We start from the raw sequence: 62,684 nt of genomic DNA, 5'->3' as shown, positions 1-62,684 counted from the left end.
GACCTAACCCGCCAGAATGGATCAGGGCGGTGCATGGCTGTCAATACAGCTCAGAACAAGACCTGAAAAGGCATCGACCTGGATGAGTCTGAAGAGAGATGGATTCTGATAAGTGTCCAAGCACAAGGTACAACAGCATCAGCACCTGGCCAAGGAACAAGGAGATGTTAAGAACAATGTCTGGCATTTCCAATGGGCCCCTTAAAGGGCAAAGGAAAAGCACACACCCCACGAGATGCTCCGAAGACACAGAGTGCACAACAGACAAGTGACACAACATACCCTGGGACTGCTCTGCCCTGTGCACCACAGCACTGTGAGATCTTCCCTTTATGCAGCCTAAGGGGTCACATCTTGGACATCCCCATCTGCAAATGTGACTGAAAAACCCCTCCCAGTGACCCCTGCCCTAGCACTCCCCTTTCATCCCCTCTGTGGCCCCAAGCCCTTCACTTATCTTTGGGATGTTTAGGGATGAGATGAATCCACATCATGTGCCAAAGAAGGCCGCATCTGCCTCTCGGAATTCCCTGCTGTGTTTTAGTCAGGTACCATAAAGAAAACCAAACATCAATGCATGATCTCAGCAGATCTGTTGGCCAGTCAGTGAGGGGGTCTCAGCATAATACCAGTGGACCACCTAAAACACACAAATAATAATGGATGCTTAGAGCTGCCCCAGAAACACCACTGCCCTGACCACACAAATATATGAATTCTAGAAAAGAAAACACAAAAAATAATCCACCAAAAAAAAGCCAACTATTATTTCTCTCAGTCCAATTACAATCAAAATAACTCCTATGTCTAATCCCCTCCAAAAACCTCCAAAATATATACTCAGAACCCCCCATCCTAAAACTAAACGATCCATTCAACTATAACCAATAACTCCCAAATTATCCATAACTATAGAACACACACTATAGCCAAACAAGCTAAATAAATAAACCCCTCCCACACAATAAACAATGATCTGATTATAACTATTAGGAAATCTTAAAAAACTAACTACTGCACATTACCTCAAACCCACCAAAAAACCACTACTCACCATGATAAAAGCCACCACCAAATAAATAAAACCCTCCCCTATACCTCACACTACAACCAATTACATCACCATAAACCTCAGGAAACAGATCCTTGGAAAACATAACACTCCACAAAAAAAAAAAAAATTTCAACAACAAAACTCAGTTTAAAAACAACCTAATCCACATATAAACTAATATACCTAACATGAAATAAATAGACCATATCCTTCATCATATACTATCTCTAAGTAAAATAAAGCTACACAAAAAGTTATTAATAGCCACTTTAAAACCATTATACAGAAAAAACTAAAAAAAAAATAAAAATTAAAAGCTGAATCTAACAAAACACCCAAAGTTCAACCAGCCAAGGTAGCCCTACCTAATCTGAATCCCTATACCCAATGAACAAAACCCCAATAACGCACAGCCGAAACCTATCAAAGAGCTATTTAATTCTGCCTCAAGTACCAACCCACTCATAAAGTTATCCTCACCCAGAAACCAAATTACACATAATAAATAATGCCAAAAAAATATATTAAAAAAACACATATTACCAAAGAAAGTAATAGTGAATAAAAACCACATATAAGTACCCCTACTTATTAAAAAGCAAGGTGAAAAGAAATCCCTCTCAGTTTAAACACAGACAGCAACAGGAGTTTCGCCACTCAAACTCCTTTTGCTTTCATAACCCCTTTTTCTCCTGGGAGCACCAGGAAGAGACTAGCAAAGCAAAGCTGAAAAGGAGAAAAATCCCCCCTACAACTCCACGCTGGCTTACCTGCTGCTGCTGTCTGGCACAAAGAAACACTCGATATCCCCATGCTCCTGCAGGCGCTATAAGAGGCTTTCCCTACTGCTGCAAAAAAACCCCACACTTAGAGACTCAACATGAATTCCTTACCCTCCACAGCTTGATGGAAAACTGACCTGAGGCTCCTCTGTTAAACCGTTCCCGGCAGGAACCGCCCCCTCATCACCCTGAAAACTCACACCTGCAGCTGGTCTGCTCCCTCGTTATCCTGACAGCTCACACCTTTGCCTGCTCTGTTCTCCTCTCATCGTTTTCATCTCACACCTGGGGATGCTCTGTCCCCTCACCATCCTGTGACAGCTCTCACCTTGCAGCTGCTGCCACTCCGAGTGAGGGCAGGGGCAGAGTAGAGTTGCTGCTCACCCTCCAGACACTTTGTCTGCACCTGACACGCTGGGGCACCGGACTTTCCTTGCTATGGATAAGGATCCCTCTTCTCCTGCAGGTGCTCAAGGCTGAAACTGGGATTCCACCTCCAAAAGTCCATATGCCTGAGATCCATAATTCCTAAGGAAATTCCCCAGCAATCGTTACCCTTCATTTACAATTTTTTCTTTGGAATCATTACTACCTTGTCTTCCTGTGGAAGTGTTTCAAACATTCATTGAGGGATCAAGAGACTGGTTGGCTTGTTTGTGACTTAGCTGACAATCTCAGGCTAAATCCAACACCCAGAATTACGGAGAGGGAGGGAGACCGTTTATAAATACTCCCCTTCCTGGAAACTTAGTCTTTCATCAGAGATCCCCGGAATACATTTCCTTTCTTCCCAACAGCACCGCTCCGGCAGAGATCCCACTACTCAGACCCAAATCGAACACAAACCCGCCACAGGGGCGACGGGGCGGGCCGGGGCTGGGCCGGTCTCAGTGCCGGGGCGGAGCCCGGACCGGCGCCGAGGGAGCGCGGCCGAGGCCGGGGCCAGGGGGGACCGGGGCAGGGGGATCGGGCGGAGCCCCGGGCCCTCAGAGCGGGGCCGGGGCCGGGGCCGGGGCCGGGGCCGGGGCCGGGGCCGGGGCCGGGGCCGGGGCCGGGGGAAACCGAGGGAGCGGGCGGAACCCCGGTCCCTCAGAGCGGGGCTGGGGCGGGGCCAGGCGAGGCCGGGGCGGGGCCGGGGCGGGGCCGGGGGAGCGGGGCGGGGGCCGGGGTGATCGGACCGGGAGGGACCGGGGCTGGGGCCGGGCCGGGGCCGAGAGATCCGGCGGAGCCCCGGGCTCTCAGAGCGGGGCCGGGGCCGGGGCCGGGGTCGGGGCTGGGGCCGGGGAGGACCGACGGAAGCAAGCCGAGCCCCCCGACCCTCAGCGTGGGCTGGGCGGGGCCGGGACCAGGGCGGTTCCCGGGGCCCGCTGTCCAATCAGCGCTTCCGATGCCTCAGCGAACCCGCCAATCGCGAGCCGGGCGGGGATTCGAAACGCCCCGGAAGGCGCTGTGGGGTCTGTGGCTCGGTGTGGAATGCTGCTGTTGGTCTGCGTGGGTACAGAGCTTCTCCAGGCTGTTTTAGTGCGGTGAGAATTTGTTCATTTATTTTTCTATAAGATGTGGTGTGTGGGACTGCGTTTAGGTGTTTATTATGTGGTGGGTGGTGGCAGGTAGGGCTGAGGGGCTGTTGTTCCGTGTGTTTGTCGGAGTTTCCCTCAGAATTCCAAGACATTTTCTTGTGTGGGGTTGGCAGGCAAACGCTCTTTTAATTTAGCTTGTTTTTGGCCTTTTTTGGTGCTGGATTAGGGATTTTTTTTTTTTTTTGTGCGTGTTCTGTATTAGTGTTTTCTCTTGCTTGAGGTTTCCTATGGTTCAGGTAGAGGGAATGTGGGGAGTTTCGTGCTGTGCTGGAGAATTTTCTTGGTGAGTTCTTCTATAAAGCAAAGCCTTGCGAAGCCTTGGTGTGTTTGCAGGTGAGGGGGGGAGATGTACTCTTGGGGTGTGTTGTTTGGGGGAGGTATAGAAGTTTTCCTGACTTTGTTTTTCCCCCTTTAATCTCTCGTGATGTGTGGGCCTGACTGGTGTCTGGTAATGAAGGTTTTAATTAGCCTTTCACTTGAAAGAACATGGCAGGAAGAAACAACCTTTTGAGGTTTGCCTTCTTGGTTCTTTTATGAAGTGACTTCATTAATAGAATGTCTGTGAAAGGTGCCATCATGTTTCTAAGAGCTACTTATTGGAAGCAGAGACAGCTTTTGAGTAGTGTAAGTTATTTCTGCTAGCTTAAGTTTTTTGTTTCATGATATTTAAGTTGCCTCAGCCCTGGGCAGGGCAGTGGTGCCTGAGGGGCAGGGAAGCAGGGGCAGAAGGGTTGGGAAAGGTGTGTGAGACCTCCCTTAGATGTCCCTAGTCTGGGAAGGGGCTGAACGTTAAATGGAACTCAGGACAGCTGGGGTTTGTTTGGGTTGGTTTGTTTGCTTTTCGGTTGACAGTATGTTTTGGTGGCTTTTCTCATGGGGGTAAAGAGTGTTTAACTTGTTTTGTCTGGCAGAGCTTTTTACCTTGTCTCAGCTTTGTCATGAAGTGTGAAGGTTTTGCACCCAAAAGGTCTTGTACTTGGTCCAGCATTTGGTGCTTTTGTTTGGCTTGGGAATATTTCCTATTGTAAATGGTTTTTTGAGTTCTCAGGAGATATGTTCAAAGGCATTCAAGAATTTCCTAGTCTATGGAATTTTCTTTTGGTTTTTCTTCGTGTTTGGTTTTATTTATGGAGAAAGATTGGTTTTTATGTTTATGCTCTGTAGCTCAGTATATACAGAAGGTGGATTGACCCCCCCCTCCCCCCCCCAAGCCAAGCAGTGCAAGTGCACGGTGGTAAATTGGATTAATTGTTGTCTGAGGAATAAAGGATGAAGTCTGTTCCAGTTTCTCTTACCTCCCTGTGGGAACATGGTATTTTTGTGTACATGGGGTGTTAGGCATGCTTATGAGGATGTAAAATCAGCACTTGAGTTACTCTGGTTACCTGATGGGAAATGGGTGCTTGGGGAAGCCTCCTATGGATAAACTGGTCTGTTTACCTGATGGGAAATGTCTGTTTAGTGAAGTCCCTGTGGATAAACTGGTCTGGTTACCTGATGAGAAAAAGCCTCTACCTTGTGGAAAGTTTCAAAGCTTGTGGCTGTAATTAGCAGTAATAATGGTGCCTTAGTTTATCCTTCAAGGTCACTGGCCAGCGTGGAACAAGAACTGACCCAGAACTCGGTGTCTTGGCAGAGAGAGAAGCAGCAAATGGCATTGAGAGAATTTCTGGGATCTCGTGTGAGATCCTGGTGCTCTTGACAGCTTAAGAAATGATCTGAAGAGAAAAATATCTTTCTTTTTACGGGAAAATCTGATGTGGAACATGTGACCAGGATGACTTGATGTGACTTTTTGGAACCTCGAAATAAGGTGATGTTAATCTTTTTAGATAGAGGCAAAGTGTCTGCACACTATTGGAAGAAGCCTATGAAAGGTGAGGGGCTGAGGACACGAGCAGGAAAACATCTGGGGCTGTGATGTGATAGTACAGAGGGTTATGGATTCCTGTCTCAAATGTCCATGTGTCAGTAGGGCTGGATCCAAGTGCTCCAGGGGAGAGGCAGGGTTGTCCTGTGTTCCAGGTTTTTAGTGGCTGGAGTTTTGCCCAAGGAAGAGCAGCATCCTGATTTTGCTGCCATGTTCAGCCAGTACAGAGCTGTTGGGTGCCTCCGTCCAGGAGCAGCAGGAGCCTGGATTTCTGTCCCTGGGATTGCCTTGCTGTCCAAGACAAGGGCTGAAGGTGAGGGGCAAGGCAGGCCTGGGAGCTCTGGGAGTCAGGAGTGCCAGGCCTCTCCTCTCCTGGTGCTGCTCAGGTAAGTGCTCAGGTGTTCACTAGAGGGTTTTTTGACGGCCTTTGGCTTTCTGGATGGAAGAAAAAGGGTCCTTTCCCCTCCCTGCCTTCTGTCATTCCCAGATCAGCCACTATTCTTTTCTGGCAGGCTAAATAGCCTCAGGAGTGGGCAGAGGAAATGCTGCCTGAAGCATGGCTCCACAGGAGATGGCAACAGGCTTTCTGCGGAGGTTCGAACGGCTTGGGACTTATTGAAGCACTGAGGCCTGAACCGGAGTCTTGAGCCAAAGCTGACCTCTGGGTGAGCCTTCAACCCAGATGTTGTGTTTGTATCCTGTCGGCAGTGCGGTAGCCAGGATCATTAGTGTTCTGGGCTGGGTCCGTGCTCATTAGTGAAACATGGCTTGACCTTTCTGTGTTCAGAGGCCGGACAGGGCCCTGAGATGAGTCCTGTGGCCTTGTTGGGAGGAGCGGGGCCAAAGGCAGCTCCTGCATTGCTCCTGAAGCCCTGGCCCGGCTTTGGTGCGACGCCGGAGGAGGCTGAGCCCAGCTGTTCCCGCCGTGGGAGTTGTGTGCGCCTGTTTATTGCAGCAGTTGCCCGACCTGGGCCCTGTCCCGGCACAGCCGGAGCCTCTTGGCCTGCGGGCGGACGCACCCGCGGGAATTGCCAGTTCTGGGGGGGCTCTCCAGGGCTGGGCTGTGACAGGGGATTCCCAGCTGCTGGGGGTGAGGCTCAGGGTCCCTGGTGCTGGATCTCAGTCCCTGTAGGTCACCTTGGGTAGCAGTGCTGGGGGGCATTGCTGAGCTTCTCCTTGGGAGGTTCTTGGCTGCTCTGAGCTGTCGCCAAAGACCCTGAGCTCCTGAGGTTGGTGTCTGTGTCTTTGGTGCTGACCCTGCCCCCTGGCCAAGCTACTTTGGAGGGTTTGAAGGGTCTAGGGCTGAGTGCCCTTTGGGCAGTTTGCTGCCAGCCTGGTGCGCTCCTGGAAGTGCCGCTGACCTGCCAGGACTGAGGAGCTGCTGGCTGGGTGCTGGTTCTGTTCTGCAATGGGAGCAGGTAGCCACAGGGATGCAGGGGGAAAATGGGCTGCTGAAATGAACGAAACAATATGCTTCTAACAGCAGCTACTTTATTGTTTACATAAAGCTACAGTTCCAGTTTCTAGCACTACTCTTCACAGGTGTCTCTCAGTTGGCTAAGTTATTTCTCCATCAGGCAGGCACACATCTTTCAGAGCACTTAATTAAGTGTCCATCACGATGCTATATGTCTTCTATCTGAGTTTTGCATTTCTTGTAGATGCTTTCCCAGGCTCTTATTTTTAGAGCTGTTGTTGTTCCTGTAGCCTCGACAAATTCCTGAGAACTCTGGAAAAGAAGACTGCAGGTGTCTTCTTATCTACAAACAGTTTGGCTGGTCCAGGGAATGGCCCAAGTTATTCAGATACATTGCGACACCGGGAGGGCTTAGAGAGAAACCTGGAGATGGGCTGGGGGAGCCTGAAGTGGGATCTTCTCCCCTGCCGACCCTTGGTACCAGGGCAGCAGGGAGATGCACGTTTCCATCTAGCTCAGGACTGCTTGGGCAAATGAACAGGGCTCTGGAAGGTCCTTGAATGTGTGGGGTTTTTGTTCTAGTCCTGGTTTAGGAGCACCTTCTGTCCGAAAGGAAACAAGTAGCATTGCTGCAGCTGGTAGACTGCAGTTCCTTTCCTTCAGAATCTTTGGAGAGGCCTGTGGCTGACATGCTACTATCAACATGTGCAAAGTTCTTGTCTTTGCAGTGTATTTCATCATATTCCCTGTGGGTCGAATGTCTCTGTAGTGATTTGTGAACTGCTGGAGTGTTTTTGGACCCAGTGCTCTCACTCGGGGCTCGAGCTTCACACTCGGAATGACGCTGGCAGCTCCGGGGGACTCGGAGCCTCGTGGTTGTTTTGCCCTTCTGACTGTGAAGTGCCTTGGATGAGTCAGAGACGGGGAGATCTCTGTGGCCTTTGCTCATGCTAGGTAACAGCCGCTGATGCATTCGCTGAGAGCTTCAGCCGTGCTGTTGCTCATCTAGAGCAATCGAGTGTTTTGTGGTCAAATAAGTCCTCTCTTCTGTTAGGGTTTCTCGGTGCTGTTAGCACCCTGCTCCAACCACCTGAGCTAATCCCTGGGTGATTCTCACGTTGTCTGTCAGAAATTCATCTTGAGTTGTTTAAATTGCCACTTCATTTGAAATCTGCAGGGAAGAAAATGGAGTCACGGTCAAAACACTGAAGCGCTTGGGAGAGGCAAAGCAGAGCTTTTATTTGCCAGGCTCTTGAAAGAAAAATGCCAGCTGACTTAAGTACTAGGCTCAAAAGCAGTTCCAACTTTTCTTCTAATAATAACGTAAAGGAAATAAAGGTAAGGATTTGGTATAACTTGGAGATGTCGTTTAGGATGGACAAACTGCACAAGATTATCTCAGCCAGATGGAAGAAATGACGGCTTTTTCCTCCAGTCCCACTTTTGGGTGAGGTGAATTTTTTGGGCAGTTTTTCAGTGTGAGTGGTAATGGGAGTTTCCCAGATGAGCTGAGATCTGCTGGGAGTGTTGGTAGCTCCTGCTGCCTCCAAAATGACAAGCTGTTTAACTCTTTCATTTCTGTTTTCTTAGGGGAGAAATGCCCTGAGGTTGTTCTTGTCTCTGGCCCTTGTGGGGCGGGCTTGGATCTCTGCTCCGGCTGTAGTGGTCCGTAGGATGGTGGGTTTCCAGGGACGTAAACGGTCGTGATTCCAGCCTGGAGCACTAGTCTGGCTGTGCTGCAAGGGTGTAACGGCCTGCTGGGCTCCTCCTCTGCTTCTGTCCCAGTGCAGACCTGTCCTGCCCTGTCCAGCAGCCCTTCCTTTCTTGGGAAGCTGGTCCATCCTGTGCTCGGTGGAGAGATCCTGGTTGGTGCTGTGTTCTGCCTGCCTGGACTGCAAATGCTGCTGCCGTGGTTGGACTGTTGCCATGGGGGTGCTGCGGACAGGTGACAATCTCCTTCCCCTTGCAGGTGGGTCTGTGCTGCCCTGGGAGGCTCTGGTTTGCCCTGGGTTCCCAGAGAGCATCTCCCAGTGAGAGGCTGAGGCCCGAAGAGCAGCCTGAGCCTGAGGTGACTTCCAAGTGAACCTTGAGTATGATGCTGTTAATGCCATCAAGACACTTTAGTTAAAAATAAATGATCTAAACATCAGTGTTAGTTGTTCTCAATGCCAAGCTGCCTGTTGTGGAGTTGTTTGTGTCCCTTTGTGTGGGGTGTATGCAGAAATCCTCCCTACAGGTATCCCTGGAGACTTTTCAGGAGAATATTGCAGGCAAAACCCTCCTGGCTGTGGCCTGGGCTCTGGCCAAGCCCTGGCTCCAGCTGGTTGGCAAGTGGGCCGTCAGAACCAGGCGTTTCCTGCGCAAAAAGCTGACCGAGTCGTTTGGGCTTGTCAGTTTGGGCCTCTGAGGCTGGACCCCTTTCTGGGCGCCCTGGAGATCCCCGCTACGGGTGGACGCACCGCGTAGGTTCTCCCCATTGCCGGGAAGGGTTCTCCAGGTCCTGGCTGCGGAACGGGGCTCCCCGGCCCCTGCAGGCTCTGGCCGAGGGTGGGGTGTTCAGGCCATTGGTGACGGGTGTCAGGCACCGTTCTCTTTCCCACTCCTGTAGGAATGGTCAGAGGCATTCCCTTGCTTATTTTGTCTCGCTGCTGAAGCTGAGTGATAAGCTCATTGTTTTACCAAATGTGTCCTTTTGCTCTTGTTTTGCCTTCATATTGATAGTAAACTAGGACCATTCATCCTCTTGGCGTCTGTGTCCATTCTCCTGCTGCCGTGGAGTGGCAAAACCCCCGGTCACTGCCCAGGGTGGTGCAAGGAGAGAGCCCAGGGCAGCCACCAAGTCTCCATTTGTTCCTTTCCCCTGCTGAGTACCTTGGGGTGAGTGCAGTGATCCTTACGGATGGAGAAGGGCTTGGGATGAGGTGAAAAGACTTGGAAAAACCATTTTCCAGGAGGATGTGAGTTTGGAGGTTTGTCTACTCTCAGGTGCTTTTGTCTATCTCATGTGTTTTCTCTTTTTAATGGTTGTTTTAAGTTCTAGGACACTAAGTTCAAGATGAAGAAGGTGTTTCTAGGGTATGGCAGAATTTTTTATGGTTACTACTTTTTGTTTTGTGGAAAGATTAATTTTGTTTTTGTGTTTTGTCCTTCAGTATACCCAGGAGCTCAGCGGATCCTCCCACACCGAGCAGTGCCAGCGCCCGGCAGTGAACTGGAGCAGTTGTTGCCTGAATGGGTTGAACCTGTTGGTGCTCTTGGTACACCGTGAGGATTTGATGTTCCTGTGCACCTGGGGGGGGACCTCGGCCTTGCTTGGGGAGATGTAAAATAAGCGCTGGGGCTGCTCTGGACCGGTGATGGGAAATGTGTGTTTGGGGCAGCCCCCCGTGGATAAAGTGCTGTTGTGTTGCAGATCTGCAGCAGTGCTGGGTTTGGCAGCGGGGCTGAAGGGTTTGTGAGAGCAGAGCGGGGAATGGACCCATCAGCTCCAGCAGGGGGAGGAGTGTCTGCTTCTGCTTTTAACTTGTGGGAAAAACAAACCCAAAACCCAAACCACTTTTTGAGATTATTCTTGCTTTATACCGTATCTGCTTGCTTTTATTTTAAAACACTAGGTGGAACGCTCATATACTGTGTGTACGAGAAACACTGACAAATAGTCGAATGCACAGAAAAGTAAATGCAATCAAAAAAGCAGCATTAGCTTCAAAAAACTGCTGAAATAATTGCTCAAATACATACCAAGCCTTGCTTAAAGGAGTGTGGCCATCAGCCTGGTTTGGTTTGCCGCCCTTTGAAGTTGAAGGTGAGTTGTTCTACAACACCTCATGCAAAAGCATTTATCTAATGCTGCAAAAAAAGCCTTTTCTTACATCCTATTTTAGTCCTGAACTTGCAAAAAGTCCCCAACCAAACCAGCAAGTCACCACACACAGTTCTTGTCTTCGAGCACAAGTCAAGCTAAACCTATGGAAACAAGAAAAAGAAAAGTGACTTAATGCTGTTCCTTTGGAAATTACAGGATCACAGGGAGGTTTCTCAATAGCTTAGGAAAATGCACACCCAGTTCAGTAGATACTGAATAGCAGGGAAGTCAGGAGATAAATGCTTTGCTTTCAGAGACAAAAATTTAAATAAATATTTACATAAAACTAGAAGTCTACAGATTGACTGCTCAGAAGTCTTTATTAAGAAAAAAAACCCTGGGATACCCTCTTAAGGGACGTAAGAGGGGCTCCTTGGCTGGGACACAGCCTTGGTCAGTGCTGATCACCCATGGCTTTCAGCTCTTTCACAGCCCTTGCAACGTTCCCACAGATCCCAGAGGATTACGGGGCCAAGTTTCACGTTTGCCGTTCTCCTGCAGTTCAACACTTATTTCCTCTCAGACCTGCCCGTGCAGAGCAGCCACCCGTGACTCAATAGTCGTCAGTCTTGTCTCCAGAGCTTGGAGTATCGTATCTACCTGCAAAACAACCAGGGAAACGTACTTAGTTACACACAGAATTTGACAACACAAAGAGCATGTGTGGATGTCAGAAAGGGCTCAAATCTGATCTCACATCACCAATTCTTTTCCATTGATCCTTTCCTTGCTACTTTCATACTTTGAAAGCTCAGCCAACTCTAACATTCATTGTCCACACAGGAACTCTTTCCAGCCTTGCTAAGTGTCACAGCCACACACTCAGCTTTTGCTAGACAACCTGCAGCTTCCAGTCAACTTCCTTACGCTATTTGATTCCAACTCCTCCTACCTGCCAAGGTAGTCACAAGACTTTAGCTGAGCAAAACATCAGCTTGATTTATCAGATTAGTTTATGATTGATATTTCAATACAAAGTTACAGCAAAAGCATTAAGTCCATTTGCACGAAAGGCAGAAGAAATGTGACTCAAAGTTGAGTCAAGATCTGCTGAAGTGAATCGGAACTAACTAGGAATAACATATCAAATTACTGGGACATAAATAGGAACCTAATGCTGTGCTTGATAAACACAAAATGCTAATTACCATGAAAGCTGAAGGAAAAGTTGCTGAAGATCTTGCATGACACAAGATATCAATTACATGGAGCAGTTCAGTACATGTTACAATGCACTGAATTGCTCTGGGTGAAACCAGCTGTTCTGCAGAAACTGTTGAAGCATATTAAGGTTTCACAGAGGTGATTTCAACAAAGACTGATATAAGGTTAAATCTCACCCTTTGCAGAGTCTCTTGCAAGACAGCTCGACTTTCAAGAGTAAGTGGTTCCTCATGAATAAGAGCTTGCTTTTCCAGGGTTCCTAGAATATAGCTGAGATGCCATAGTTTAGATCATGCACTTCCCACTCTGAAGCCAAAAATCCAAATACAGCATTCCTTCAGAACCCTGAGGGACAGCCATGGATCCTGGAGCTACAGGATACACTGAAAAATTGCACCAAGACACCAAGAACAGTGAAGCGCTGGCTGGGAGAAGCAGCATTACTCTCTGAGAAAATGCCGTTCTGCAGCCAGCTTAGAGCTTTAGAGAATTTTACCGCCATGGAAAAAAAAAGTATTATAGCCATGGAATGATGAAAAACATTGCAGAACCACTGTCTAGAGTACAAGGGTGAATGTCCACAGCAATTTGGCAAAATAAATGGGAACTTCCGAAAAAAACAGAGACGTTAAAACCAGTCCAGATAAACAACCACTGTCTATTAGAAAAATGCTCGCACAAAACAACTCTGGCGTGGAGCCCTTATTCAGGATACAGTTATAGAAGAATATTTGAAGACCACTTTTAAGTGCTATACACCAAGTAAATCCAAGCACACTTTCATTTTCTAGAAAGATTTTCAGACAGCTGAGTGAGAGTCTCAAGCACACACTCAGTTGTCAGATTTGCCTTTGCCCACCTTAGCAAGGACAGAGCACATGTGGCCACTACAGGTCAGACCCAGCCCAAGCCCTGCCTGAGCCCCTCTGGCCACCCTTCCCGCTGCTAATGCTGACCCCTAACAGGCTCCAGCCAGGCCCGTCTGGTGCTTGGTCTGTGCACTCTTCCCATCAAATGGGAAGGAATCCTCCTGTGCCCTGGGCCCCGTGATATTTTCTTGGCTGGAATGCAATTTCTCATACAAAAGGCAGACCCAGTTGTTTTGTTTGGGGTTTTTTCCTAGGATTTGCCTTACACAGATGATGTTCCTCACAACTGAGCACTACGATGCCAACAGCAGCAATACAGAAAACCCCTCTGGGACAGAGCAGCAGAAAAAGCCATCTACAGACTTGCCAGAGATATGACAGGAGCACCCTCCGTGCAATGTCTGGTTAGTGAAGTGGATCTGGCAGGCTGACCCATAAACATTCTGTGTTTACCTTTCAACAGAGTCAATATTGAAACAGAACAAATCCCTCTTGTAGTCAAGATGCCTTGAGGTGCACCTGTATATGCTGCCAAGTGTCCTTGAGCAGCCAGAGCAGAATAGGGTTTCTAACGTGCTGTAAGTAAGGAATAACATTTATTCAGAAGAAAATAAAAAGAAGCACCTCTCCCCATGCCTTTTCTAAAAAAAAAATATCATGCATTAGTTTTTTCTTTTTAAGCATTCATTCTTGCTTTATGCAGTGTAAATTATGAGCACTCATCTTTCAGCCTGAATTTGCAACAGCTCCTCAGGCTGACTGACCTCAGCAAGACCATCAGAATCACTAAATTGTGAATGGGACCCCTCAAAGCTCATCCCATTCCACCCCCCGCCCTGGGCTGGGACACCTTCCACTAGCCCAGGCTGCTCCAAGCCCCAGCGTCCAACCTGGCCCTGGACACTGCCAGGGATCCAGGGGCAGCTACGGCTTCTCTGGGTAACCTGTGCCAGGGCCTCCCCACCCTCACAGGGAACAATTTCTTTCTGATATTTAATCTAACCCTGCCTCCCTTCATCCTGAGGCCATTCCCCTTGTCCATCTCACCACGTGCCCTTGTGAGAAATCCCTCTCCCTTAGGCCATAAGCGGCTTGCACACACCACCCCAAATAAATGTTCCAGGGGCTCTCGGGGGCACACGAGCACTCCGAGCCCTTTACCGGGCTTCTCCTCGGCGCCTTCCCCGGGAACCCCCGACTCCCCCGGGGCTGTGTGCAGCCAGGACCGGCCCTCACCATCCGCACTCTCCGGGGAGCTTGGAGACCTTCGGCTCCGGGTCCACGGCGACGCTGGCGGCCGCACCTGCAGCGGGAGGGAGAGAGGGAAGGAGGGATGGCGGGAGGCATGGCGGGAGGGACGGCGGGGGTGGCAGGACTGGCACTCACTGCGCAGCAGGATGCAGCCGCTCTCCTCGTCACTGAACACCCAGCTCGAGGTGTCGCCCACGGGCCGCCTGCAGCCGGCGCACATGAACACCATGGGCATGGGGGCCGCGTCCTCCCGCCGCTCTTGCTGCTGCTGCTCGTCGGGCCGGCCGCCGCCCGGCTCCAGCAGCGACAGCGAGCGCTCCAGATCCGGGCACAGCGCCAGCGTGTCCCGCCCGCCCGCCGGGGGACCGGCAGCGGCCCCCGACATCGCCTTCGAAATCGCCCGCCGAGGAAGCGGCAGTGACGCCAGACATCGGCCCGGGACCGCCCCGGAACTGCTCCCGGGGGCCGGCGCCGGGCCGCCCGCCCCGCCGAGGGCCGCGCCCGGGGCCGCGCCTGCACCGCCCGTGGGGTATTTGGAGCTCGTTAGCTTGTGGATCAGAAGCAAAGGGCGTGGTTCTTCCAGAACATGCTTTTTATATGAAGCGTTTTATCAAGTCACGCCTAATTCAGAGAACCTCCTGAGCTGGAAGGGACACACAAGGATCATCCAGTCCAGCTCCCGGCCCCGCACGGACACCCCAACAGTCCCACCCCGGGCACCCCTGGGAGCGGTGTCCAAAGGCTCCTGGAGCTCGGGCAGCCTCGGGGCCGTGCCCGTTCCCTGGGGAGCCTGGGCAGTGCCCAGCGGAAGAACCTTTCCCTGATATCCCACGTAAACCCCTCCAGCCACAGCTCCAGCCCAGGGAGCAGAGACCGGAATTGCCTCTCGGGAGAGCTGCAGCCCCCTGTGAGCTCTGCCCTAAGACTCCTCCAGGCTGAATAGGCCAAGTGCCTTCAGTCATTCCTGGTGTGGCCCTTCCAGATCCCAGCCCTTTCCATCCAGATACATTCAGGAATGTTTTTCAGCCCATGTGTTCTCAGGAGCTCACAGGAACGGTGTGCTGCTCTAAGAGAAGGGTTTGTGACCCGGCTGGCACTTGTCCACCCTGTCCCTAGGTTACGGGACACCCATCTCAGTTTAAAACATGCTGAGAAATAACATGTGTGTCCAGCAAGAAGCGAGGATTGCATTTTCAGGGCTGCTCTTGCATCTCTGCCATACGTTAACACTCATTGCCACTAGCTGTTTTCAGTGCCAAGGCAGTCCTTGAGCTGCGGGACACTGGAGTGACTGGCACAGGCATCAGTTGTGCAATCCTCTTTCTGAGGGCACTGAAGTACAACGAAGCAAAGTAGTGGGTCAGAGTTCTGAGCTGGCTTAAAAGGCACCACTGACATGGCTAACAGACCAAACTCCTCTGAGTATTTCTGGTCTTACATACATCTGGGATTACATACATCCAATTCCAGTAGATGGAAGCAAGTTGAAGGTTAATAAATATAAGTATTGTGGAGTAGTAGGTGTTAATCTAGCAGGAAAAATGTTGCATAGCTTCTCTCGCTGACCTGGTTTTGTTTCCTTGCAATAGAGTCCATGCCAGGGCATGGTTTGTGTGAATGGGTGTCTGCCTTCAGGCTGGCAAATTACTAACACACACTCTGGGCTTTATCTTACAGGATTTGAAGCTATAAGACTGCTGACACTAATTTTTGTTTACAAGGACAGATTTTTTTGAGCCATTTGCTAAGGGGAGATTTGATGACTTGCAAATCTGTAGTGTGGGGTGCTAGTTGCCTGTGTTCTGCTGTCACCAAAGTTCACTGAGAGAGCAGAGGTTTTCATAAAAATATTGTGTTTTTATCTTGGGACAAGGCTGAAATTGCAACTGGAAAACATTCAGACTTTCAGTAAAGGAAATGTATGTTTCCACTAGCCAGGAACAATAAGCTGCGATCATATTGTTTTACCTTTCCTCCTTTGATTTAGGGCTGCTAAACTAATAAAGTAATAATATCCATTACTGTGAAAATGCTTTGCTGCTGTGGAAAGTGATTCTGCTGGGCTTTGCAGTTTATTTTCAAAGGATATGAAGTAGCATTCATCCAGCTCGCCTTGTGATAGCTCATTCCATTTTACACCTGGCTTTGCACAGTGAAACATCAATGTCTTTTTATAACTATTTGTGGCGAATAATGTTAGTTTTTCTAATGTAACTGCACTGGTTAGGTTTTGCTAAGATAAAATGACAGGCTAAGTCACAGTGGATCAACCGAGGCTGGTGGATGGACTGACAAAGACCAAGAGAGAGCAGGTAGGGTGTGTTGGAGTCACTTATGCTGCAGGCAGTGCTTCCCCTTGATTTCTGTCAAGCCTCTGCCTGTGGTTATATCTTCAGTTAATTCACAAAGTTATGGGCTTTACTCATTGCTGTTTAGTTTACTGAAGATGGCTGCAGCTGTTCAGGTGTGGTTTCAGAGACTAAAATTGTTTTTCCCAAGGTTATTACAGTGAAATTATTACATATTCCAGGAAGATGAGATGGCCCTTCAGAACATCTTCCCTTCGCTTGCTTGGACAGAAGTAGGAAAAAGGAGCAGAAACCTATTCTGCACCACCTCTAGAAAAGCTTTTCTGTGCACTTGGATGAGCCGAGGGTTTATTGCCTCCTAACTTAGAGCACCACACCTTAAAGAAAGTGGTGTGAATATCCACATCGTTCCGTACAGAAAATCTAGCTCTCTAATGCTGTAGAGCAACATTTGGTGCTGCTAGGACCAGGCAAGTTATGAGAAGCTCCTTTGATTCAATTTTAAAGTTAAGGCAGATAATTACCCCCAGATTCCACCAGGGAGACCCCAAATGGCTTAGCTAAGCTAGATATAAATCTCTGGCATGTAGCTTGTGTAGCAAAACCAAAAAATCAGGAATAAACTTTTCTCCTTAATAACATTTTTCTACCATTTGGATTACCTTGTGCATAACAGAGGTGGCATTGGTGTTATAGCACTTCCCTCTCTGGCAATTGATAGAGTATTTCTGTTTCTTCAGCTGCCTGTTTTCTTGAAATTTGTGGAGACTGTGCTTCTGAGAAAAGATGCTTACCCTCTGTTAAATTTAATTTAAATTTGTTAACAGTTTTGCAGAGGAAGTTACCCCATATGTGCTTGTGAGTGATCTCCTCAGCTTTATTTCCATTAAAAAGCAAGGTGAACTGATTGGTTTTTTGTTCCACTTGTTCTCTCCCCCTAAAGAAGCAGGGAAGTCTGCCACCTTTCAGGCGTTTTTGTATTCTGAGGAGATGAAAATAGATATTTTTCCATGTCAGCAGCCTAGGAGGGATAGAGACTGCAGCCTCTTGGCACTATTATTCCTCCTTCTCCAAATACCAGTGGGAGAACAGTGGGTTACAAGTTCTAAGGAAAACACCAAGAGAAACAATTCCACAGCTGGTTACATTTTTTTTTTTCTTGTTTGGAGTTAAAGCAGCAACCAAGCAATGAATATATTTTGCAGGTTTTCCTGTCTTTCCATAATATTTACATTGTTATACCCCAAGATGCTGCTGCTGGGATTATTGGCTTCATGTGCTCAGGGCCGTTGCTGGGGCAGCCCAAGGGAATTGTACAGTCGCCATAACTCTGGAATGGGATTGTAGTTCCCTAATTCAGTTTTGCCTGCTAGGTGTTTTTTATTTCTGTTTAATGTGAAACACAGACCTGAATCTCAGTACTTCTTTTCCTCTGTTATGTGGCTGGCCGCTGAAACTTTGTGAGACTGAATTTGTCTCATGAAAGTGAATCTAGACCCAGATAAAAAGACATGGTCTTGCTTTCTATTTGTAATGTTGTGCATCTCTCTCCACTTTGTATGAAAATAATGAAAAATCTTACTTGGCCCATGAACTAATAGGCTATTTGAAAACATGTACACACACAGCACAAAAGGTGATGGTGAAATTTAGCAACAGGAAAGCTTTTTATAGATTGGTAAAATATGAAAATATGTTATTCCAGTTAAAAAAAGAAATACTAATTGCAGAATTTAAAACAGGAAAATTTGGTTCAAGCTCCACCTGAGCCCTGGGGCAAATTTATTTAGCTGCAGTGAATTCCATGAAATGTATTAAAACTGTTTTTAAAAGATGAAGCTAAAATAGCTCTGATAGGAAATTCTTAATTCTTAATTCTTTAAATTCTTAAATCCAAACTCTTAATTTCTGTCCCAATGGCGTGGAACACTCCAAAACTTCAAAACAACCACCTCACAATTTTAAACTGTCCCTGGGCAAAAGAAGAATAAGGTCAGCTACTCCTCACCACTGATATTTCTCAGTGGCCCGGCCGAAACTCAGGTTTCTGATAAAGGTACACCTGGGCCAGCTCTAGTTTTGGGTTTAAAAGGAGCTGGGCTAATTCCCTGAATCTCTTTGTGGATTTGATGCCAACACATACTGAAGTTTTTCACGGAGCTGGCCAGAGCTCCGGTCTCTGGGATGCAAGTTCTACAGCTTATATTAAAATATGGATAGCTGGCTAGTGGTATTTACCTATTGATAGACTGGAAAGAAAACATCCTGTTTTGGTAAGGTGGTGGTTTTTTTTTGTTTTTTTTTTTTTTTTTTTTTTTTTTTTTGGTTTTTTTTTTTTTTTTTTGTCTTGCTTCTGTCAAACAAAGAGGAAAGATGTCTTGAATACGCTTGCAGCATAGTCTGGTTCAGCCGAGGTCATAAGGTTCGGTTGACCTCGGCCTGGTTCGGTGCAGCTCGTTCGGTTCGGCTGAACGCGGCCACGTTCGGTTGGATTCGGTTAAAGTCGCCTAAACTCGGCTCGGTTTGGCAAATGCCGGCTATTTTCGGCTGTTCGGGGAAACTCGGCGATTTTCATCAGACCTCGGCTATTTTCGGCTGCTCAGCTGCACTCGGCTGTTCTCGGCGCACCTCGGCTATGACCGGGTGCAGTCCTTTAGATTCAGCTGCGCTCGGCTCGGCTCGGCTCGGCTCGGCTCGGCTCGGCTCGGCTCGGCTCGGCTCGGCTCGGCTCGGCTGCGCTCGGTGCCGCTCGCGGCGCCCCCCGCAGTTCGGCTCGGCTCGGCTCGGCTCGGCTCGGCTCGGCTCGGCTCGGCTCGGCTGCGCTCGGTGCCGCTCGCGGCGCCCCCCGCGGCTCGGCTCGGCTCGGCTCGGCTCGGCTCGGCTCGGCTCGGCTCGGCTCGGCTCGGCTCGGCTCCCTGAAGGCGGAGCGGGCCGGGCCGAGGCGCCGCGCGGGGGAGCGGGGTCACCTTTCGTTAAAGACGCCAAGCTCGGTGTTTTCCTGCTGCCGAGTCCCGCGGGCGGCCCGGCCATCGCACGGACACGGGCGGGAGCGCAGGGTCGGCCAGGAGCTCACTGGACAGTGACTGCACTCGCGCTAATCAATGGGCGCCAGAGCAGGCGGCGGGGCTCGACAGGACTCGGTGCCGCTCGCCGAGCTCGGCTCGGTTCGGCCGCACTTGGCCCAGTTCAGTTAAACTCGGCTCGGTTCGGCCGACCTTGGCTATATCTGGGTAGACTCGGCTAAGCTCAGCTAGGTTCAGCTCACAGATTTCCTGATGTCAGCCCCTAGGAATTCTACGTGACACAAACTGTAGCCTCGAAAGGGCTTGCAGGTTTTTAAACAAATAAAATTTTGAACTCAAGTCTTGGTACAGAGCAAATGGCTCCTTTAGGACAAGAATATCTACATGGAGAAGCAATTCCTTTATTTGCATCTCACTTTTATTTACCCCTTCCACAAAAATTCAATATTCCTCACAAGGAATGTGCAGTTCTGGTTTCTCCCTGTACAGTATTTCTACTAAGGACCTGGACACAGCACACAGTTGTGAGTCAATTGAATAAACCCTGGTTTACATTTCAAAGGTTCTCGTTCTGGCACTGCATGTTGGCAGACGTGGGCTGGCATGTTTAACAACCCTCATGGCCACATTCAAGAACAATTTATCGGATTTCGCAGAGAATTCCCAACAAAATTCGTGTATAATCAATAAGCAGAAAATCCTTTGGGGTTTAGTTCCATCTCTCACCTGTTCCAAGTGGAGGGAAGATGGGCTTTTGTTGCACATCAAAGCAGCAGTGATGGATCAGGGCTTTTTTTTTTTTTTCTTTTTCTTTTTTTTTTTTTTTTTTTTTTTTTTTTTTTTTTTTTAGTAATAAAAAATAAACCAGGTCTAATATAAATGTCTTTAAAAGCCATTAAAGGTTTTTAAACCCAAGAAGACTATCATGATTCCTGAGTCCAGTCTTATATTCATACTGGTTTTGGTATCATGAAATCAACCAGGTTCTTCAAGTAATAGTAAATTGTCATGACTAAACCTCTGGCTCCTCATCATTTGCACTTACAGCCCATTGTGGGAAGCTCTGAAGCCTTCTTCCCCCATCCTATCATGGAGAGAGGATGGATATTAATGATACACACATGCAAAAACAGTCTTTCTGGTTCTTTAAAAACTTAAAAATGCCAGTAATAAAATGATGTAAGTAATATTGTGTCTCAGACAAGAGAATATTGTTCAAGAAAAGAGAAATTGGAGCTTTAATGTTCCACTGAGAGATACTGAATAAAATCTTTCCCCTGAGTTTGCACACAGTAATAAAATACTGATTTTTTTTTTTTTTACCAAACAAGTCAGGTCTGTACGAGAACAGCTCAGGAGGCTTTCATGGCTCACCGTGACGATGGCAGAGCACAGAACGTTAAACATGGAGTGTTAGTTCCCTGAATTAATGCCCTGATGTAGCCAAATTTTTTTGCAAAGAGACATAATAACTGCTTCTCCTTGTTTCTGAGTCATCCTGTAATTCCTAACCTGCACGAGTGCAGACCCATCTGACACGGGTAAGTGACATACCCGGCTCCTGTGCTCCAAGCCACGTGTCCCAATGCAAACCATAGTCAGGAATACAAAAACAGCTGTGGAAAAAGGATGAGAGAAAAATCAGAACAGATACTCTTCTCTTTCCACACAGTAATGAAAAACAGCCAAGCTGTTTACCTCCAGGACTATGTTTTAAAATGGTTCTCTAACTAGTTTTCCTAGATGGAAAATCTGGAGTGGCTTTGCCCATGCAAAGCCAATGATCCTACTCACATGTAGGAACAAACCAGTTTCCTGTTAAATAAAACAGTTTGAAATCTGACCTGTCAGCTGCTATCATTGACCAGCAACAGGAATCAGCGTCCAGGCCCACATGGACCTGTTTTTTGCAGACTATTTTCCCTCTTGGAATTCTATTTTTTTATACCTTTTGTTCCATTTCAGTCCTTGAAAGGCAAATTTCTTAGAGGGAGTGTGAGTGTTGTAGCGTCAGAAAACCTGACAGAGTGACCATGCTCTGTGCTGCCCACCTCTGCTCCCATCCCACCAAAGACACAGCTTCTGCCTTGGGAAGCCATGAGCCTGGGCGGATATGGGAAAACTAGTTCACTGGATTAAAAAGCCGTGGGATTTCCTAGTTCCTCCCACCACGCTGTGGTTGGGATGCCGCGCAGGCACGCGGCTACCACGCCCCCCGATGGCTTTCCATTTTTCCCGCCCTTTTGGCCACCATTTTTTGAAGGTCAAGCGCTTTGTGCCGAGCCGCCATTTTTTTTGTGGCACCACTATGGCCCCCCACGGCTGCTCACACAGGCGCCTGACTAAATCGAAGGCCTGAACCCGCCTGCGGCGCCGCTGAGCCCACGGGCCGTACTCGCACACTCGGAAACGCCGCGGTAAACTGCGCCTGGGCGGCGCCGTGGTCGGGGTCCCGCGCAGGCAGGCGGCTGCAACGCCCCCTGCTGTCCTTGCATTTTTCCCGCTCTTTTGGCCACCAGTTTTAGAAGGTCAAGCACTTCGCGCCGAGCCGCCATCTTTTTTGTGGCACCCGTAAGCCCCCCCGAGCGCTCCCACAGGCCCACCCGGGGTCCTTGCCTTTCTTCCGCCTTTTTTGCCGCTTACTTTGGGAGATGGGGCGGCAGCGATGCCCCTGAGCTCACAGCCTGGGGCTGCCACGCGCCCCGGGGACGGGCACGGGGGACAGCTGCAGTACCGCTCTCCGTCCACACGGCGGCAGCACTGCCGCACAGCTCGGCCCAGGCTGGCCACGCGCCTCGGCGACAGGCAAAGAACGGAGGCAAAAAACGAACGCGTCCGATCCCCTTCCAAAAATCCTCTAAAAGAAATGCCCCAAAGACCCCCAGCCACAATTAACCCTGCCACTAACCAAATTAAAATAAAAAGATCCTTTATTTTAAGCTATATTTCAATACTTCTTTTTAAATTTATCAATATAATTTCATATTCATACCTATATTATATATATTACACTATAATAATATATGTAACATTTAATATTATTTACTTATTTATATTCTTGAAATTATATGTTTAGTATTTTATATTTCCTTTTTAAATATATTTATATTTTTATATTCATTTTTTGTGTTGTTTATATTTAAACAATATTTTCAAGTGTATGAATTCATTAACCTGAAACATCAGAACCAGAATTAATTAGAATTAAATTAGCCTGATTTTCTCAGGGGTAAACTCCATCCTTTGATCCCAACAGCAGGTCTCTGGCCCAAATGCCGGTTTCTCACAGACAGAAACTAAGCAGAAAACTACTACAAGTGTTTGCTTTTAAAACTACTACAAGTGTTTGCTTTTAAAGTAAAATTTTTATTACACCTGGCTGTACAACTAGAATAAATACATGTATTGATGATCATCAGAGGAAAGCTTTTCAGAGGAAAAAATATCCATTTTGATAGCACAGATCCCATTTTGACAACACTGCATTCATTTGGGGTTGGGAATCCTACCTGTATAAGAGATCTGAAAATTAATATTTTGCAGTTTGATATTTTGAAATGGAAACATTCTGATTTTTTTGGAACTTGATATCCTGGTATTTTGAAATGGAAGTATTTTGGTGTTTTGGAAGTTGGTATTCTAGTGTTTTGAAGCTGTGTTATTTTGGTATTTCTGAACTTGCTGTTCTGGTATTTTGAAACTTCTTTGGTATTTTGCAACTTGGGTTAAAATTCTGGTATTTTCAATCTGTGATTTTGAAACCTGTTTTCCTTTGGTATTTTGAAATTTGTTTTTTTATTATTTTGAAACTAGGTTATTCTGGTATTTTGGAACCTAGCTTTTTGTAGGCTGAGTTTTTGGTATTTTTATAGGCTGGGTTTGTTATTTTTGTACCTGAGCTTTTTGTATCCTGGGGGTTTGTTATTTGGTAACCTGCGATTGGCAGAGGTTTGGGGCATCCCAGTTGAGTGTCCTGGCTTCATCTGCCTTCTTCCACCACAATTAACCTGGCATGGGAACTGTTAAATTGCAGACTATACAATGAGAAACTTCCTGAAACAGAAATAAATTCCAGCTGCAGCAAGAAAAACCAAGGAAAGACCATATACAGGAAGTAATTCCATTTTAATAGTCTCCAAATCTCCAACACGTGAAAGGAAAAATAATAGAGTAAGTGTGGCAGTATTACAGCCATTACCAATAGAAGCAGTGTTAGTCAGCTTCTCAACATTGCTTTTTAGTATTTTATGGGAAAAACATTCGGACTAAAACCTCTTATCTGTAAGTTGCTGAGGGTTATAGGAGATGGAACCTGACACAGTAAATTGCATGAGAATCACAGCTTAAAGTTACTCGATGTCTTCTGGCCTCACAGGATGAGGCAGAGGTATAACTGATTTCTTCTCTGTATCTCTGGAAAGAGCTTTTCTCATATCTGTAGCAAAAAGAAAAAATGTTATAATGCTAATGCAGTCATTGTACAAAGTCTCATTAAGTGACTTCTCCATTACAATAAGGTAATTTTTACTCAGAAAGATTTCCTAGAATCATAAGACTACCTCAAGTTGGAAGGGACTCATAAGGATGCAACTCCCTCTTCCACACAGTACTACCTAAAATTATACTCTATGGTTAGGAGCATTGTGCCGATATTCCTTGAACTCTGATGGGCTTGGTGTCATGACCCTTCCCCTGGAGAGATCATTGCAGTTACTAACCACCCTCTCCGTGAAGAGCCTTCTGATGTCCAGTCTGCACATTCCCTGACACAGCTTTGCTCTATCTCCTCGTGTCCTGTCACTGGAGACAGGAGATCAGCACCCCCTCTGCTTGACAAAGATATAGACTGTGACGAGGGCATGCCTCAGCTTTCTCGTCTCCAAGTGGAACAAACTCCTGGACATCAGCTGCTCCTCCTAAATCGTGCCCTCAAAACCGCTCACCATCTTGGTCACTCTCCTCGGGACACAGTAATGCCCTTAATGTTGCTCAATGGCAGTGACATCAACTGACATAAAACACTGCGTGAAACTCAGCTGAATGGAAAGGAAATGACAGGCTAAAGGGACAAATGTATGATTTAAGTCACATGCAAGAATGGTAGGTGTCTATCCTAACCCTTGTATTTCACAATACAACATATCAAAAAGTGCAAGAACAGAAACAATACACAGCCTGGCCATGTAATCCTTTGGGAGGATAATTAATAAAAGGACCTAGAAAGAGGAAGCACATGGTAGTTCACTTTTGTTAACATAATTAACGTTAATATGCTTGAATTTCTGTGCTTCTTCCCTTTTAAACTGAAAATGTCACTCAATTCTCTGCCATTGCTGAACACTGACAAGTGTTAATTTAGAGGTAGGCATACAAGAAAAACGAAGTTTCAAGTCCCTGTTGTGGGATGAAAGGAAGCAAGCACTGACATTCCTTCTTGTTTATTCCTGTTCTGCAGTTGATTTTGCCGGAGATACCACAAAACGTGTAAATGGCAAGATTAAGTTTTGTAACTGATACAATCTTAAGTAGGAGAAGTTATCTGAAGGAGGATACAAAAATCCCATTAATCTGCAACTATTTGAAATTGTCTCATATACCAAACAAACAAACAAACAAACCTCTTACAAACAAGCCCAGGAACCCTCAACATGAGAATCGTTCCATTCAATTTGAGACCGAACAAAAACTTACCATAGGCATCTTCATCCGGCTCCCCACTGCTAGCTGAGTAGTACTCTAAGACTGTCCGGTACACACTGTAGCCTAGTTGCTTATACATATTTACAGCAACCTGATTTGATACTCTCACAAAGAGATCGACAAAAAATCCACCCTTTCTTTAGCAGGGGAGGAAAACAAACAAACAAAACCACATTAAGGAATAGTAGGCAAACATATTTCTAAGTAACAATGCATAAATTGTAATGAAAACAAAGCAAGTCTGATGTAGTACGCTAATCAACATCTTTCACAATGTCGTAATAGACACACTCCATTACCAAGGGAAAATTCAGATATAGAAACAGATTTCATTTTATTTTTGTCACACGGCCCTTCTATTACTAGTCAGTGGGTCCAGAAATTTAAACAGAAAGGACAAGCTAAACACCCCCAACATGCCTAAATCCATACGATATGATTAAAAAAAAAAAATTATCCACATTTTATACTGCTTGGATAAGGAGGAGTGGAGTAAGTTACAAAATTCAGTTGCCTAACAGGAGATGATAGACCCTTAGTTTCACAAGGCAAATTTTTCAAAACATAGTTCTGTTTTCCAGTTTTACCAACCACAGTGGGATTGCCCTACCAGAATCAGTTAAGGACATTTCCCAGTGGGTTCATCTGACACTAAATTAAATTTTGTCAGTAACCAAGCACGGGATGGCAAGTAAGCTAAGATACTCTCTGCAGTACAAAATTTTTTTTGGATTGTGTCTAGGACATTGCCCAAAGCCCACAGTTACTGAATGAGTACGTTGGAGGCCCTACAGGAAACAGTGCTGACATTTCACAAAGCTCTTTTCTGGCCAAGAAATGTTGTTTTACAGAATGTGTCTACTGGAACTCAGGCTACGTCCTTCTCACTCTGGCAAGTTAGCTTTTAGAGAAACCCTGAGATTTTAAACTGCTAAGCAACTTTCATAACTCTTTTTCTCCAACTAAGAAGTATTTCACAAAATCAGAACATCACGTAAAGCAAAATTCTGCCATGTACACCAGGGACAGATGTCTGTAGAAATACTACTTTAAAATATTACTTTAGAAGATAAATTTAAAGATAACATACTACTCACTTTTCTGAAATTTCTTCCAGGAGCTCCATCAATTTAGCAGCCAAACCCAGCCGTCGAAATTCTGGTGCAACAGAGAGAGCAGTAACGTGTCCATGCCATTCTTCCCTAGCCACAGAGCCTTCGGCTTTGCCCATGACTGTGAACATACAGAGCATCAGCACAGCAGCACCTTTGGAGTAACGCACTGCCCGCAGCCAGACAACTTCACAAGAGGAATAAGCCATGGATAAACAGACATTACAATAGTTGTGGTAAAGGCTAAAACAGGGATGTCTACCCTTTTCACTCTATGATTCAGCAGCCACCAAAAATGTCATTTTGCTCAAATATTACAGCAGTTTCTTGACTAGTGTAAAAAAAAACCAAACAAGTTTGCAAATTCCTTACTTGAAGTGACTTCTAAATGCAAAATTTATGTAATTCTCACAAGCCTTTCACTGAACCAAAATTTAAGATCTGACTAAAATAAAGGAGAAGCAGAGGGCTAGAAACGCCAAACTACCACCCCAGCAACTATTTGAGACTTTTGGACATTATGGGGGAATAGAGCTTGGGAAGCTTCGCCAGTCTGGCAATAGAAAGCTACGGCCTTGCAAACACAATGCGTTTAAGGAAAACAAACAAACAAAACCCCACCCCAAAACCAAAACAAACAAACAACAACAAAAAGTGGAGGTGGGGATAGTGTTTTGAGGGTTTTTTGTCTAGTTTCTCTTCGTTCTACACTGGGCCAATCCAATGTTAGTTTATTAATGAACATTCACACTTCCACCCTGTGCTTTTATAGATACCACAGTCACTGCTGATAAGCAACAAGTGTGGTGGATACAAAGAAATGTTCTCTACAGCACACATATTTTCAGCTTTAATATGTCAAATACTTTTATTTCCTGGGTCCCTGCAAAAACCATTACTCTGCCTCACCCCATCTCCTGGCAGTTTTCTTTGGCACAATTTCTGAAAAACACAAATATTTCACAGCAAATGACATCCAGGCCCAGAACTTTCCCTTACAGGGCAATGCAAAACGCCAAGCCCAGCACTTTTACTGACTGTGCGTAGGGACTTAATTTAGATTACAGAAATACCCATTCACCAAATACGCGTGGATGTTACCACAGCCAAGGGTCCTCGCTGCGCTAGGAACATCAAACTGGAAGCTACGGCCAGAGTCCTACATAATACCTTAAGACATTTAAAAAACAGGAAGATGCAACACAACGTTCCTCTTCCATGTTGCATATTTGGTAAACGCGAAGAGTAAGAAAAGCTCCCGCGTTATAATCCCCGAAAAAGGCAACGAAGGGACACGTTACCGCCGGAACACCCGGCACTCACTGTAACCCATCAGCTCCCCGCCGGGCGCCTCGGCGACGATGAAATACTCGGGCCAGTGGGCAAGGTACTGCAAGTAGAAGGGAATCCCGTACTAGGGGCTCGGTTAAGGAGCAACTGCGGCCCCCACGGCTGCACCGCCCGATCCCGCGCCCCTGCCCCGACAGGAAGGATACGGTCTCGGTCAGCGGGTCCAGATTGCTGTGGGGGAAGAGAGAGCGGCGCTCACCACGGGCCCGGGCCCGCCCGGCCGGCGGGGCGCCCCGAGAGCCCCGCGGGGTGGGGAAGCGTGCAGGGGCTCGGGGGCAGGGAGAGGGGACAGCCGCCGCTCACATGTTGTTGAATCGGAAGAGGTCGTCGCAGGTGAAGGCGCGGAGCGTTGTCATGATGATGGTGATCACGATGATGGTGATCACGACGATGACGGTGAGGGCGACGGTGATGACGCGCCCAAGGGCCACTTCCGCCACGGAAAGGCGGCAGGGAAGGCGCCCCCGCCCCGCCCCCGAGGCCCCGCCCCCGCCCCGCCCCGCCCCCGAGGCCCCGCCCCTGGCCCGGCCCGGCCCGCGCCTGAGGCCCGCCGCAGCGGGCGGTGCCGAGCAGGGCCTCGGGCGCGGGATCGCTGACCGAGAGCAGCGGGCGGTGCCGAGCAGGGCCTCGGGCGCGGGATCGCTGACCGAGAGCAGCGGGCGGTGCCGAGCAGGGCCTCGGGCGCGGGATCGCTGACCGAGAGCAGCGGGCGGTGCCGAGCAGGGCCTCGGGCGCGGGATCGCTGACCGAGAGCAGCGGGCGGTGCCGAGCAGGGCCTCGGGCGCGGGATCGCTGACCGAGAGCAGCGGGCGGTGCCGAGCAGGGCCTCGGGCGCGGGATCGCTGACCGAGAGCAGCGGGCGGGCGGGCGGGCGGCGGGCACGGGTGAGCCGGCCCGTAGGAGCGTGAGGCGCGGTGGGGCGGGGCCCAGCGGAGCAGCAGGACCGGGAGTGCTCTGAGCTTGTGCAGCTCCACCCCGAGCGCACACAGGCTTCGCCTGACCACGACGTGACCGTAACGTGCAAGACTAGCGTATGCAGAAAAAACAACACTGCATCTAGAAAGATGCCGCCGGACTAGGCCGGACACAGGCGGGAATTGCCGTGCCCAGTACATGTTCGCCTTGCGGAATGAATCCCACACCTGCTCTCAGCACCAAGACGTGACTGAACACCCCTCACCACTGCACTGATTTAAGCACCTCGGCCGTCCCACTCGACAGTCTCTCCACCTTACCCCCTCAGACCACTGGTCCTTCAACTTCGCTTTCAGAGGGTTGCGTGTAACAATCAATCCTTAAGAAGGGCAATGCCAATTTAACTGGGATGCTGCTGCCATCAGCAGGTAGGTGCCTCTTTCAGCATTTGCAAAAACACAAGGCTGGGGATCGTGGCAGCCAACACTGACCTCTTCCACAAAAATACTGTCCTCAGTAGTGGACAACACTCCCCTCACCTGTGGCACAGCATCTCCCGTGGCACCCAAAAAACCCACAGGAGACAAGATGTGCACTACGCCCATAAGCATTAACTTGCTCCGCAAGGCATGCTATGCCATTCCTCTCACCTCCCTCAGCATAATTCAAACGCTCAGCTATTTCTGAACAAAGTTACCACTGCAAGGGACCCAAATCACTCTTGTTATTCTGAAGGAGGGTTTGTGCAGAAGTTTGAGGCCATACTGTGGGTTTGATTTTCGTCTTTGAAAATTCTGCATGAGATGCAGTGAATGGAGTTTGGGTACATGTTTTGGAACAATGAAAAATGCCTTTCTCGACCTGGAATTTGGAATCAGGAGATGCCAGCAAGGCTGCACCAGGTAGAGCATAGCCTGTTGGATTCAAGATCTGTCAGATTTCTGATAATTTAGGGGTCAGCGTTTTGGCAGGAGAAAGTTGATTCAAGATCTGTAGCTGTGGTGCAACAGTGATTTGGGATTTCAGAGTCGCCAAAAGCAGGAAGACTACGCTTTTCAGGATGGTGGTGGGAGGTGTGAGGAGGGATATGAAACCTGGGAGAAGGAATAGAACTTTTTAAGGCTAGTTCTTGGTCCTTTGAGGTGTTAGGAAATATATAGCTTTGTAGCCCTCTCCCGCTTGAGGCATTATTTTCCTGCAAAACTACAAAAAACATATAATGACACACCCTTAAGAGGAGAAAAAGCAACTGTTCACTTGACTGCCATGACTAAGGCACTCTCTCCAGCCAAACTGGACTTTGGGCTGTTTTGCTGTACTCAAGATAAAGCCTTTACTTCTGAAGTGCTAAAAGGTACTTTTGTTACTGTGACTGAGGTTGGTTCAAAAGCTGTTCATGGCTAGAGCAGTCTTCACTATTATCAAATTAATTCCCAATACACTAGCCTAAACCAGTATTTCCTATTCAATGATTTTGGGTTTTTATTTTAAATGACTACACATCAATATATAGTTCTGCTAGTATGAAAATTGTGCAGGCCAAATCTTGGGTGGCTATCTCTGCTGAGTGAAGTACAGGTGAAACAACTTTAGGCCTTACTTATGCATAAGTACAGAGATTATCAAAGACTTCCTCCCCTTCATAATTACCTCACTGTATATTGCAAATGGAATATCATTGAGTCTCAGCTAGGATGTGTGGAATGTAAATTGAGGCAATTTTAGCACTTCTATGAAGACAAATAGGATTTCACCCTTCAGAGAACAAATACTGTCCACAGCTAGTTTTATTTTCAATTACACCATAATCAAGTGTTGACAATTAGTATCTTAAAGGCTACAAAAGCAGGATTTCAACCCAGCAACAAATTTAGAATCAACTCTATGTTTAATTACAAGTCACTGTCTGACAAGAGACCTTCTCTAGAATGTTTAATGTTAGCAAGTTTCACTATACATACTCAAGGTATGCTGCATTTCAAGTATCAGTGGAATTTTGTCTAAGGGACTCATCAATAAATGAAGACATTTATATGTTTGTAAGTACCATAATTACGGTTTTACTGGCATGAATTACTGTGAGAAGAAGCAGCTGTTTCTCAGTGTAGAAAAGTGATGGCAAATGTGATCAGGAAGAATTAAATACATAAGTGTGTGGTATTAAGTGCATGGCTTAGGTAGGATTTTATTGGGAGTTTTTTGGGGGTTTTTTTGGTTTGGTTTGGTTTTCTTAAAGTGCTTTGCATGATCCACCAGCAAAAGAGGCCTGTATGAAGGCCAGTACTAACATGGTTGATATTACAAGAATAGAAAAGGTAAGCATTCACATAGTCAAGCTTTGATTTGAATATTAAAAAAAAAAAAGAAAAGCCAAGGCCCGTACATTTAGACACAGAACTGAAATGTTTCTACACATCTTAGAATACAACCAAAGAACGTGTTACACTCAGATTATGAGAACCAGCCTGTTCTGACACACTTTATAAAGTGACAAAGTCCACAGCAAAGCTATTGCTTTACTTCCATAATGTAAACACATCTGAAAGAAGAATATGCTGACAGTTTCACAGATGAGATAAGTAAAACCAAAGCAATTGGTCATATAAACCTTTTGTCCCTCCAAGGCTTAGCTTACAAGCTCAGGCTGTACGTTTATTCTTCGAAGGACATCTTCTGGCATACAAAAGACAGGATTGACAGCCTTAATTTGTTCTTCTCCTAGTAAAGACAGTCCAGCAATACCAAATAAGGTGTGGAATGGATCCACCTGGGAGGAAAAAGAAAGCGTGTGTCTGTTTACAAAAGTCAAACAGTTTTTCACATGTATGGAATGAAATTTTTGTTTGCCAGCAAGAGAACTGAAAATCTCCATAGCTGGGGAAAACAGTGCAACTGAATAATCTTTCATTTGTGCTAACATGTGTTGACAGGCAAGACAATTTCCAGAGCAGGCATTTACAGTACTATGATTTACCAGGGAATGCTTGCCAATTATCTGCTGCTAAGACAATTTTCAACTCTTAAGTTAGACAGAAAGCACTCACATTTGTCTATTAGCATGCAATATCACAGGGTGGTAGAAGCAAAGGTAGTTAACATTTTAAAAGTAAACTAGATCATCTACATGTACCACTTTGATAAATTCCCCATTTGTTCTTCAGAAACATCATAATGCTCTTTAATGGTCTCCAAATACTGAGCTGTGCTGTAAAGCCTTGAGAGGGAAGCAGCAACCTATTTTGCTAGAAAACTTCTCAGAACTAAAAATAACCCCCCCCCCAACCCTATACTCCTAAAACCACACAACCACCACCTCCTCTCACCCCCAAAACAAACAAATGAAAAAACAACCCAAAAGCAGAATTCACCAAAAAGACAAGATCTGTTAGGAATGAGTTTCTGCAGGAACAAAGCAAAAACCTGGGCATCAACATTTCTACAGGAATGGAAATTTCTGCACTTCAGCAATCGAAGACAGATAAAAATTACATGAAATTATTGTTAATATAATGTAGAAAAATTCTTCCAAAGGTGCTGTCCTTAGATATAGAGAAAAGGTTCTGCAGAGCTGCTCTTCCAAGAAGACATAAATATTTCAGTACTCAAAGCTAGAAAACATTTAGAGTTCAAGTTCAGGGCTTTTCTTGGAGAATTCTGAAAAGGGAAAAGGTCTTCCTGTAAGCTCCTTCGAAATACAAAACTCTTCCTATTTTAAGAACACAAGAACACTTTCCAAATGACAGATCGAAGTTAACAGATTTTTTTCCCCAACTGGGAATAAAGTAGCTGGTTGCAAAGAAATAAAAAGTTACTTTACTTTTTAGTGCATTTATGGTGCAATTAAAATGGCTAATACCTCACCAGACCATTAACAGATAAGCCAAGTGTTCAATAGGAGCTGCAATGAATTCTCATAAGACTTTTTACTTTATCTGTCCAGCACTCTTGAAAGATACAAACTTTATTTGTCATTTCACTGGGACAATATCAATTACTTCCACTTGAAACCAGAGAGAACAGACTGGCTAAATCATAACAGCTCTCTCAACAAGCAAAAAATGCATACCACCAGCCTCTCAACAATGTTATCACGAAAGCTTCTTCCTCCCTCAGCTAGACGAACACCAGCTACAAGATTCATTCAGTGGCTGGGCTAGCAAAGAATGAAAGTTCGTGTATAGGGATTCTTAATAATTCATCATTATTTATTCAGATCAGATGACACCACCAAGAGAGCTGAGGACTACTTAACCGACACCAGACTTCAGCTTGCAAGTCATTTCACAAAACAGTAATAAACCCAAAAACCCCACACACCCACCAGAAAACCCATCACCAAATAGTGTTTTTACACAGATCTTCCAAACGGTCTTGTGAGAAATGGTTTGTGTTGGATGTGTTATGGGAACCAAACCAGATTTTGTAAGGAATGGTGACTGACTTCACTGGGGGATACAAGCGCATTATAAAGAATGCTCCCCAAGTACACCTTCAATGGCAATTCTGCCCTCTTCTTCCTTCAGAGTAAACTGCAGCCTCTGGAAAACTCAAAATCCACCTGGACCATGAGCTGAGTTGCACTCAAGCAATGGTGGAAATTTCCAGTTGAAATTTTCATGCATTTTTTATTTAGAAAAAATATTTACTTACCATATCTCCTGGTCTATCAGCAAATCCTCCAGTCTCCTCATCCTGGCAAGCCAAAATAAAGCAGCGCAGTTTCTCTCTGTCAATCCACTGTATCCTACCAATCATCTTCAAAGAAGCAAGCACCCACCACGAATAACATACATCAGGTAACTGGCAAGCAGAGAAGCAGATTAGTATTTGATTTGGTTTTAAACACAATGTTGCAAATCTAACGGTTAATTTTGCACATTACCAGGTGTGCGGCCATAATACTCTTGCAGAGACACAACACTTGAGACTGTCTTTGGAGTAAAAGAGTTTCTCAACAGAAACTCTTTTCAGCAGACTACTGTTTTCAGGAAGGGAAAATATCTTTTTCAAACTTCTTCCCTTCTTCAATAAACAAGACCACAAGAATGTGATTTTTAAAGACTTCACATTCTGTGAGAGAAGCTGAAAAACCACAGCACTTTTTTCAAGAGGAAATACAAAGAAGTTCATACAAACTATTTGTATTTTGGGGGCAAGGGGGGAAGCGGGGGAATCTGTTGGTTGATTATCTATTTGCCAGAGATTATTCTAGGTTACACAAACTTCTAGTGTGATGTGGAACACTACGACACTCAGGATTTATATCCAGTAAAACTGTAATTTTTATTCAAATCCTATAGAAAAGACCATTCCCAAAGTCACAAAATACTAAAGACCCAGTTTAACAGGATAACAGTTTAAGTGGTCAGCAAGACATCCTTCAGTATGTGTACTTTTCTATACTGAGAACTGCATGACAAGTGTTAGTAACAAAAGAAAGAATCAGGATGAAGGCCTGACTTCTTTGAAAATTTTACTAAATGTTTATAGAAGTCATGACATTTTGCAGAAGTAGTTCAGCTTCAAAAACACAATCTCTATTGAGGTTTGAACAAAGAAAAGAAGCCACACAATACCTTCTCTGGTCGTCCATTGAGACCTCCAGAAGGTAACTGACGTTCACAAAGCCACCAACCCAGCAAGTCAACATTTACTTGATGCAACTGGTCTGTTATAGCCAGAAATCCTGTGCAACAATAGATCTAAAATTACAGACATAAATCTTTTGTGTATTAAAAAACTAAGTATAGTTGAGCAGACTAAATGCAGGAAGATCTCAAAGCAGCGATACTGTCATGTAAACCATGCAAAATAAGCTTGCACACATTCCAACTTTTAGTTTCAACGACTCTTCCCTGAGAAAAGTATGTTATTGTTACAGCCGCTTTTGTAAAAAATACTAGTATCACAATTTAATTACACAGCAGTAGTATTTTACTAATAAAAGACACTGATGCAAGGTTTAGAAAATGATCCTAGGAGTTCTGAGAGAGCCATGTAATTTTATTTTAAAAACACAGACTCTCAAGCCAGAGTGGTCAAACTGACTTCTGCAGGCAAAATTTTTATCAAAATTCTGCATCCAGTCTATGGTTTATTCCTGTACCTGCCTTTTACCCTAACGCTTGCAGAGAGTAAACGAAAGACCAAATGAATTCCCTAGCAGAAACAGGCAAATCTGGATCATTTACTATCTTGGCAATTCCCTGGATGTTCGGTCATGTCGCACTTACTTTCAAAGTGCCATGTACTGTATCTGCCTTGATTAATCCCTTTTTAATAATTATGTTTCAAATTAATAACATTTTTCCTGGGAGGCGACATTTACGGTCCAACAACATACTTTAGTCACATTTCATGTGGTCACTAAGAAAGCAGCGAAGCACAAAAAGCCAAGAATCATAAAATCATTAAGGCTGGAAAAGATGTCTAAAATCAAGTTCAACCTTTAACTTAATGCCACCAAATAACACTAAACCGTATCGTGAAGTGCCACATCTGCTCATTTTTTGAACACTTCCAGGGATGGAGACTCCACCACTTTCCTAGGGAGCCTGTTCCAACGCTTAACCCCTCCTTTGGTGAAGAAATTCTTCTGAATATCCAACCTGACTTCCCTGCAGTGCAACTTGAGGCCATTTTCCCTTGTCCTGTTACTAACTGACTGGGAGAAGAGGCCTTGCCACAACCTCCTTTCAGGTAGTTATAGAACAGTAAAGTCACTCCTGAACCTTCTTTGCTCAGGACTAAACACTCCAGTAGCCTCAGCTGCTCCTCACAGGCCTTCCCAGCTCCATGACCCTTCTCCAGACATGTTCCAGCACCATCATGTCCTTTTGGAAGTGACGGGCCCAAAACTGCCCTCAGGACCGGAGGTGTCCCAGCACAGGGGACAGCAGTGGCGCTGCTCCAGTGATCACACTGGGACTGGTACAGCCCAGATGGCAACAGCCTTCCTGCCCACCTGCGCACACCTGGGCTGATGTTCGCCTCCTGTCCACCAGCACCCCCGGGTCCTTTCCTGCTGGGCAGCTTTCCAGCCACTCTTCCCAAACCTGGAGCATTCCACAGGGTTGTTGTGACACAAGTGCAGGACCCGGCACTTGGCCTTGCTGGACATCACACAGTTAGTTGGCCTTGGCCCATGGATCCCGCCTGTCCAGACCCCTTTGCCCTCACATGAATCAAAGCTCCCACACAAACTGGTCCTCCCTGTGACCTTGCAGAGGATGCACTCGATTCCTTTGTGCAGACCACTGATGAGGATATCAAACAGGTCTGGCACCAAACCTGAGCCCTGGAGAATCCCGTTTGTGACCCTTCGCCACCTGGATTTAACATCATTCCCCACTACTCTCTGGGTCTGGCCACACAGCGTATTTTTCTCACCCAGCCAAGGCCGCACCTGTCCAAGCCATGGGCCGCAGCTTCTCCAGCAGAATGCTGTGGGAAAGCATGTCAAAAGCTTTCCTCACGTCTGGGTAGACATATCCACTGCCTTTCTCTCATCTGCTAGGCAGGTCACTCGGTCATAAAAGGAGATCAGTTTTGGCAACATTCCCAGAAAATGACTGAATTTCCATGGAGGTGAAAGAGAGAGATTTTTAAGGAGTATGTGAATAAGCGCAACAGATCTAATCCTCACAGGAAATGCCAGCTGCAAACGGAGTGGGTTCAGCTGTTGAACTGACATCCTTGAACACTAGAACATAGTCTAGCCTTTCAGATTATATGGGCAATGCTACTGTACATAAAACTATAAAGTAAATACATGTAACAGATTTAACTTTTTTTCCTGATTTTAAACAAAGAAGGGGCAGGAAACCCAACACTTGTAAACAAAATGCCTCCAGTACTCCAGTATTTTCATGCAATGAGGTGAATCCTGGCTATGGCGTTACGCACCATAATTATGCAAAATAAATGGGTAACTGCAACAGTATTAAAAGCTGATTTTTTTCAACATTCAGGTTAAGTGCACTAAACTCTTCCATGAAAAGAAATTAAAATATGAAAGGTAAATTTAAATTTCAAATTATTTAAATTATGTAAATTTCCTGTTGAAAGAAGTTATTTAGATTGTCTTCCTCAGGAGATTCCTTAATTTGTTCAAATTATCCCACTTTTTTCTTCTCAAATTGATTTTATTTTACTGAGCTTTCTTCAGAATTCACTGTCACCAATAAGAGTGCGTAACACTAACAATTCTCGTGGATAAATATTCCCATTACGAAGTTTGGTATGTCATCTTAAAACTGACTTTCCTCAAAAAATTAAGTTATGCTTGACAGGATTCGTGTCTCATTTTTATTCGGGTTCATTGGCTGATAAATCTCAAACGTACTATATGATTGACCTTTATGTCTCATTATGATCTGTGTCAGAAACAGTTAAAAATCTTGTCCACTGTCTCCACTGATAGCCATTTCAAATTCTCTAAAAATCCTGATGCTAGCAATTTCAAAATCACTATGCGAAGACTGAAATGCAGTCCTAAAAGCTGTCCTGTTATGATCTTTTTTCTACCTAGACTAAACTCTCGAGTCTCGACTCGCCTTCTCAGATTAGATTACTTATCCGTTCATTTATTTTAACTAACATACCAGCACGTTGTAAAGAAACATTTACAGGCAGTACGGGATGCTTGCTAATTTAAAATATTTCCAAGTAAAGAGAAACTCACCTGTCCCGCATGTGATTCGGAACCTGGTCTACAACCAAATCCTCCATCAAAGTTCATACAGGACAAAACGAATTCCACTGCTTTCCCCACATCAATAGCATCCAGCTTTCCCTGCAAGTCAGAAAATAACTAATGCACTTGATATTCTATCAAGCTGATCTTCTGCAGAAACTTCAGCAGTACCAATCAATTCTCTACTTGTGCAAGTGATGGTTTAGACTTACCAGAAGTGCAAGAGTTGCTGCAGCACAGAAAGAGAACCTTGTATCTATTTCTCCTGTAATGTGGGGGGTAAGGAATGAAATAAGATTATTTTTTCAATAAACATACATTTAAATCACTACTGAAAATAAGGAAGAAAATGTAAAAATCCTAGGTTCCACATCAAAAAACAAAAATCGGCTAAAAAAATCCCCCCGTAAAATTTAATTTTCCAGCTTAGCAATTATTTCCCCAGAATTTAAGTAATCTGTATGTTTTACTATTCACAGAAGTCAACAACTCATTTAGGGCTGGACAGCTATATATCCAAATCAATTCAGCTAGTGGTAATTTACAAACAACTGTTTAATTTTAGAGTTTATCTGTAGTGCTCTACAGATAATTGTGGAGCAATGGAAATAATGCAAAAATGATGTGACAACTCTTGCTCTGTCTTAAGTCCAGCCAGAAGCAGAAGCCATTTCTTGTTTTAGGGGAAATCTAATTAAAGTTACAAGTTTCTTTTGCATATTTGTACCTGGAAGAAAAATCAAAGCCCCTGCACCTATAACAGAAAGAGTGCCTGTCAAGTCCAATATGACTCTTGTAGCACAAACTCCAGACAATTAATACTTGAAGTCACAATTTAAAATTGAACAGAGCTGCAAACATTCAGTTTCTTGGCTGAACTTTTGCAAGACTTTTCTTCTTAAGAAACTCATGAGCTGAAACACATAAACCAAACATCTTCTGCCCTGTCCTACATCAGGAATCACAGTCCTTCAGCTGAGCCTCCTGGAAATAATGTCAATCCATTGTGCAATCAATACACTTGTGACAATATTTCAACAAAAAGGACGCAGCAAACTATAAACCAATTTAGCACACAGAATATCATCTACCTTTACAGGTAGCATACATATACTGCTAAGATCTCAGTTGCTGAATTTTACTTGAACAAGAGTGATATGTAATAGATTTTCTTAAAATTTAGGTCTTCTATGGTGATAAATACTTTTAGAGTAACTAAATATTTATGGCACAGCTTAAAAACGACATGTTTGTTCATAAAGAATTTATATGCAGGAACAAAATCACTATTAACAGAAGTTCATGAGTATAAACTCAGTTTTTCTCACTCCCACATAGCAAAAAAACCTTTCACAGTTGACATAGATATAGATCATTACTAACTACCATCAAATAGCAAGTATAAAACATTCCTTATGAAACAGCGTATCTAGTACATCAAAGTACTGTTAAAGTTAAAAATGCCCAGAAGTTTTCTTCTTTAAGAACTGGACACTTTATTCTTAATAGAAGAGTGGAACTGAAGTTGCGAATATTTATTAAAGGAATGAAACATAATTCTGTCCTTCACAAACCCTTCTTTTTTATGACTCAGAAAATAAAAGTATTCATGTATAATACATATGCAAAAAGATCACTGAAGGAAACTTAAGTTTACGGACTTACACAAGTCAACCTAGACACTACATTTAAAAGATATAAAAATTACCCCATTCATCTCCAGCAAATGATCCATCTTCTTTCTGCAAGCTCTGTATATATTCAACAATTTTATTTACATCAACTATATGGAGACTATCATATAAGATAAGAATCTAGGGAGGAAAAAAAAAGACACAGTAACAATTAAAAAGAAGCAAAAATTTTAAAAATTTATTTCATAGCAAAAAAATATCATGGATTTATAAAAGACTTGGTTTAATTAACTGTGAATACTATTTGGTAAGGTTTATTAAAGTAAACTTTTTTTCCACTTTAGTAGTTGTGGTGTTGTGTTATTTAGGAGCTGGAGCCTAGATCCCAGTAAGCCTCTCCGGTGGAAAGGCCACTTGGGGAAACTCAGGCAAAGCAGTCAAGCTCAGACACCCACACACGCCATGTGGCTAGCACAGCTAGGAGAGGCAGAAGGCCTTGACACCAGATCAATTCCCGCAGGTTAGTCAAGAGGCCGGGTCATCTGCTTGTCCCCGCTTAAGTACGGGGTTCAGCAGCCAATGACCTTGAGAAAACAACAATACTCTTTCTGAGCCCCATCTGACTTCATGTTTTTCCTCATAACTTGCATAATCAGTAAAGAGAATAATTAAGAATTTATTATATATAACAAAATGAAAAAAAAAAAAAAACCCCAAACCCAACCAGTTCAAACTAAGCAATATTTTAATACCAATCCTGAAAAACACTGGACACTCTGACTTTAAACCTAGTGAGCTGGAGTCTTTCAAGTGTTAGATTAAATTTAAGTCTTATGGAAAATTCCAAAAAAAGAATGTACAACTCCAACAGGAAATACATAATTACAGCATGAACCCTAAATGCAAATCTGAACAAATTACTAATAACTGTGATCACAAGAACATATGACGTGACCCTTTAAACATCCCGGATACATAGACAGGACTAAACAGTGTTTGTTGACTAAGACCAAGCATCCTCATTAGGATGTGCTGGTTAAGTTTACCACAAAAACTTTACATCAGCATTTGTGAACACCTTTTGAGTTTGCACAGCCATAGCTCAATTTAGTTAACATGAAAATATCTCCTAGTAATATCAAGTCTATATTTAAGAACTAACATCTCTAATATGTAAGATATTAGAGATGTAAGATAACAACCTCAAACTGTACCCTCCCCTTATACTGAATGGGAATTTGTGAAAGGAGCTGGATTGCACAGTTTGGAAAAGTTCAGGCTGAAGTGACTTTAGTGTCCTGGTTCTCACAGTATTCAGAGTAATTCTAGTGCTAAAGTGGTAATAAAGATCAACCTTAGAGCATTCTGTCCTACCTAAGGGGTTCAAACTCAATACCTTAAATACCTTAAACTATGCTGCTTAAATGCAGCATAGTTTCTGCCTAGAAAAGAATGCCATATTATTTGTAATGCCATTAAAATACTTTACCCATAAGACAGAACGAGAGATGCACACCACAAGCAATCAAGCTAATTGTTCAGAAGTGTTTTAGCCTTTTCAGTACTTTTTCACACAATGGTTTGCATGAGCAGAACAAACCAAAACAAAAACAGAACAAAACAAAGGCACAAGCAGTAGTGGGAAAATAGTCTATAATGGAGATAGTCGCAGTGAAAAAATAAGACTGAGTGTTACTTCTTATCAGCATGCACCCAAATAAATAAATTAAGTGCTCAACAGACTAGTACGAAAAACCTCATATAAACATAAAAGATTTTACTCTTATTCTGGTCATATGTATCTGTCACCTCAGCAGAATTACACAAAGAATAATTTACAAAATGAAAAATTATCTATAAAATGCTCCAGTAAAACCTGTAGCTAAGGAGTATTTTAAGATAACTTATGAAATTGGCAACAATGCAGTACAGTAACCATTAATTGACCATTAAAAGTAAAACATTCCCAAATATGACATTGTTTAGAAAGTAATACAGCTAAATCCTACGATTTTGTCGATTAGGTATTTTTTTCCAATAAGATACTGAAATCGTTTTTGCCAGGGGCTTCCAACAGTAACTGGTTCATAAATCTGCATTCATCAAAATCTTAATCACAAACACTGTTTTCTAAAATTACCCTGCTACACTTACCTGGACAGCACTGAGGGTGTACAGAAGATGAGGATCATGACCTATGCTGGCACTTATTCCACCACATTCATGTTGACACGATTTGATGAATGACAGAATTTCTTCTTTGTTCATTCGATGCAGCTGCCCCATGAGATCCATTGCTGTCAGCCCCCAGTACACACCACTCATCCTCAAATACTCCGACATACAGTATTCCTAAACAGTGCATTATTTTAGGCCTTGATCAGATAAGCACACCATGAATATGGCAAAATGGAAATACATTAGTTAACTTTCACCAATAGGTTCTAGTTAGTCAACCATCTTCCATCCGTTTAGCAACTACACATCAGCCACTCACAGATATTCTGTACATCATGCACGTGTATACACACACTCATACATACTGGAAAATGCACATGTAGATACCAACACATACTACACTCCCTTCCTCCCTGTTTTTCTCTAGTTCAAAGCATTGAATTCTCTTACATTGATTACATCCCCTACACTACATAAACATTATTTTTTACATGCAGTACAATCGAAAGCAACAGTGCTTGGTGTGCTTTTGTGAACAGTTAAGGTAAGTACAACTTTTCTTCACATAAGCAGTTATTGACAATTTTCACCTGCTGGAAGGGGAAATCCCATTGTTGTGGACTATGTCTTACCACTTATGACTATAAAATTGATTAAAGTTGTCCCATCAAAAGAGTAACGTGCAAATGCAACTCTACTTGTGCATTCTAGTAGATGAAGATGCTAGTAGCTTGTTTCTCAGGTCTCAGGGTAATTACAGAGCTAAAATGATAATCTTCAAATTTATAGTCAGATAATACATGCCAAAACTCATCACAGACCTAGAGAAATTTAAAAAGGCATCTTTTTGTTATACTTTGGATTGCAGGGTAAAAAACCAATTAGCTTGTCAACATGCATCTAATCCTTAATTCTGAGCGAATAAATAAAGGTTATTACTGTTAGTAAAACCACAGCTGTACTGTAACAAACTGATACCTACATAATCATCTTTCTTTGTTCCATATGAAGCTATATAGTCCGCATGTTTTTCTGAAAGTAACGTGCTTGGAGCATCGGGTTTTATTATAACATCCTTTTGCGGTGTCCCCTGTAAAAAGCGCCGACAAGTCAGTTGCAATATCAGGTCAAAACGTTTTAGCAACTTGGTATAATACAGCCAACACCGGTGACTGCGATTCTGGAAAAAAAATCTCTCTAGCTATGCTGAGCCTAGGTCAGGTTGCGTATCTCACGCCATCACTGTTTAGCCCGGCTAAACCCTTCCCTGGGAAAAGCTGAGAACCGAACCTTGCAATAAAGCAGAAAAATGACACCAGCTCGCCAAGAATAACCCGAAGCGCCGGACGCAGGAGCCCCCCCCCCGGGCCCGGCCGTGCCGCCCCGCGGCCCCGCAGGCCCGGCCCGCGCGCTCCCGGGGCCGCTGTAGAGCCGGGGGCGAGCGCCGCCGCCGCCGCCCCCCGGGCGGACCCGGTGCGCCCGCGTTCCTCCAAGGGCGATACGGCCGCGCGCTAGAAAACAGCGCGGTCCCGCAGGCGAGACGAGCCGCAGCGCGCAGCCCGGCACCCACCATGTTCTCCGCTCGCACAGGAAGAGGCGAGGCGGAAGGCGCAGGCCGGCGGCGCCGCGCTGGGCCCGCCCGGCGGCGGCTGCGCGGAACCGAGCGGCGCTGCCCGCCGCGGGCCCCGTGCTCTGCGCTGCGCCCTTCGGGGCGCCGGGGGCGGCTGCGGCGTGCTGCCTGCCGCGGATCGTCTGTTCTGAAACAGGCGGTAAATTTAAGGTACGCTAACTCCAGCTGTGCACTTTCTTGAATCACAGCAAACGGGACAGAGTTTAGAAATAACTTTGGTTTCCTTCCTCAGTTCTGTGGGAAAGCAAATGCAAGAACTTAGTCACAAGTAAAATGGGCAAAGATGACTGTCTTTTTGCTCAAAACTGTCTCTCTTGCTTCCTAATTTAAACCGTCTTAGGTGATTATGTTCCTGATTACCAGCTCTTGATGCTGGCACATCCTCCCCCTGAACTATAGCAGGCAGGAGCATCAAACAGGAAATATTACATATAATGCTGGGTTGCAAAGGACAGTCAAAAATAAGGTCTGTTTCTTATACGTGTCAAATATTTACCAAAGATGTTGCAGTATGAGTCTTCCTGGAGGAAAGTCAGTAATTTATAGAGACTAAACACTTCCTTTAAAGAACTGACTTCCCAGGTAGCTTACCCAAGAGGTAAGGATGGCAGAGCTTATACCTGATGACAGTAATTGTACCATCCAGCACTAAATTCAGATGAGACATGAAAGGGACCAGACAGAGGCAAGAACATTTTGGAGGGACATTGGAAATAAATTAATAGAATTATTGAGGTTTGATCATGCCTCTTGTCATTATGGAGCACAACCCACCTACACCAAGTAGGCTTAGGTAGAGCAGGTTGAGTGACTCAACTACCTGTTGAATTTTGAGTGTCAGATAGAGACTCCACCACCTCTGCCAGCATATGACATCTGTCACAATAAAAGAATAAGTTGTCTTCCAGTGGAATCTCATGTATTTTAATTCGTTTCCATTGCCTCTTGTCCTGTCAGTGGGTACTACTGAGGCTGGCTCCCCCCTCTTAAGTGCATCCTATCTTTTATCTATATACATAGATAAAATTACCCAACCTTTCTCTTGTCCAGGCTAAAAAGTTAGCTTCTTCTCAAGTAACAGATGCTTCCGGCCCTTAATATTTTAGTGGCCATGTGTTAGACTCCTTCCTTTAAGTCCCCATCTTATGCAGGGGAGCCTAGAACTAGATCCAGTACAGTCTCATGTATCCAGTAATTTTTTCAAGAACTCCAAGGAATGTCCATTCTGCCAACATTGCCAAGAACAGTCTATCCAAGGTTAAGAAAAAAAATCTAATTGCTTCTTCTTGGCTATTCTTGGCTGCAAACATACATTTTGCTTGCTGTAAAAAGTACATGTATTGACGGAAAGGAATAATAGGTTTATATACAGGAAAGACATTAAGCTATTAGAGAGCATCCTAAGGAGGGCAGTGAAGATGGTGAGGGCCTTGTGGGGAAGCTGTATGAGGAGTGGCAGAGGTCACTTGGTCTGTTCAGCCTGAAGAAGTCTGAGGAAAGACTCATCACAGTCTACAACTTCCTTGTGAGGGGAAGAGGGGCAGACACTAATCTCATCTCTCTGGTGCTCAGAGACAGAACCTGAAGGAATGGCTGGAGCGGAGTCAGGATGTTTAGGTTTGGTATTATGGAAAGATTCTTCCCCCAGAGGATGGTCAGGCACTGAACAGGCTCCCCTGAGCAGTGGTCATGGGCTCAAGGCTGCCAGAGCTCAAGCAGCACTTGGACCGTACTCTTGGGCACACGATGGGATTTTTGTGCAGGGCCAGGAGTTGGACTTGATGGTCCTTGTGGGTCCCTCCCAATTCCGCATACTCATTTTAAATATACTGGATTTTAAATAAAAAACATACTGTGAGTCATTATTAAGGGAAAGCTACCCATTTTCACTTGAAGTGATTCACCCTCATTTAATATGTACGTGCTTCAGAGTGTAAAGGCCAGATTCTCTCAAGTTGATACTGATACAGCTGGATAGTGTATATATATCCTCAGCACAGACATACGCAGACAATAGCAATGCAGGCCTGCCTGCTGCTCAACTGGAATGGCTGTTCAGCTGCCTGGGGCAAGAGCATAGGGAAACTGAAATATGGCTATTAACATACTTCAGAAATTGTATTTTGGGTTAGTTGTCCAGTGTAAGTGATCTAACAAGCAAAATGAATACAAACCAACCACATTTCTCTTAAAAATATTTTATTAAAATGCAGAATTGACTGTCAAAAATTACATTCTGATTATCTTATTTTAGAGTGAGAAGAGAATCAGTGTGTAATAATGAACAGAATAAAAATACTTTGAAGGAATTTTTTTCTTCATCCCTTTTTAATGCTATTGAGAAACACACTAAAATCTTTTTCCATAAGAACACGGAACGCTACTGGAGCACCAGACGCACTTAAGGCATTTTTTAAGCCTTAAATTTGCCAACATGTTCACGAGCTATGATCATCCTTTGAATCTGAGCAGTTCCCTCATAAATCTGAAAAGAAGAATTGCAAAAATGTTACTGGGTGATTTTAGAAATGTTTTAACAGGTGTACATTTGTAAACCTCCATGGCACTAATCCAGTGTGGACTAGGATGTGCTGGAAGACAGAAAAAACAGAGAAAATTCCAGTGTGACAGAGTAATAGCAGTGGGCTGAATGAAATGTAACTCAGACAAGATACTGAAGAAGTCTTGTTCTCTCAGGTGCTCTTATCTAAAATCAGTAGGGCTCTCATGAAAACAGACAGGTGACAACATTCCTCTTATTATCTGGGGAAGAAAATACATTATTTAGATTTCTCAAAGTAGGATCTGAAATTATGGGGAGAAAGGAAGAGATGACTTGCCCTTCAGTGTTTTCTTTAATTAGCCATTCAAGGTCATACCATATGTTGTCTCTGAGCCATTTGTTTCCATTGCTTCTTGTTAACTAGAACTCTCTCCCATACAGTTTTGTTTGTGCTTTTCTTTATTCTTGCGCTTTTCTTCTAGAAACAGCCCACATCATCCCTCTATTCTGTTTCTTTGCTGGCAGCAAAGTCAATAATAGACAAAAAAGCACCTATGAAGTTCTAATGCCAAAGGAGGACATTTGCTCCACAGGCATACTGCTCTGTAATGCAAGGGCTGAGGCAACATAGTTTACAGGTCTTAATGTTGCAGCTCCCAGTTCTGCCAGAACTTGGTTTGGCAAATTCCTGAAAATCATGCACATTCACTTACAGGAATAATCCTTCCAGGAACCTTAAAGAGCATTTTTAAAATAAGAATGCTATAACCTGTGTTCACATTAGTGTTATGGTTCAGAACAAGCAGTTGATTCCCAAGGTGAATTCTCTGCTGCTGTTTTTACCCCATGTTGATCCAGTCCACAGAGCAGACTGTGTTTTTTGAATACTAGGTGCCTTCTGAAAGCAACTGAAATGGAAGCTCTGCTTTTTCTCTATACTAAAGATTCACCAATCCCTAGGAAAGCCATAATGGTCCAAGCCTGCACCTGGACCCTAACAATTGGATGCCTATCAGGGACATACACTCCAAGGGACCAAACAGGCTCACAATGAACTCAGCCTGCTCAAACTGCTTAGAGCGTAGCTGTCAGGGTCTCTGCAGCTGTTCCTGCAATCTACCAAACCACTCCTATTGCACTAAATTTGCACTTGCTGATGAAGATAGCCATGGAATTCAAGTGTAAAGACATCACAACTCACAATCATCGTAAGTAATTACAGGAAAGGTTTTGGTTTATAAGCTGATGGAAACAGTTTCAAGATTCCTTGACAATTAAAGAAAGGAAGTCTTCCAAATTTAAGAGTTTCCAAACCTAAGAGTTTCTACCAAAGTAGCCTAGATTTGTAGCCAAACAAAACTAGGACACAGTAAGGACATGTAAAAATGTTATCGGTAAACACAATAAAAGGATCATGTAGTACCAAAAAAGATCAAACATATGAAAGACAAGTTGAAAAATCATGTTTTTCAGCATGCAACGTATGGCCAGAAGTATATACCATCTGGAATTGAGCAGTAATACAGCAAAGCACAGTGAAGTGCAAGATATAATCAAGAGACAAGGACAAAATAATTGCAAGACAAAACCCTTTTCTGAATTCTTTAGGGCATGAAATGGAACTGACAGTCACCAAAAACTTAATACTAAATCTGATTAATTACAAAAACAAGCCTACTTAGCCATGCATTTGGATCACTGTAATGAAAAAAACTAAGTAATAATGGGATTCTGTCAAATCAATCTCGATCAATCTGAGTTTCAACCCTTGCACCATCATTCTCTAAAAAAGCATGCAACCTGACAAAAAAAATCCCAATCATAAAGTCCAATTAGTCATTCATTTCCTCACTCACAGAAGTGAAGTCAGTTATAGGGACCTTCAGATTCCAGCATAGCAGCTGTCTTTCTTTAAACTGAGAAAAATAAATTCTCCGCTAGTGGCAATAATAGTTTGCATTTTGAAGTCAGCTGTAAGACAAATATTATCTACCTAGAGTCTTGGGAATGACAGCTGTTATAGCTAACAATCATTAAACGTTATGGTCTGTTTGCGTTTCTTGATACCATCTATTTTGATATGCTTTATCTAGTCACTATTAGTTTTAGATGTCAATAAAGATTACTGGTTTTGCTGAATGCAATTAATACATTCTTGCTGAATGAAGAACTGCAGCATAGTATATGCCAATATACTAATTACAACATGACATGGAGTAATTTCTTGACAGTAACACTGCAGTAAAAAACCTGGGGATTACAGCGAACTATGGGCTAAACATGAGTACAAAAGGGTCTTGTTAAACAAAATGGATAATCACTCTAGGTTGTGTCAGACTTCTGTTGATACAACACATGCAAGATAATCATTGTACATGTCATGGTGCCAGCTAGGATTAATATTATATATTATAGGGTTAATATTTTTCCTAGTAGCTGGTCCAGTGGTGTGTTTTGTGAGAATACTGTTGGTTACACATTCATGTTTCAGTTCTCGCTCTGTAGTGCTTACTGCAAATCCAGGACTTTTCAGTTTCCTGTGATCTGCCAGTGAGAAGGTGCACAAGAAGCTGTGAGGGAGCACAGTCAGGAGTGCTGACCTGGAGTGGCCAAAGGGGTATTTCATGCCATAGAGAGTCAGTATATAAACTTAAGGGGGAGTTGACCAGGAGGGTGCTGATTGGTGCGGGTGGATGGGGTGGGCATTGGTCAGCAGGAGGTGAACAACTTTATTGTGCATCACTTGTTCTTCTTATGTTCTATTCCTATCTGTCTCTCCCTTTTATTATTATGATTTACTTTATTTATATTATTAAACTGTTCTTATTCTCAATGTCGAGATTTACCGTTTTTTCCAATTCCCTCCACCATCCCTCCCGAGCAGGGAGAAGGGAGTGAGCAGCTCTGTGGCAACTTAGTTGCCAGCTGGGGTTAATCTACAACACCATGATACTCAATACTGGTGCTACCCCAGCCACAGCGTTCTATGCAGCTTATAATACCAAAGTTTCAAAGAAAGTTTAACGGAAAAGAAAAACAAAAAAAATCCAAAAACCCCAAACAAATAAAAACCACCTCTTCTCTCATAAGTCATTGGGGTAGGAAACTGCTTTAGTGTTCAGGCTAAGAAGACAGCTGAACTATAAGCAGACATCAATCCAGGATACAGATAGACGGTCAGAAGATTTGCATCTCCGAAAGTTTTCAAGAACGGTATGATACTTAAACCACCTCTACTTACAGAATACCAAAGCAAGCAAAATACCTGATTTTGATCAGGATATTTTTCCTAAGAGTTCAAAAACTTCAAAATTGGGAATCCAAGATTTGCAACGAGTTACCACATTAGGGGAAAAAAACCCCAAAACCACACAACGTAACTTATTTCTCTTATGCGGTTTCAGTTTTCATCAAATGCAATGACTTTTGTATGGAAGTAATTTCCTGATTTGAATGACTTTCTTTAAATGGAAGGATTACTGCTTTCATTCTAAAATTATTTTTTTAATATATGTACATCATGATTTGAAGTAAGTAGCCATTAGTTTATTCTATATCAAATCTATGCACGATCACATTTTCTTTTACTTACCTGGTAGATTTTAGCATCTCTCATTAGTTTTTCTACAGGATATTCAGTATTAAATCCATTTCCTCCAAAAATCTGTACTGCATCTGCAGCTACTTGGTTTGCAATGTCACCAGCAAATGCCTTTGCAATGGAAGCATAGTAGGTATTCCTGCGACCGGCATCAACTTCCCACGCAGCTCTCTGGTAGGCCATCCTAGCGAGTTCAACTTTCATTGCCATTTCAGCAAGCAAGAAAGACACTGCTTGGTGCTATGATGAAATAAACTAGGTTAATATTGCCTGCGTAAAATTCTGTGACATCCAAGAAAGATGTAATCTCCTTAATACAGTGGGGTTTTTTTCAAAAAAAAAGTAAGGTGTACAAGAGAAATTCTACAGAATATACATCACACTCTCATATGTGTATGTTGAAGTATACTCTTTAAGTTTTCGATATCCAAATCCATTTAGTCATAGGCATTAAAACTGATTAAACAACAGTTGAAGTTGTTCTTTCCTATTTATGAGATTGGTGTTTACCTTGCTGTTTATTAGTATTTTTTCAAAACTGGTAAGCAGCATGATGTATTCTACTGGCGTTAATACTGTATGTCTTGTTTCACATACCTCAGATGTTTTCTTCTTTCCTGCAAATCCCTCCATTAGCACTTGAAGAAGAACTTGAAGAACTTAAATATGCCTTGCTGGTATGCAGTTCTGAGCTTCTGGGCAGAGTTTTCTTTCTGCTTTTATTACTATCATTGATGAATTACCAAAAATTCTTGAAGTTACCACATAGCTAGGTTTATTTGTGGTGCAATCTATACACTTGGAAACCACAATATGGCAGAGGTATAATATAAAAATCAAGGAATAACCCTGAAAAATCAGTAGCAGTACGTCTGGTATGAATACATAAGCTTTTATTATATTCTGTCTCCCCCGACACTTACTTCAACAATTGGTTTCCCAAAGGTTTTTCTCTCCAAAGCGTATTTAGTAGCTTCATCAAGGGCTCTTTTTGCTAATCCAACAGCACCAGCTGCTACCTAAATTGAATACAGGCCAGAATAAAAAATCAGAAATTCCTGCTATATTTTATAACCCATTTTTTTCTTATACTTACGGGTGGTCTGGTCTTATCAAAAGCTCCCATTGCAATTTTAAAGCCAGCTCCTTCAGCTATCAATACATTTTCTTTTGGGACTCTCACATCTTCAAAGACAATGCCTCTTGTATCTGAGCAGCGTTGACCCATATTCATTTCCTGAAGTGGGAAATTTACAGATGTGCTACTAAATTGGATTATTCAAAGGTACAATATGTTTTCATTCTTTTGTTGACTCAAAGCATGTAGTTTTTCTTCCCCAAAACACTTAATCTAAAAATTACCACATACAAGACAAATACTAATTTTCTCCTGGCAGACTAGCATGCCCTTAACTTGTCTAAGCTGGGCAGTTTACTTTCTCTTTATATGAAATTAGTTTTCTGTTGCTGTAAGCAGTCTTTTGTCTTCTTCTAGTTCAACTATCTTTGAGATGCATGTGGAAAAAGAAAAGAATCTAATATGGAGGAAGTACATGTATACTGCAAGTGAATAAATAAATGAGCTTTTCAAGTTTTCAGATTTCTTGCCTAATGTTCAACGTTCAGTTTTACCTACTATTAAAAATAGTACATTTTGTAAAGAGAGCACCAGCATCAGTATCTCTGAGGCCTCTTCTTTGATCAGCATGAGCTAAAAGTAAAACTCACTATGTGTGTATTTACGGTTAAATTGGTCCAACTTATATACTGGCACCTGCCAATACAGTAGTTCTCAAAGACTCTTTAGCAGCCGTTCAAAGTAGTCATCTTACTTTAGACCATTCTGAATGAATCCTTTTCTGAATTAATGGCTTTAAAAACATGTTTTATGAATAGTTCCTCTATGTTGTGAAAACGGAAAGATAGTTGTACATAAGCATATGAAACTGTTCAGTTGTGCAACAGTCTTTTTTCTTTAGTGGTACATTTGTTTTATTATTGGTTTAGAACTGAACAATAATTCCTGGCTTGTCGAACAAGAAATACAGTCTTCACCTTTCTTCCAATTTGGATCCCTGGGCTATCTGCTTCCACAATGAATCCAGTAAAGGCTTTGCTTGCAGGAGCTTTTGGATCTGGACTGGTACGTGCTAGCAAAAAATACCTAGTGTAAAAACAAAGCAGATGGATGCAGTTTATCCTCACAATTAACGATATATTTATCTAGCACTTTAAATATCTTTATGTGCATTTCTACCATATAATAAATTCTGTCTGTGAGTTAACAACCTTTCTTTCTTGCCCACCCTGAAAAAAAAAGGACAGGGAACAAGAGAGTAGAAGTTTCAAAGATTCAAGATTTCATAAAATTTAACAGAATTATTCAGATCAACATGCAAAGATTCCCTACCTTTTCCATGTATTTTAAGTCTTTATGATATTAACAGCTTCCCAAATAGTACAAAAGAAACCTATTCATAGTATTTGCATAAAAATTAATGCATAGGGCAAACATTCTTGGATCTAAGTGTTATCACCTGATTTCAAAGACCTTGATTTTATTTTTCTAAGTGTAAGTTGTAGATAAGTATTTCTCTTAGAAATTAAACAGCTGCAATTCACTTTTATGGTATTTGAAAAGTCAAAAGAAATCTGATAGATTATCCCTGGTAGGTCTGGCTTCAACAAGAAAATAACTAGAAAATTTAGTTTTTGGTTAAGTGTATGAAGTTTTTTTCCACTTGAATTCAGGGGAATTTCTGTGTTGTGAATCAGTGTGATGCAAGACATGATTTAAGAGGCTTAGATTGTACTAGCATACTCCAGACAATACAGCCATATCTGCAATTTTTGACAAATGGAAAATGTCTTCTTTTCAGAAAATAAAAAGTAACACTACAATCTAACAGCGTTTCTGGCTTCACTAGAAGTAAGAGGTGTTTCTAGTAGAATCACATTTAATTTTGATAGTGGCAAGATTCAAGAAGCCTTTCTTGAGTGCGGAGTCATGATGTCATCACTCATTTTCCTTTTTAGGCTTTGCATAGCACTTGAGACTGCATTTGCATATACTATCCTGATAGCTGTCCTGATAAACTGGGCAGAGATTAAAATGTAATCTGCTGAAACACAGAGAACATTGAGATTTTTTTTTTCTAAAGGAGAGGTCTTAAAAGGATAGGTCTTTAAAGAATTTAACTGAGGTTGGAGGGGTAGGGTAAAGCCACTACATAACAGCACAGAAGTGTGACACCAGTTAACATACCAGTTCGCTTTCCCCCCATTTGTGATCCACATCTTCTGGCCGTTAATAACATATTCATCTCCTTTCTTCTCAGCCTTTGTTTTTATACCAGCCACATCAGAGCCTGCTCCAGGCTCTGTTACACAGTAAGCCTAAAAGAAATTAAGATGTGAAATCTTGGGGAATAGAAATTGTATCTTTAGTCAACTGCAAATTAATGCAGATTATGTACATCAAACTAGTTGTTAAAGGTTTAAGTGAACTGCATGGTAAAATCCAAATACCAAACAAACAAAACCCCCCACTAAAACCCCCAAACAACCCAATACACAGACCCCTTCCCCCTGGAGAGCGCGCAGCCCGAGTAAGAGTAAATTTTCTTTATAAATCCTTAATAATACATAAAATTGGCTTTTAATCAAACAGAAACATTCTGTAACCCTTAAGTTATTACTTCCTCAGGCTTCAAAAATTCTGGTGTGAAAGCTGAGGATATTTAAAGTCTGAAAATAAGAGCACTGAGTAACATTTTATGTTTACTGAGTCCTTCAATAAAGGAGGCTTACTTGTAGATTTAGATATGTTGCATACAAATTTTTGCTTCTTTCTATGCAACAAGTACTGTTTTACATATTATTTAAGATCACAAATAGAGTTTGATTCCCATCCAAGTTAAGGGTCTCCTTACATAAACCTTGTATTTTTCTTAAAAGTCTACAACCCTTCTTGAAAGGGAAATAAAAGCTATTAATATTTGGTAAGTGACTGAGGATGGGGATAATTTTCCAAGTAGTATTTTCCATTTACATACTGGATGTATCTCATTAGGTATTCGCTAACTTTCAGTAAATGTCACTGTTTACATACAAATCAAAAAGGGCTAAGTTGTGAGTACATGTAAGTGTTCAGAGGGGAAAAAAATCGCAAAAAAGAGGAAAAAAAAAAGGAGTAATACTGTTAATACAGTTTAGAAACATTCTACAGTATAGCAGTTATACTTACACACATCATTGGTTCTTCTGTCATTCTTCCTAAGTACTTTTTCTGTTGATGCTCATTTCCTGCAATGATAACTGGCATTTGCTGAAAGAAAATATTTAGACCTTAATCTGGCTCTTTCAAGCGCAGAGATTGCAGTTTTAGGGATGTAAGGAAAGACGGAACTTACTCCTAGGGAGTTTGCTTCTATGGCAGTTTGAACCCCTGTACATCCGTAAGCTAACTCTTCTGTAATAAGGCACGCTTCAAAACTGCCAAGGCCAAGGCCACCTATGGTTGAAGTATTAAAGTTACTCGAGGGGATTTAAATTATAACATATTAATATTAGTGATTTACACAACATAATTAACAAAAATGTATTCTTCCACATACATGTAATTGTGTACTGTGTTTGGTTAGGCATTCTAACGCAAGCATTCTAACTAAATCTTCATCAGAAGAGTAATGGGTGATTTGAAAATTAGGTATCATGTGTCCAGAGTTATTCTTTGATTAATGTGGGACAACTTGCACAAAGTGGCAAGAATGTACCACTCACATTTTTTACTACTGTACATTCAAGAATTAAGAGTTCCTAGGAAACAGAGAAAGGGCTCCTGAGCCAAAAACGTTTGGGAACAAAACAGTGTCTGTATTAGTCGACAACCAACGCAGTAATCTGTTCCTGATGGAAGCCAACACTGTGGGAAACTGGACAACACGACATACAAGTACAGTAACAACTACCTCAAAAATATTTTCCTGAACTTTCAAGTGACTTCCTTGGTCAAAGAAATAATTCTCTTTGGTATCTTTTTTATGCCAACCCCTGACAGACACCTGTTACATGAATTTGTCCAGTCTCTTTTTGAATCTATGTAAAATTTTAGCACCTATATCCTACAGGGCATTAAGTTGCAAATTAACTCCACACTGCATGCAGAACCATCTCCTTTCACTTGTTTTGAATCTACCATCTGCTGACAATGATTTGATGCCTTCTAGTTATATTGAAAGGGACAGTGAACCATCGATCCCTTTTCACACTCTCCCATGACACTGACATTTTTGTCATTTCTCCTACAGAATTTACATCTCACACAGATGATAAAACTTTTATAATCTTTGTCATAGAAACCTTCTCCATTTCCCCAATACTCTCCTGATATGGAAGGATCTGACGATATAATGAGTTAAAGAGGCCAATGCAATTTGGTTTCAGGAAGCAGCATAATTAGACCTTCTGCTTTTTTCTTCATTCCCTTAAGGGTCCCTTGTGACCTTAGATTTTAGTTTTGACCACTTCTGAACATTATGCTCATGTTCATGGGATCCAAAAATGTCTTTTCTGAGAGGCAGTATCTTAGTGCACTGTAAATCTTTTCTCTGTGAAGTTCAGATTGCTTCTTTCCCTTCACATGTGCAACACTTTTTGGAATCACATTGCCATTTTAACTCCAACTCTGTTTCATGACCTTTTCCTGCAGCTCTCTGAACCAGATCATCTTTTCTATGATGAATAACAGCAAATTCTTATCACCTTTCCATTTACACCCTTTCCCGGTTTATTTATACACATGCCAAACAGCACAAGACCTGTCAAGGCTGTGCTGCTAATTTTCCCAGCATGAAACCTGATGATTTTTAAAACTTATTTTAGAAGTTCAGGCATTCTCGATCAACCAGCAATCCTTTGTTCACACTTTTATTAGCTACTTCAGAGAATGGTAGTGATTTTATGAGGTACGAGTTCCTTTCACTAAAACCCTTCTCGAGCATATCATGTTTGTCTGTATCACTCATACATCATAAGAGCCAGGACTCTGCTGTACTGCACTTAATCTAAACTGAAAAGCACTCCTTCTGGGATATACTCCTGAATTGTTCCAGCCTGTATCAGGGACCAGAACAAAAGATGACCTTCTAATTTCTCTGCCTAATCAGCTGACAGTGCACCAGGGGAACATTAAGCAGCTGTAATCACCATAGAAAAATCTGGTCATAAATTACTAAACCATAATCCGTCTAATTTGCCTCCTGATTACATCCTATACCTAGTAACACACTTGTATGTGTCAACCTGCCTACTGATTAAATTTAGATTATTCAAGTATGTGACTATTTATTCCGTACAGAATCCATAATTACACATAGGAATCTCATCTAATGTCTTTTCATTGTTTCATTTTACAGATTAAAAAGATTGTTTACTTACCGCAGCTTTCTGGTATGTGTGAATTCATAAGACCAAGCTCCCAAGCCCGTTTTATAAGTGGAACAGGATACTGAAACAGACATGGAAAAATCACCTTCTGATTCACCACAACCAGAACTTCTCATTTTATGCAGGTGAAGATAAAAAGTTTGTTTTTTCCAACTTTTCCCTTATACTATGCTAGATTTACCTCTCCAGTTTTGTCATATTGTGCAGCAACAGGAATAATTTCCTCCACAGCAAATTTACGAGCAGTAGCTTGAAACTCCTTCTGTTCATCAGTAAGTTCTATTTTAAAACAAGAAGAGAAAAAGAACGCAAATCCTCTGCTTTTATTTTGCCAATTATCAAGACTACAACAAAAAAGAAACGAACACCTGTCCGGGACAACCCAAACCACCACTATTTGGGGCTCTCCAGGAACCAAAAACTCAGGTTCCTCTTGCTCCTGGGAGAAAACCTCCATTGTTCCCTGATCAACCCCCACATGCACTTACTTACGTCTGATGGAATTATCCACAAAATATTGAAAACGAAGTAGAGAAGACTGTGTAAAATAAAATATATTACCAAAAGAAACAAGAAGAATGCTGTTTTAATTAAGTGCATAAAAAGACAGAGGTTGCCCAAAGATCCTGACTCTTCAGTTTCAAACATCAAGCTCTGATCCTCTAAATCTGCTTGTATATATATCATATATAATATGCCAAGATGAAGATGAATTTTTTACATTTCTTGATAACCAAGTTCAACTATAACTACATTTAGGTACTGTGACATTGAAAACAGCAATATAAGTATTCAAAGCTAAGACACTTTGGCAATTAAAAAAACCTTAAGACAGACATGAGTTAAAAGAAGAAGATGAGACATGAGTTAAAAAATGTCTTAAGAACATTACACACATATCTGCCTTGCCTCAGCTGAGGATAAAGTTACTCTGTTTTTCAAACTATTTTTTAAACAGAAATATATTTAGAACAAACACCTTCATTTTAAAATCATGGTGAACTACACTATAGGGTATTATTTCTTTTTAACTCCAATTGGCCTGTTATTGTTACATTTCTTTCAAAAACTATACTACTTACCAAAGCTAAACCCAGCTCCAGGTTTGCCTACATGTAAGTTTTGTGCAGGTTTACTAGAATAGGACCTCCATCCACGCCCTGCGATGGTTTGAAGCATTTGCTAAAGAAGAAAAGAACATGAGGTATAAAATCTTTACAGCTCAAGCCTTCTAAAGCTACAAACCTATCTGCAGCACAACTTTAAATGTAGCCTTCCTCTCTAGAAACAGGATCACATCAAGTATAATACAATTACTACAGCGATAAAGAATTACTGGCTATGCTGTGTTTTCCTTCTGTGGCGCGCAGTACTTACACGAACGGACACCTCTACTAGGAATCTCAGGCTTTAACAGGACCAAGGGCAAGTGAACTGCTGTATGCACTTTTAAGTATTGTACAATTGAGTATTTAAAAATTATTAAGCATAATTAAAATTTATGTTCACAGAGACACAGTAATATATATTTCTTTCATTTATACACACACTCATCAAACTTCATTTTCTGGCCCTCTAGTGGATATCCTATTAATCAATGTTTACCTACACGCAGATTTAGCAAGATTTTAAAAATAACCTATCTATTAGCCAATATATCAGAATATTTCCGTAATGTCCTAAACTAATCTCTGCTTTCTTTTAATAAGCTGCTGCAACTGACACTTGGTAATTATTATTATTATTATTATCCTCCAAATAGGAAAGAACACCGCAGACTATCTGAAGTTTATTTTTCCTCCTAATACTTATCATAAATTTATTATTTTTCATTGTAAATACTTTCTCTGCTTTTTTTTAATTTAGAGCCCCAAATATTGTTGCTACAGCTATTTTCAGAATGTCTTAACACTGTGCAAAAACATGTCTGAATTTGTTTTAAAAGAATGGTTTATTTTCTTCAACAGCCACGAATCTCTGAAATGTTTGGAAATTAGTGAAAAATACGTAATTGGATAATTTTTTAGGATGACCCAAATCAATATTGCAAAAGCAAATTTGCCTGAACATTAAGAAAATGCTTCTTCTTGATTTTCTTCTGTGAAAATGTAAATTGTTATCTGAGCAGTCACCTATTTCCTTGCATTAAAATAACTGAATTATTGACAGTAATGCAAAAAAGATCACATGAATTTTACTGGGAACTCTAGAAGACAAGGACTTTACAGAAAGTTACATATCTGGGGAGAAAACAAGTATCTTCAAAAACATTACAGTAGATAAACTGTGCTCTTAAAAATAATAATGCTGTATGATAGACGGTTACAACACAGCACAAGCATGAAGAATACTGCCAATAATAGGTATCAACACAGTGAAAAAAGTATTTCCAAAGGATACTGAAAACATCTATAAAATTCAAAGGTGAAGAAATGCAGAAGGACCACTGCTAGGCACAGAAGAGGGAGAGGCTATGACATGTTTGCATACTGTGCTGGTAATGCCAATTTATTAATTGTTCAGGATTCGATTGTGCAGTAGGTAATACATTATTCATTTCAGATTTTTAGAAACAATAGACATTGCAAAACAGTGTCTTGCTAAGTTTTCTGTTACTGCTGTGTCTCATATTAAAAACTAAAACAACACCACAAAAATCTAGAAAGACCTTGATTCCTCAGAATTATTTACCCCTTATTTTATCTAGAAAAAAGACAAGATGAAGTTGAAAAAAAGCCAGATGATTGTAAATTTTTTTCTTATTTTTTAAGGATAGCCTAATACATAGCTTTGCAACGAAAAGATTTTACCTACACTTGGAAAAGCACTGGATTCAAACTAATGCTAAAAGTTATGCTCTGTATGAAAGAAACTGTAAAATTAAAATTAAAACCAGTGAACTTGTCTATTGTGGTACAGTATGAACACTGAGGATTACTCTGGAAAAACTCATAAACACAAACAAATATGGACAGATGGGATTCACATCTGGAAGCTGCATGACTTATCAGGTGACAAAGGATGAGGGTTTGCTACATGTAAGAATTTGGAAGACCATCCATCTACTTGTCAACTTTCCTGTTCCTTGACTCTGAGGGACAGTTAGATTCAGTGACCAACTACTGCTAGAGATGTTCAGATGCAACTCCTACTGCATTTCCTTGCACTATTGTATAAACTCTGTCACAATTACAACTATGATCATCAGTGTAGCGAGGCTAACACTGGACAAATGTGCTGTCAGGAAAAGGGTATGACAAGGCTACTCACAAAAGTGATGCAATCTCTTTATTACCTTGATGCCAAAAGAACCTGTTCAAAAAAAAGCACATCACAGAAAACGGTGGCACAACAATATGCTAAGCGTCACTACCCTTGACTCTCCCTCACGTATCTCAGGGCAAAAATGAATCACCAAGAGCAGTTTGTTGCTGGGGTAACATGTCAGGAGGCTGAACTTGAAATAATAATTTCCTCCCTATGGGCTTCCTTTGCTTAAAGCATTACTTTTGATCCATAAGATACCAGCTTCAGACGGAGACTTCTTCCCTTGCTGATTTCCCTCACTCTCACAACACTTAGGACCTGTGGCCAAGCTGCATCAATTTGTGACAAACTAACACTGTTTCCAGAAGGCTGTGAAGCGCCTTTCAAGTTATTCAGACCCATGACTGCCTCTGGATATGGGGAATCCAGAAAAAGGCATGTGCAAATGCTAAATGTGTGTTGAATAGTTTTTATTTTCTAGTTTGAAGCTGTGAAGTTATTGGTGGTTCAATACAGTAGAAAGTTTGCATTTTAGAAAACCAACTATTACATTTCGCTCACATTTTTTTAAAAAATTAACATAGGTGGTAGAGCTAAGTACGCTAAAGAAAACGCTTTGGGTAAAATACCCTGAACTCTTAACTCCGGCGTTTTGAAGCCGTCTAGCCGTCTCCGCCGTTAAGTGGGAGGTGCCAGACACACTTAGCACGACGCGGCCTTTGCCACATGAGAAACCCCAAAGGCCGTGCAGTAAATCCACTGAAGAACATCAGATGGCAATACCCGTTCGAACCGTTATGATTACGGCCCTCAACTCGGGCAATACTGCGAGGCAGGAAAAGCAGCACAGCGGGCGGGTTGCAGGCCGGCCGGCTCTCCCCCCCGCGGCAGCCGCTCGCCTGCAGCCGTCACGGCGGGCGGAACCCGGGCTGGCCCTGCCTCTTCCGCCCTTCGCCCTCTGCGATCCCGCGGCCCTTCCCCACCACCCGGCCTCCCCCGGCCGCCAGCACCGGCAGCGCCTCGGTTCGGTCCGGTCCGGTCCGTCCCGTCCCGTCCCGTGCCGTGCCGTGCCGTGCCGTGCCGTGCCGTGCCTCTCCCCAGGTCTTGTGTCCTCCGAGAGTTCGCCCGGCCCGGCCGCTCACCCGCGTCGCCCTCAGCGCAGCCATCTCGGCGGCAGTCCCCGGCAGGCGCAGCGGCCTCGGCGGGGCGGTGCTGGCGCGGCCGGGGCGGTGCCAGGCCGGCCGCCCTGGGAGCCGCGCGGCCGGGGGGTGCCGGGGGGTGCCGGGGGCTGCCGGGGGCTCCCGGGGCTCCGCCGCCGCTCCGCCGCCCCGCCCTCCTGCCTGTGCTCCTGCCGGGCGGGCCGCGGGCGCGTTCGTGTTCCTGCGCCCGCGCCTGGGAGGGGGCCCGCCGCGGCGTCCGTGCCCCGGGCTGGGGTGGTTCGCTGGCTCTTTGCGGAGTGTCCTGGGCTGGCTCCAATCGCCTACATCATTCACCTGTTAGTCGAACAGCCCGTGTAAGCAGTTTCACTATAATTTGCCCCTCAGGGAATCATAAACACGTTTCGGGGGTGTGCCGGTGACTGGAGTGACTGGGCCTGGCGCACGGGAGTTGTTACCAACTGTGTTGATAGTTACATAACATGTTCTTACAAATCCTCTTAATTCCGGTTGTATTCTAAAGGAAAAGCAATGCTTTTGGAAATTATCTGCGGCGTGCAAAGTACACACTTTTGAATATAATTGTTTCACTGTTTCACAGCAGTGTTATTTAGGGTTTATTAAAGCAAAGAAAAATGGCAGCCGTTGATTTTTCTGTGAATTCCTTATTTGGTTTGAAATTTTAACAGGATTAACAAAATTAAGTATTTTTCTGGAAGGTGGATTTTGAATAACATTTTATTTTGCATAATAGAACAAAATAACGTGCAACAAATATTTTGCCATCATTATTGTCTTTTTATGTTTGGCTCTTAATTGCTTGTTTTGTTTCTGACAGTTGATATTGTGGATTTTGTAGTTAATACCAATGAAACAGTTTGATAGAAAACTAGCCATATAAAAGTTATTTCCAGACATATTTATCAACTGTCTGAAAGGAGATGATGGTACTGTTTCATAGACTTCATACTGTTGCGATGGCAGGTGATTACCTAAGGGAGGCATGTAGGAACCTTTGATTGAGTGAAAAGCAGTATAGGCTGCTGCTTTTTCACTCTAATATCAGTAGAATTTTTTCCCTGTACTTTAAGGGTAGTTGAGTAAAAGACATAAGCATAATTTATAAGTCTATGTTGCTCAAGTATTTTTGAAGATTCTGTATGTTCCTGTTTCAAGTACACCATACCTTTGGAGTGTAAAGCTGTAGTGGAGCTTTTAAATACCAGCACTCAAATTCTGCATTTTGTGTTCCATTTTATATAGAGTTCTCTTCCATAGGTCATGTTTCTGAATATAGTGTGGGAATTTCATTACTGAGCAGTCCATTTTCTGTCTATATATTATTTAACTATTTGTGTGGTTTATGTGTGTGCAACATCTTTGTATTCCTCAGTTTATTTATCATCACAACACTATGTTGTGATGATATATAAGGAAATACGCTAATCTCATTTGAGAGCTTTAAAGTTTTAGTTTTTGATTTGCAGCGTGCATTATACCGTGCGTATTCTAAGATGGCACACATCAAAATTCTAAAGATGCATAGATGGGTTCAGAGTATGTATGAAAAGCTGATGTTGTATGTAATATATCCTGTCCTTTGTAACAAACAACTTCAGCTGACTGATCATGATTAAACACCTGTAAGAATGCTATACACTAAGCATAGTAGCTAGCTGCAGGAAGTGATTCATATCCCACAGTCATCAGAAATGAAATATTATTTCTAGATGCCCTTGAGATTAGGATCCATAGCCCTTTAGTAGTGAATAAGCTCTTTTTTGAGGTGAAGAGACAGCTTTGAATGAGGTTGAGGACATCCCTAAGGCAGGGGGATGGAATAAATCATTACACTGAGGGAATTATGACATCAGGAAGTAATGCAGAACAATGCTGTTTGGTTTATACAGTGAAAGGTTGTATTTAAGACCTAAAAAACATTTTGGAGTGTTTTTATTTCTAGCTTGACAAAGTGTTCCCTAGTAAGGGGTTGGAACACTTTGGGTACGCTCCTAGACCATGTCTTCAAGTAAATTTCATCCAAAAATCAATTAATGTGCTTTTATATCTTTCTGTGAATCAAGTAAGATGGTAAGTGGGGACAATTTGGAGACTCCCCTCAATACTACGCTCCACACCTGAACTGAACTGTTCGTGTAGCGAGCCTGAGAAGGTTGTTGTCTGAAACTGTCCAATTGAAGAAACTGAGTCAGGAATACACCACAGCATTTGCTGTTGTCCAGGTTAGCCTTACACTGGAAACATCTTTCAATGTGAAATTTGCTACTTGCTTTTGAAGACAGATGTCTATACTTTATGGAAGCAAGCTTCTGTTGTAAAAAGCTGCTAACCATCTGTGATCTCCTGCAGGGTTGTAGACGTTAAAGAACAGAAATTGTTCCAGAAAAAGGAAGGAAAGAGTCTGTGGAGCCAAGACAAAGGTATTCCAGGACATTTCTACTAGATGACAGGAGCAACTGGGTTAAGGTACTAAAACCAGCTGCTCACTATGCAGCTTACCTTCCTTCTCTCCTTCAAATTGTTTTCTTGCTACCTCTCTTCACATCTCCTTGAGTAAACGAATGAGAATTCTTTTGGCAATATGTTGTCAACATAGTTTTTTCAAAACCAATCTGGAGGAGAAGATTCAAAGCCCAGATGGTCCATGTCTACTAAGTGTTTGAAAATAGAGGGGTATGAAAGATGGCAAAGTTATCTGTCAAAGCCTGAACTACTAGAACTTTGAGGTTCAAACTTATTTACATAAGGAGTGACAATAGATAAAAATTTCCATAAGGTGTACTTAGATTTTTTTGCATTTCTTTCTGAAGCAGGAAATACAGCGTCTGTCTTTCATTTTTATTTTCTCAAATGCTTACTACTGTGTCATATTGCTTAATTATTATCCCTCTGCCAACTTTTACTACAGTAAGAATTGTATAGTGCACAGTATGTTGCTTTATTAACCTAGAATACTCTCTTGTATATTAACCAGCAGAATGCATGATGCTTATTGCTGGAATTTATAACTTAGCAAGTGAACACAGTAAGATTATTACATTACAAACTACAGCTCACTGTCATGGTTGAGTGTTATAAACGACTAAATTGATAATTAACCAAATGGATAATTAAAGCGGATTTTATTGCAATATCAAAATCAGTTTTGGAAAAGCCACAATCAAAACAGTGCCGAGCCCGGGGTCGACTCTGGGTGAACTTAGATTCTGACCCTACCGCTCCAAATCCCCCTCAGTTCACGAATTCTGCCTTTGCAGGGCCCGTTTTTATACAGTTTTTCGACTGAACAG

At 43.0% G+C, this 62,684-nt stretch overlaps 4 protein-coding genes and 1 non-coding gene across 8 annotated transcripts; all 5 read right to left on the bottom strand.

Annotated features, from left to right (window-relative positions):
• Positions 1-10,869: 10,869 nt before the first annotated feature.
• Positions 10,870-14,252, bottom strand: LOC136294864 (protein Mis18-alpha-like). The gene is made up of 5 exons (XM_066193056.1): positions 13,988-14,252; positions 13,838-13,904; positions 13,055-13,177; positions 11,909-12,002; positions 10,870-11,168 (listed from the first exon to the last, which is right to left on the bottom strand). The coding sequence occupies exons 1-5, from the start codon at positions 14,235-14,237 to the stop codon at positions 11,088-11,090; spliced, it is 615 nt and encodes a 204-aa protein (XP_066049153.1). The 5' UTR covers positions 14,238-14,252; the 3' UTR covers positions 10,870-11,087.
• Positions 14,253-23,290: 9,038 nt separating this feature from the next.
• NAA20 (N-alpha-acetyltransferase 20, NatB catalytic subunit) lies at positions 23,291-27,799 on the bottom strand. Its single transcript, XM_066193055.1, has 6 exons — positions 27,650-27,799; positions 27,493-27,517; positions 27,320-27,410; positions 25,982-26,117; positions 24,876-25,021; positions 23,291-23,619 (listed from the first exon to the last, which is right to left on the bottom strand). Exons 1-6 carry the CDS (start codon positions 27,700-27,702, stop codon positions 23,534-23,536), a joined length of 537 nt encoding a protein of 178 aa, XP_066049152.1. The 5' UTR covers positions 27,703-27,799; the 3' UTR covers positions 23,291-23,533.
• A 2,231-nt stretch (positions 27,800-30,030) lies between these two features.
• Positions 30,031-42,374, bottom strand: RABGGTB (Rab geranylgeranyltransferase subunit beta). 2 transcript variants are annotated; one of them, XM_066193053.1, is made up of 9 exons: positions 42,339-42,374; positions 41,751-41,858; positions 40,745-40,942; positions 38,665-38,770; positions 37,169-37,221; positions 36,945-37,055; positions 33,838-33,963; positions 32,912-33,061; positions 30,031-31,028 (listed from the first exon to the last, which is right to left on the bottom strand). In XM_066193053.1, the coding sequence occupies exons 1-9, from the start codon at positions 42,339-42,341 to the stop codon at positions 30,888-30,890; spliced, it is 996 nt and encodes a 331-aa protein (XP_066049150.1). In that variant the 5' UTR covers positions 42,342-42,374; the 3' UTR covers positions 30,031-30,887. The 2 variants fall into 2 exon arrangements, with proteins under 2 accessions (XP_066049150.1, XP_066049151.1); XM_066193054.1 differs by lacking the exon at positions 42,339-42,374 and having other exon boundaries at positions 40,745-40,965; positions 41,751-41,814.
• Positions 41,508-41,590, bottom strand: LOC136294976 (small nucleolar RNA SNORD45). The gene has a single exon (XR_010722562.1). It is a non-coding gene; the product is annotated as a small nucleolar RNA SNORD45 (small nucleolar RNA).
• Positions 42,375-44,580: 2,206 nt separating the features above from the next.
• Positions 44,581-59,429, bottom strand: ACADM (acyl-CoA dehydrogenase medium chain). Of its 3 annotated transcripts, none has more exons than XM_066193051.1 (12): positions 59,359-59,429; positions 56,032-56,131; positions 55,131-55,228; positions 54,941-55,010; positions 52,915-53,015; positions 52,749-52,829; positions 51,768-51,898; positions 50,558-50,666; positions 49,599-49,739; positions 49,426-49,521; positions 48,494-48,742; positions 44,581-44,883 (listed from the first exon to the last, which is right to left on the bottom strand). In XM_066193051.1, exons 1-12 carry the CDS (start codon positions 59,380-59,382, stop codon positions 44,812-44,814), a joined length of 1,272 nt encoding a protein of 423 aa, XP_066049148.1. In that variant the 5' UTR covers positions 59,383-59,429; the 3' UTR covers positions 44,581-44,811. The 3 variants fall into 3 exon arrangements, with proteins under 3 accessions (XP_066049148.1, XP_066049149.1, XP_066049147.1); XM_066193052.1 differs by lacking the exon at positions 59,359-59,429 and adding an exon at positions 58,220-58,237; XM_066193050.1 differs by lacking the exons at positions 56,032-56,131; positions 59,359-59,429 and having other exon boundaries at positions 55,131-55,811.
• Between the last annotated feature and the right edge of the window lie 3,255 nt (positions 59,430-62,684).

Source organism: Chamaea fasciata, unplaced genomic scaffold (genome assembly GCF_029207755.1).
Source record: "Chamaea fasciata isolate MVZ Bird 193981 ecotype frontalis unplaced genomic scaffold, bChaFas1.0.hap1 SCAF_10, whole genome shotgun sequence".
NCBI classification, from domain to species: domain Eukaryota; kingdom Metazoa; phylum Chordata; class Aves; order Passeriformes; family Sylviidae; genus Chamaea; species Chamaea fasciata.
Note: the sequence above shows the minus strand (reverse complement) of the source record. Positions and strands in the feature narration are given on the sequence as shown.

Coding starts and splice junctions, on each gene's coding strand:
- RABGGTB (XM_066193053.1), bottom strand. Junction 40,943..41,750: donor GAACAAAGAAAGATGATTAT/GTAGGTATCAGT, acceptor TGCACTGTTTAG/GAATACTGTATGTCGGAGTA. Junction 37,056..37,168: donor CAGCAACTCTTGCACTTCTG/GTAAGTCTAAAC, acceptor TCTGACTTGCAG/GGAAAGCTGGATGCTATTGA.
- NAA20 (XM_066193055.1), bottom strand. CDS start 27,702: ATGACAACGCTCCGCGCCTTCACCTGCGACGACCTCTTCCGATTCAAC. Junction 26,118..27,319: donor CGGGGAGCTGATGGGTTACA/GTGAGTGCCGGG, acceptor GTATGTTCACAG/TCATGGGCAAAGCCGAAGGC. Junction 25,022..25,981: donor CTGGAAGAAATTTCAGAAAA/GTGAGTAGTATG, acceptor CCCCTGCTAAAG/AAAGGGTGGATTTTTTGTCG.
- ACADM (XM_066193050.1), bottom strand. CDS start 55,406: ATGGAGGTTTTCTCCCAGGAGCAAGAGGAACCTGAGTTTTTGGTTCCT. Junction 52,830..52,914: donor TAGAAGCAAACTCCCTAGGA/GTAAGTTCCGTC, acceptor ATTTTCTTTCAG/CAAATGCCAGTTATCATTGC. Junction 51,899..52,748: donor CAGAAGAACCAATGATGTGT/GTAAGTATAACT, acceptor AATTTCTTTTAG/GCTTACTGTGTAACAGAGCC.
- LOC136294864 (XM_066193056.1), bottom strand. CDS start 14,237: ATGTCGGGGGCCGCTGCCGGTCCCCCGGCGGGCGGGCGGGACACGCTG. Junction 13,178..13,837: donor CTCCCCGGAGAGTGCGGATG/GTGAGGGCCGGT, acceptor CCTTACTTACAG/CACGTTAGAAACCCTATTCT. Junction 12,003..13,054: donor AATATTGACTCTGTTGAAAG/GTAAACACAGAA, acceptor ATGGCATCTCAG/CTATATTCTAGGAACCCTGG.